General features: G+C 45.4%; 3 protein-coding genes and 1 pseudogene across 7 annotated transcripts in view; 2 read left to right on the top strand and 2 right to left on the bottom strand.

The window, feature by feature from the left end:
* Positions 1-10,313: 10,313 nt before the first annotated feature.
* snupn (snurportin 1) lies at positions 10,314-42,739 on the bottom strand. 2 transcript variants are annotated; one of them, XM_067973264.1, is made up of 9 exons: positions 42,683-42,739; positions 39,967-40,132; positions 37,156-37,303; positions 27,279-27,383; positions 25,534-25,630; positions 23,951-24,048; positions 23,152-23,232; positions 12,834-12,914; positions 10,314-11,794 (listed from the first exon to the last, which is right to left on the bottom strand). In XM_067973264.1, the coding sequence occupies exons 2-9, from the start codon at positions 40,122-40,124 to the stop codon at positions 11,471-11,473; spliced, it is 1,092 nt and encodes a 363-aa protein (XP_067829365.1). In that variant the 5' UTR covers positions 40,125-40,132; positions 42,683-42,739; the 3' UTR covers positions 10,314-11,470. The 2 variants fall into 2 exon arrangements, with proteins under 2 accessions (XP_067829365.1, XP_067829364.1); XM_067973263.1 differs by having other exon boundaries at positions 42,501-42,727.
* LOC137304856 (U6 spliceosomal RNA) lies at positions 30,389-30,488 on the top strand (annotated as a pseudogene).
* Positions 42,740-48,433: 5,694 nt separating the features above from the next.
* On the bottom strand, positions 48,434-56,205 carry pclaf (PCNA clamp associated factor). Of its 4 annotated transcripts, none has more exons than XM_067973260.1 (4): positions 55,596-56,205; positions 52,116-52,196; positions 50,508-50,703; positions 48,434-48,890 (listed from the first exon to the last, which is right to left on the bottom strand). In XM_067973260.1, the coding sequence occupies exons 1-4, from the start codon at positions 55,648-55,650 to the stop codon at positions 48,833-48,835; spliced, it is 390 nt and encodes a 129-aa protein (XP_067829361.1). In that variant the 5' UTR covers positions 55,651-56,205; the 3' UTR covers positions 48,434-48,832. The 4 variants fall into 4 exon arrangements, with proteins under 4 accessions (XP_067829361.1, XP_067829363.1, XP_067829360.1 ...); XM_067973262.1 differs by having other exon boundaries at positions 50,508-50,679; XM_067973259.1 differs by lacking the exon at positions 55,596-56,205 and adding an exon at positions 55,165-55,242.
* Positions 56,206-65,993: 9,788 nt separating this feature from the next.
* trip4 (thyroid hormone receptor interactor 4) overlaps positions 65,994-70,811 on the top strand; it is an 82,505-nt gene continuing 77,687 nt past the window's right edge. The window contains exons 1-3 of the mRNA XM_067973357.1: positions 65,994-66,158; positions 67,577-67,746; positions 68,261-68,397. Of these exons, the coding sequence (XP_067829458.1) occupies positions 66,034-66,158; positions 67,577-67,746; positions 68,261-68,397 (432 nt within the window). The 5' untranslated portion in view covers positions 65,994-66,033. The remainder of the gene's footprint in view (positions 66,159-67,576; positions 67,747-68,260; positions 68,398-70,811) is intronic.

Raw genomic sequence — 70,811 nt, 5'->3', positions numbered from 1 at the left:
GTTTGATAGGGTAGACGGTGAGAAGATGTTTCCACTTGCGGGAAGACCAGAACTAGGGGCCATAAATATAAGATAGTCATTAATAAATCCAATAAGGAATTCAGGAGAAACTTCTTTACGCAGAGAGCGGTGAGAATGTGGAACTCGCTAGCACAAGGAGTAATTGAAGCTAGATAAACACGAGGGAGAAAGGAATAGAAGGGTATGTTGATGGGGTTAGATGAAGAAGGGTGGGAGGAGGCTGGTGTGGAGCATAAACACTAGTATGGATCTGTTGGGCCGAATGGCCTGTTTCTGTGCTGTACATTCGATGTAATTCTATGTAATTGTTAACTGTATTCAGTGGGTGTATACAGTATATGACATAGCAACCCAAAGGACTTGGAAATGTTTTCTTCAGGCATGTGATTGGTTCATTTTTATGTGAATGGGAAGTTTTCATTTGTGTGTTCAAGTACTTTTTGATTGGTTGCTATTCAATGAACATGAAATAGGAGCCAATGGTTATGCGGCACATGAAATATGAGCCAATCAGCATGCTTAACACCCAAAAGGACACCAGGCATTTTCCCAGGCAAGTCACACTTGAGACACATGACAGATGCAAACGTTTTAATTACAGAGAAAGGCAGAAGGATGGATGGATGTTTGGACACCGTAAGGCTAAATTAACATCCTTATTTTTGATCACAGTGTAACATTGGTGTACAATGCAATGTCTGAATCACAGGACACTTTGCTGAGGTTGATAGATTTTAAACTGACAACTAACAAAAAGCGGACAACAGTCCAAGGGGAACGAACCCCTGCAGGACACAGTCGCCTCACTGTGATCATTGAAATTACAGTGGCAAATTAGAGGCAAATTATTCTAATTTTGTTTGAACTATTTTGTAGTTTTCGGCATCAAAACGTCTCTTTTTTAACTAAAATTTATTTACTGATTAAAGACAGTCGATACTCTATCCATGAATTCAGAGATAGCCCAGACTACCTTTACCAGGGGGGCTTTAGATGATTATTTATGGAGAACTTGTTCTTATTTTCCTTTGTGCACAAACATTTATTATTCCTAAGTTAGCACTTAATTTGAAAATATTCTAAAATCAGGTGAAACTGTACTCCAAGAAGATCTATAACCTTCAAGAATGGAGGACTAGCAGAAGAACTATAAATATATTTGCCCCTCATTTGTAACCCATCTTTCCTGAAGGGTTAGGGTTCGGGGATGACTCATGCAGGGATACACTACCTTGGTCCCCTGCTTCCTTGTATAAGAGCCATTCCTCATGCATAGGTTTCAATAGTGAGAACTGACCGGTTGGGCGTTGAAGGAAGCATCACAGCTGAACCCAAACCTGTCGCCATCTGGTATTCACAAGTGCAGGAGTCAAATATATTTCCACCTTTGTTCCTCACACCCTCCACTGACACGACGTTTGTCAAGCTCGAGGCGACGGGTTCTCCTGGGTCACTGCCTACGGCAGTCTTGACATAAACACTGGGAAAGCAGGGTAGAGAGGCATAAGATATCTCGGCCTTGACTTTGCCATCCCTTCTTGTGGGAAAGCCTCGGTCTTTGTACACCTCAACTACCTGAAGATGTGGCTGCGATTGGAAATCTTCCGCCTGTGTACTCAGTAACAAAAGCATAAACCCATTTATAAACATAGTGCACATAGTAATCTTGCCCTCACCTGGTGAGGCTTGATTATACAGTATATTAGAAAACCAAAGCCCTCTGCCATTGGGTTGACTCTGATAGAGGTCCATTTGATTAAATGTCAGCCCTCAGCTGGCTCAGTGGTTATACTCTCACCTTAAATTAGGAGTTAGGTTCAAATCCCACTCCCACACTTTAGCACAAAATCCAAGCTCATACTTCAGTGCAGTACTGAGGAAGAGCTGCATTATCAGACGTCCCATCTCGTAGACGAACAGTTAAACCAAGGCCCAGTCTCTCTCTTCCAGTGGATGTATAAGATCCCTGACACTTTTTCAAAGAGGAAGGAGTTCTCCCAGTGTCCTGGCCAGCATTCATCCCTCATTCAACATCACCAAAACATGTGTCATTTGTCTCATTGCTGTTTGTGGGACCTTGCTGTGCACAAAATTGGTTGCAATGCAACTGGAACCAATACCTCTGGAACCTTAGATCAGCAAGGAGTTAAAGCCTTCAGGAAAGGGGAGAAAATTGGCAGAGTAAAAATAGCAAGGAAAGAAACTAAAACATTTTCTACCTATACATGACATAAACTGATAGTGAAATAATCATCATAGATTTCAAATGTAGAGGACAGCATTATTGTGAGAGGAATCCAAAACATTTTGAGGTACAAACCACGTTTCATAGGATCATTTGGTTGATGTGATCAGAATGTGAGGGTGCTCACACACACCTACTGCTGTGGTCTAGTGTGTTTGGCAAGTTGGCAATGTTTGAATACAGAAGGATCATTTCAGAGAGTTATTGGTAATTTTGGTTTCCCTGAGGAGGAAATCCAGCTTCACTATTACATCAGACCAGGCATACGTGGTAAATGGATTTCTAATGATCAACAAACTGAGTTAGTTCTAGATCTAAGTAGAGAGGGTAGAAGGAAAGAAAGACTCGCATTTATATAGCGCCTTTCACAACCCAACCTCAGGACATCCCAAAGCACTTTTCAGCCAATGAAGTACTTTTGAAGTGCAGTCACCGTTTTAATGTAAAAAGCACAGCAGCCAAATTGCGCACAACAAAGTTCCACAAACAGCGATGTGATAGTGATCAGATAATCTGTTTTAGTGATGTTGGTTGAAAGATAAATATTGGCCAGGACACCGGGGAGAACTCCTCTGCTCTTCTTCAAAATAGTGCCATGGGATCGTTTACATCCGCCAGGACAGACAGCACCTCGGTTTAACATCTCATCCGAAAGACGGCACCTCCGACAGTGCAGCACTCCCTCAGCCTAGATTTTGTGTTCAAGACTCTGGAGTGGGGCTTGGCCCCACAAACGTCTGACTCAGAGGTGAAAGTGCTACCATGGAGCCATGGCTGACACCTTTATAGGGTAGAAAATAGAGAGTTCCAAGAAAGAAAGGGCTTGCATTTATATAACACACATCTCTCAGAAACATCCCAAATACTTTACATGGAATGTATCAAATTATTGTTAGGTGGGTAAATGTAGCAACTATTTTGAGTCAGCTCGGTGCCATAAACAGCAATGAATGAATGATCACTCAACCTGTTTTTGGTGCTGTTGTTTGAGAGGGGAATGTTGGCTGGGGCACACCCTTAGATCTTCTTCAAATAGTGCCATGGGTTCTTTAACCTCCTCCTGAACCAGGCCTTGGTTTATATTACACTTGAAGGGTACTGCACAAAAGTAGCAGCCTAACTAATATGCTCAGGTCCTGGAGTGGGGCTCGATCCCACAACTTTCTGACTTGGAGGCAGAAGCATTGCCAACTGGGTCCAAGCCGACTCTTCCATTGGGTTCTGACTGTTTCTATAATCTTGGGGCAGTTTAAGTACATTTCCTTTGCAGTAGGTCACTCAGAATTACTTTAGTCATTATTCAACGCATGTAAAGTCTGTTGCTGTGCTGATATTAACAGCAGCTCAGGTTGGAGGAAGCAGTTGTCTGTTCATATCTTTTTTTAAATTCAGGATCAATCTAATTTTACTGTTGAATTACCTAAACAGACAATATATATTTATTGTTTTCTAACTGATTTTTTTTTTGCAAGGCATTTTGTTATTCTTCCCCTTCTGTTTCTGAGCTCTGCACAATCCCAGCAGACAGGGGCAGTACCAATGGCATTGTATGAGTACCCACAGCAGTGAGAATGGGGCAGATTTTCCTGGGCAGAGAGAATAACCCACCCGTAACCAATCCCACTCTTTTTCCCTCTATACACTCTGCCCCTGTGATTATTTACAGCCAAAAGCAACAAGAGGAAAATTTGCCTGATGTCTCCTGCTCACAACAAACTCAATCAGCTTTTAAAATGCCTGGTGACCCTTTATGTCTGAAAGGCTAATTTTCTTCTGACTGTTTCCTACAAAGATTTACAATCTTGAGTTATATGGCTGACCTATTTAGCAACTACAAGAGGACATAATGTTTCACAAGTGGCTGCCTGTCCACTAATTATATAACATTACATCGAGCAGGTGTGTGAGAGTTGCCCTTCCTCTTGACTTTTTTCTCTTGTCTCTCAATCCGTTTTGGCATCTCCCCGAATGAAAGGGAGATTGGGAATTGCTGCCTTGAAGCGTAAGCAGGTTGCAGCATAGAGGGGCTATCTCTAGAAACCGAAAAGACAACTTCAACCGGTCAAAGACTGCTGCCTACTGACCCTCTCTTGCATCTACACAGCAACAGTACTATGGAAAAACACCAGGAGCCATCACTTTTACACACCCAAAAGCACTCTACACAGACCTCTGAGTCAGAAGGTTGTGGATTTGTCTGGTTTATGCTCCACACGAGCATCCTCCCACCCTACTTCATCTAACCCTATCAACATAGAATCATATAACACACCTCGAACGCACATCTAGAACCTCACCCATGAGGCCATATTCACTTGTGAGCCGAGACAGTGAGTGTTGGCAGTTCGAGCCTGGGCCACCACATCACACCCTGATCTTGTCCTCACACGTGCACTTCCTTGCAGGAGTCGCTGGTTAGTGATTAGAAGCTTGTGTAATGGGTAAAGGGCGTAAAGGCCTGTTGTCAATTCTATGTATAGGAGAATGAACCCCAATTCACCCACCAGTCCTCACTGTGCCTTCTGCTCTGCCCAGCCCCGATGTCAAAGCTGAAATTAGGAACTTGTTCTGTAGGAAATTGTAGGCACGATGTCTTAATGTTCATGAAAGTACTAACGTCCTGCCCAGGGAATGGCAACTGCTGGACTGGTACAGACAGTTCAGCGGCCACACCAGTAGAAATTTTGACTCTCAAATGTAAGACCCAAGTCCAAATCAACATTCGCAGTGAGACCTGCCTTTGCGATAAGTTTGCCAGTACTGGCCAGGGGCAGGCCTCTCCCACATTGCTCTAGCATGTCTCCTTGTGGGCTAATAAAAGTGGGCTATTCATAGCATCCACTAACTCAACTTGCCTGCCAAGGTTGGAATGGGCAAAGAAACTGAAGTGGAGAGAGGGGCAATTTACCTGCCTTGATCCCTTTTCAATGGGTTAAAGACGATATCAAAACCATAGGACACAGAGGGTGTTGGGTTAGCTGTGCACAGCGCTGGAAGGGCGAGGGTTGATGCTTCACTTGACGTCTTCCCAATTTTGCCATGATGTTGGGGGAAGGGGAAGGCAACAAGCTGAGGGCAGGTGCTTCGCCTCAACGAGGATGGAAGAATCCTGCACTCCTTCAGTGCATTTCTTAACAGACGAATCAAGAGGAACATCAGCAAAAGCCTGAAGGAAGGAAGTTGGCTTCTTGACTCCATGGACAAAGAATGTTACTTTTCAGGCTAAGAAATGGAGTCAAAGTAAATAGAAAAAATGGTGAAAACAAAAATAAAAATAAAACATGCTGAACGTTTAACATTATTCTCTTCCAGCTCAGTTGGTAACGCTCTGGCCTCAACTCAGCGGGTTGTGAGTCCAAGTCCCACTCCAGAGACTTGAGCACATAATCTAGGCTGACACTCCAGTGCAGTACTGAGGGAGTGCTGCACTGTCGTAGTTGCTGTCTTTCAGAAGCGACGTTAAACCGATGTCCCGTCTGCCCTCTCAGGCGGACATAAAAGATCCCGTGACACTAATCGAAGAGCAGGGGAGTTCTCCCCAGTGTCCTGGCCAATATTTATCCCTCAACCAACATCCCAAGAACAGATTACCTGGTCATTATCACATTGCTGTTTGAGGGACCTTGCCGTGTGTAAATTGACTGCTGCCTTTCCTACATCACAACAGTGACTACACTTCAAAAGTACTTCATTGGCTGTGAAGTGCTTTGGGATGTCCTGAGGTCGTGAAAGCGCTGTATAAATGCAAGTTCTTTCTTTTTCTCTTTATCTGTCGGGCTGCTGTCAAACTTCCAGAACCTGAATTTGGGCTTCTTTGGAAGCGCTCCCCCTATAGGTCACTGCATCACTGTTGACTACAGGTACAGTCTTGCATTTGAATTCTGTTTTGCCAAGAAATATTCTGCTTGGATTGGGATTCTGATCAGCTACTAATGGAAAACACAATTAACTGTGTTCTTGGTTAGCCACGGGCTACTTAACCTTTCATTCAGAAATTCAATCAAAGCAAAACAGAATGCATTTCATAAAAACATATTTTTACAAACAACTGAATATAAATTGAAATTACCCTTCCAGCTTGTGATAAGATGCATCAGTGAGCTCACTATATTTAGTGTTGACATTTTAAAAAATTAAACCATTTACGATCTGGAAGATGAATTTATACATGGTTGAATAGGAAATTACAGTACATAGAATTTACAGCACAGAAACAGACCATTCAGCCCAACTGTCTATGCTGGTGTTTCTGCTCCACACGAGCATCCTCCCACCCTACTTCATCTTACCCTACTCTATTCCTTTCTCCCTCATGTGTTTATCTAGCTGCCCCTTAAATGCATCTATGCTACTCGCCTCAACGACTCTTTGTGGTGGCAAGTTCCACATTCTAATTACTCTCTGGGTAAAGAAGTTTCTCCTGAATGGATTGATCCTCTGGAATTCGCTGCTGGGATCAGGTGTCTTTACGTAAAATAGCTGTACACAAAATTGATACGAGAAAAAACAAAAAAGGACTTTCATTTAGTTTTCTTTTTATTCTGTTTGCCCCTTATGGCAGGTGTGTGTGACCCTTCCTGGACAGGGGAGGTGCATATCAGGGGCCACCGTACAAAGTTTAAAACAATGTGGTCATCAATTTGCACATATCTCAAGTTGCTGCTACAATCGATCTTATGAACACATAAGAAAAGGCAGGAAAGGCCAGCTGGCCAATTAAGCCAGTCCCTCCCCCCTCCCCCCCCCAACCCCGCCTCCCACATGTCAGCAGGCTGAACAATCAACCACTAACCCCCCCACAACCCCAGAAAAAGAGATACAGTCCTTTGGCCAATTTAGGGAACTTCCTCTCCAACTCCACCACCGCACCCCTCCCCACGAAGGCAATTAAGCAAGTTCCAGGATACCAGAGTGACTGGTACCACTATCCTCATCAACCCACCTACCTATCACTTGAGATGTCTTCCACTTGCATCAGCTCATTCAGCTCCCACTTGTACTGGCAACTTATTCCAGAGGCCAAAGACTTTCTCTGAAAAGAAGAACTTCCAGGCATCCAACCTAACTCTGCCCCTTTGTAACTTGGACTGATGCCCCCAATTCTCCCCCACCCACCAAGCTCAAGCAACTAATCCATGTGGATAGAATCGAATCCTTTCATAATTTTAAAGACCTCAATCATGTCCCCTCCAAGTCGACACTTTTCCAACATACAATGTCCCAGTTTTCTGAGCTTGTCCTGATAGCTAAGAGCCTTTAAACTATCAAGTGCCCCCCAAACTTTTTCCAGGCCTTTGTTATACCCTACCATTTACAACTCTCCTGTAATACTCAGCCTCCTGAGGGAGCCAATCAACTACAGACACAATCCCAAGAGAAGAAAGCTCCAAAATCCCAAAGATAATCCAAGAATGTTAGTCTAGCTCACACTGTGACCACTTGGATTTCTGTAATAGCCTGGTCCCAGATACTATGTTCTATGGAGTATTTCATCACGGTAACAATCTGTTCTTCAACTGATATTACTGAGTGCTGCCTTAACAGAATAGCATCCAGTGCATTCTTAAAGGGGTAAATCAATTCAGCATTAACTACATTTATAAAATGAAAGAAAATAAAATATAAGTCACCGACCCACATCTATCTATATATTTAAAGTTTTGTGTAGAGCATATACTTCCCGTAAGCATTTCAACTGTCACAGTTTGTGAGGTGCCTATTTCTGTATTTTAACCTACAGACCCGTTAAGTATGTAAATGTTCCATTATACTTACCCTTCTGTCCTCCCAATACTAGGTGGCGCTGCTGCTTAGGATAGTGGTGCGTGGTGACAACGCGATTGGGAGACCGATACAGGAGAGGAGTTATTGGGCAGCAACAGCCACAGAATAAAGGAGAATGTTGATCACAACGTGCACATTACCCAAAAAAAAAACTTTTTGCCATCACCCGTGCTTGCTGACCCACACTGGCTCCTGGTTCAGCGATGCCTCGATTTAAAAATTCTCAACCTCGTGTTCAAATCCCTTCTTGGCCTCGCCCCTCCCTATCTCTAATCTCCTTCAGACCTACAACCCTCCGAGAACTCTTGTGTTCCTCCAATTCTGGCCTCTTGTTTATCCCCTACTTCCTTCGCCCCACCATTGGCCTTCAGCTGTCTAGACCCTAAGCTCTGGAATTCCCTCCCTAAACCGCTCCACCTCTCTACCACTCTCTCCTCCTTCATTACCTGAGGGGTTCCACTTGCAACCCCTCAGATAATGAAACAGTCCGTGCCCGCATGCAGCAAGACCTGCACAACATCCAGGCCTGGACTGATAACCGGCAAGTAACATTCGCGCCAGGAAATGACCATCTCCAACAAGAGAGAGTCTAACCACCTCCCCTTGACATTCAACAGCATTACCATCACCGAATCCCCCACCATCAACAACCTGGGGATCACCATTGACCAGAAACTTAACTGACCAGCCATATAAATACTGTGGCTACAAGAGTAGGTCAGAGGCTGGGTATTCTGCGGCGAGTGACTCACCTCCTGACTCCCCAAAGACTTTCCACCATCTACAAGGCACAAGTCAGGAGTGTGATGGAATACTCTCCACTTGCCTGGATGAGTGCAGCTCCAACAACACTCAAGAAGCTCGACACCATCCAGGACAAAGCATCCCGCTTGATTGACACCCCATCCACCACCCTAAACATTCACTCCCTTCACCACCGGCGCACCGTGGCTGCAGTGTGTACCATCCACAGCATGCACTGCAGCAACTTGCCAAGGCTTCTTCGACAGCACCTCCAAAACCCGCGACCTCTACCACCTAGAGGGACAAGGGCAGCAGGCACACGGGAACACCACCACCTGCACATTCCCCTCCAAGTCACACACCATCCCGACTTGGAAATATATCGCCATTCCTTCATCGCGCTGGGTCAAAATCCTGGAACTCCCTACCTAACAGCACTGTGGGAGAACCTTTACTACACGGACTGCAGCGGTTCAAGAAGGCGGCTCACCACCACCTTCTCAAGGGCAATTAGGGATGGGCAATAAATGCCGGCCTTGCCAGCGACGCCCACATCCCATGAACGAATAAAAAAAAAGACATCTCTTTAAAACCTACCTCTTTGACCAAGCTTTTCGTCACCTGTTTTAATATCTCCTTACGTGGCTCAGTGTCAAATTTTCTCTGACAACGCTCCTGTGAAGCGCCGTGGGATGTTTTACTAGGTTATAGGCGCTTTATAAATGCAGGTTGCTGTTGTTGAGAGTCAATAAAGCGATGTGAGCTGCAATTCCATTTTTTCTCCCATTTATGTTTTCAATTAACAACATGGCGGGCTGAAGGAAGAAAAAAATCTTAAAGGGCATTAGTCATGTAGAACGATTGCACAACTAGACCCACCTCTGTTCCGAGCAGTTCCAGCAGAATGAAACATTTGTCCATGAGCACTTCCATAACAGCGCACAAACATTAAACTCCAGCTCAAGTAAGTTCCAAAGCCAGGCTGAAAATGCACGTCCCATCATAATTATTAGTTTAATTGTTCGCCTGCTTTGACCAGCAATGATGGCTCATGGTGGATTTAAAGTGCAAAAATAAACTGATCCTGAAGTCACCCAAACTGGAGCCACCGGCTAAAATCCTGCTTTACACCGGGCAGTAAAACTGCCTAGGGACACTACTGCTCATTAGAAAACCCAACCCACAGTCACCAACTCAGTGCACGCTTCATGGCTCAGGTCAGGTCAACAGTGTGCTTTAATTCAGCTCCCTCAGTCTTTCGCTACCCTTCATTACTTGGCCGCACTTTTACCGCTCGCGGGATTATTGTTTTTGTTACAAAAGGAAGTGTCGATCCAAATTGTTGTACAGAGTGACACTGGCAGAGACCCAGGAGGCCCATTTCTCATCCCTTCCCCCACCCCTCCCCACCCCAGCAGTTCGGAGAAAAAGATGACAGATTTGGCTCACAAGCATGTTTTGTAGCAGTAATTACATCAGTGAGGAATAGAGGCGCACATACAATGCAATCCATGCAGGATTACAATGAGAAATTTTTGATTTATTAAAAAGCAGGTCACAAGACTGGTAGACTGCACAATCAATCATCTTCAGTATAGTACTGAACACTTTCAGTAAAGCTATACATCAACCTTCAGAAACATTGGCCTGGGATCTAACATGCATAAAATAAAAACACAGGATTCCCAATGAAATTAACTATCACATTTCTACAAAGTTATTTCAGAGATAATTGTTCAAGGGGAGATATCAGACCTCATAAATTCAGCAACCCATGTGAAACAAATTTCCCTTTTGAAAATGACAGTGATTCTCTGATGGTGAAATGATGTGTCTCTTACTGTGATTCTGGGAATTGTCACGAGAATACAGGAGAAGTGAACTGTATACATTGCTGGAGGGATTGTAGCCAAATTTAAGGGCCAGAAAATGCCGATTGACAGCTGTTTATAGTTTCACACGTTTGGAAGTGTGCGGTTGGAGCCAGGTAATCAGAGACTGTCAGTACGAGTGAATTCAAAGGAAGGACATTTTAGAATGAGTTCAGAAGGCTGTGAGGGGGCCAACTTTTCAGCATTTGCACGGTTTACTCAATGGGACATGTGTAAGGGCATGAGTGAATTCCGACTTATGTTTCCCACTCCTCTGCCAGATTTATTAGTGCTCTTATGAATTAGATTAATGAAAACACCGCCCACCAATTACTAACCTGCAGTGTAAAAACAAAGATGTCCAAGGCTCTTGATAGGTTTCAGCATAAGGTAAAATAAAATCCTAGCATACACTTGGAATTTCTCAAGTGTTCTGACAACTGCCCTCCCTCAAACACTATTGCTATGTAGATGTTCCTAGTAGGTGTTAATCTGCTTCCCCTCTTCAAAAGATTAACCCTCCAAGCTCATGCAGAATGGCTCACGCACAGCAACAGCTGCTGCTGAAGCCTGAGATACTTCACATATTCAACGTGGATCTTAGAACATCGTGTAACCAAACCATGGAGTAAGAAAAGGCCCGCCCAGCCAACAAACTATTCCTCTCAACAATTCTCATTCAATTAGAGCCTGCCTTATAGAAAGCTCAAATCTTAACTTTAAAAAAATAAGTAAGTATTGAGAGGCTCTGATCCTTCGAGGGCACTCGGCAGCAGAACTGTGCAAATATTCACAGAGAAGCCGCTCAGGTTTCGACTCTGCTGGTGCATTCCATTTTAGCGGGCGAGGACTCCGCCTTTTTGGGAGTGGAGAGATGCTCCAGTTCGTATCGGCCCGATCCGGTTGTCCCCTTCGTCCCCTGGGTGCCTTCCTGCCCGACCTTGTTCTTCTTGTGCTCGATGATTTGCTGCATTTGCGAGTTTGCGTACTCGGGCTTCGTGGTCAGAGGGCCGGCCGGGACGGCCAATCCCAGGATGTCGGCCACCATGTACGGTTTCAGCCAGCCAACCAGCGGCGTGCTTCCTGGGGTATAGTGTGTCTGTTTGTGGTAGAACAGCAGCCCGTCCACCTGCAAGACAGATTTCATATCACACACCCATTCTGGTGAGGAAGGGGACCCGACTCAATGTGAGATCTCAGTTTCTCAGACACATGCATGCTTACACACGACTTTTACTCTTAAATTCATAAATAACTGATGAGAGGCACAGAGACAGCACCTTTCACCACCTCAGGATGTCCCAAAGCGCTTTACAGCCAATTAAGTATTTTTGGGGTGTAATCACTGTTGTAATGTAGAAAACGCAGCTAATTTGTGCACAGCAAGCTCCCACAAACAGCAATGAGATAACGAAATAAATGCTATTTAAAATCACAGATAAAGTATGAACATTCCAGTTTGCACACAGCATTCTCCCACAAACAGCAACGTGATAATGATCAGATAATCTGTTTTTTTTTTAAAAAACGGTGTTGGTTGAAGGATAAATATGGGCCAGAACACCGGGGAGAACTCCCTTGCTCTTCTACAAAATAGCGCTGAGGGATCTTTTATGTCCACCTCAGAGGGCAGACGGGGACTCGGTTTAAAGGCTCATCCGAAAGAGGGCACCTCCAACAGTGCAGCACTCCCTCAGTAGTGCACTGGAGTGTCAGCCTGGATTTTGTGCTCAAGTGTCTGGAGTGGAGCTTGAACCCACAACCTTCTGACTCAGAGGCGAGAGTGTTGCCACCGAGCCACGACTGACACTAAATAAGAATTAAATGTTCTTTTATTTTTAAATGATACGTGGAAGTACCTTACACAAGTTTCCTTGTGACAGGAGGGTCGTGATAATTTTGAAAGTTAAACGTGAAATGTATGTAAGTTTTCCAATGGTTAACTGGACTCATTTGGAGTCACGAGCCGGGATTTTCCGATCCGTGTTGTTCCGCTTAAACAAAATAAATGGGTTAGCACCAGCGTCAAAATAATGTCAAGAGGAATATCCAGGCTACTGTCTTCAGGAGAGGAGAATGTTAAAAAAAAATTGGGGGTGGGGAGAGGGGAGTAAAAGAAACAAGTAGATGCCCAGTATCCAATAACTTCTATGGAACACTCTTGTTACCTCAAAGGGATAATCTACAGCCAAAGTCTGACAAATGGCTTCTGGTGTGCATGGCGAATTTGGCAGCCCCACGAACTTGAACTGTGGAGAGAAGAGATTCACTTTAGCACTTTTCAACAGTACTGACATTCCAAGCGTATTGCTGGCTTGCAAGCCAATTTTTCTTTTAAAAAACTGTATAAAGAGCTCGGCCTGTTTGGAGGTACAGTATCAAACATGGCAGTGGAAGGTGAAAGTCCACTGGAATGTTTGCAACTTGCATTTTCAACAGGGGTAAATTTTGTTCAAAAACTCTCTTGCAGATTAAACATCATCGGCAGAATTGTGCCAGAAGCAAAGCCAGACAACCAGCACAGGTCCAGGTTTGATACCCGATCTGTGCTAGGTTAGCTGATCCCAACCAGAGCGCCAGTAGAGGGTGCTAGAATTGGCCCCGGCGCCCCTAGTTCTTATACAATATCCTAGCCACTGTATTTGAACACGTCCGTTCAATGTAAGAAATAAAGTTAGCTTTTAGTGACGGAATTCTGGCAGTACTTTTTTGCACCGAGTGGAGTTTGATAATTGAATGATCCAGAACAATGGCAATTATTTAATGCATGTTATCATTTAGCGAGTGGACACAGAGAATAGCGCAGTGAAAAACTATATAGACACTGCTGATTGGGATGGAGGCAAGGGGTGGCATTCAATTTTATTTTATTGACAATAAATTAAAGAGTAACTTGTTGAACTCTGGTCTAAAAGGCTAAATGCTGTAAGACAACGAAAGAAAGGCTTGCCTTCATATAGCAGCTTCCAAAGCTCTTTAAAGACATATTACTTTATTTTAAAATAGAAGTGCAGTGACTGGTGTTAAGTAGACAAATATGGTAGCCATTTTCTGCATCGCAACCTCCCACAGAGAGCACAAAATGAATGACCAGATAATATGCACACCTGAGGGCTTGTACAGCATGTGCTCTTGGATGTGATGATGATAGTTAGGGGACACACAAACACACACACACACACACACACACACACACACACACACACAAAAGACTGAAGTGGGAGTTGTGTATAGGCCCCCTGGTAGCAGCTGTAAAGTGGCAGAATGGATAAATGCAGAGATTAGACAAGCATGTAGCAAAGGCAGAGTGGTTTTAATGGGGGATTTTAACTTTCGTATTGATTGGGATAAACAGACGAGCTCATGTCAGAAAGCTGGCGAATTTCTTGTGTGTTCAGGATAGCTTTCTGCAACAATATGTCCTAGCAAGGGGGCAGGCCAGATTAGATTTAATAATCAGTAATGAGACAGATTTATTTAACAGCCTAACGGTGCGTGAACATTTATCTAATAGCGATCGTAATATGATCAAGTTCAACGTTGTGTTTGAAAGGAAGAAATCTGAATCAACTACTAAGATTCTAAATTTAAGTAAGGCTGACTTCAACGGGATGAGACAGAGACTGTCCACAGTAAACTGGGCAAATCTGTTAATGGGTAAAACGACAGAAGATCAGTGGGAGGTGTTCAAAGAAGAATTTAATGTCATACAGAACCAGTTTATACCCCTAAGGGGCAAGAGCTCTACTTGCCAAAAAAAAAGCCATGGACGACGAAAGAGGTAAGGGACAACATAAAACAAAAAGAAAAAGCATACAAAAATGCAAAAAATAGCACAGATCCTGGCGACTGGGAGAGATATAAAGAACAGCAAATAATGACAATACAGATGGTAAGAGCTACAAAAAGGGGGTATGAAAAGAAACTTGCAAGGGATATCAAAATCAACACAAAACATTTTTACAATTATATAGGAAAAAGAGGGTGGTCAAGAGTAATTTGGGCCCCTTAAAAACTGATAATGGTGAAAATGTAAATGAAAATAAGGAAATGGCGGACATGTTAAATAATTACTTTGCATCAGTATTTATAGCAGAGGAAGAGGATAGCATGGCGAACACCTCAAGGAAACTAATTCTGAATCAGGGACGGGGACTCACCATAATTAACGTAAGCAAATTAACAATAATGAAGAAAATAATAAGTGACAATTCCCCAGGACCAGATGGTTTCCACCCCAGGGTTTTAAAGGAAGTAGGTGAGAAAATTGCAGATGCCCTAACTATAAGCTTCCAAAATTATCTCGATTCAAGAACCGTTCCTTTAGATTGGAAAATTGCACATGTTGCACCGCTGTTTAAGAAAGGTGAGAGAGGGAAACCAGGGAATTATAGACCAGTTAGCCTAACATCTGTTGTCGGGAACGTACTAGAGCCTGTAATTAAGGATAGAGTGACTGAATACCTTGAAAATTTTCAGCTGATCAGAGAGAGCCAGCATAGATTTATAAAGGGTAGGTCATGCCTGACGAACCTGATTGAATTTTTTTGAAGAGCTGACTAAAGTAGTGGACAGGGGAATGCCTATGAATATCGTTTATATGGACTTCCAGAAGGCATTCGATAAAGTCCTTCATAAGAGACCGTTAGCTGAAGTTAAAGCTCATCAAATTGAGGGCAAATTATTGACCTGGTTAGGAAATTGGCTGAGCGGCAGGAGATAGAGATTAGGGATAATGGCAGGTACTCAAATTGGCAGGATGTGATTAGTGCTGTCACACAGGGATCTGTGTTGGGGCCTCATCTATTCACTGTATTTATTAACGACTTAGATGACGGGATAGAGAGCCACATATCCAAGTTTGCTGATGACACAAAGATAGGCAGCATTGGAAGCATAAAATTACAGAGAGGTATTAATAGATTAAGTGAATGGGCAAAACTGTGGCAAATAGATTTCAATGTAGGCAAGTGTGAAGTCACTTTGGCCCTAAAAAGGATAGATCCGACTACTTTCTAAATGGTGAGAAGCTCGAAACAGTGGAGGTCCAAAGAGACATAGGGGTCCTTATACATAGATACTCAAACTGGCAGGATGTGAATGGTGGTGTCCCACAGGGATATGTGTTGGGGCCTCAACTATTCACTGTATTTATTAATGACTTTGACGACAGGATGGGGAGCCACATATCCAAGTTTGCCAATGACACAAAGATAGGCATGATGTGGAGATGCCGGTGATGGACTGGGGTTGACAATTGTAAACAATTTTACAACACCAAGTTATAGTCCAGCAATTTTATTTTAAATTCACAAGCTTTCGGAGGCTTCCTCCTTCGTCAGGTGAACGATGTGAAAATGAAATCCTCTAAATGAAATCGCATTTATAATTCACGGAACAATGCTTGGTGAGTACAGACAGTTTTTTCAACCGCCCGTTGCCAAGGCAATCAGTGTGCAGACAGACAGGTGTTACCTGCCAGGTCTCATAGAATATACAAATCACCAAAAAAAACAACAAACAAAAAAAAAAGAGATAGAGAGGTAGAAACATAGAAAAGACAGCAACTGACCCGTTATATTAAAAACAGATAACATTTGTTTGCTGGTGGGGTAACGTGTAGCGTGACATGAACCCAAGATCCCGGTTGAGGCCGTCCTCATGGGTGCGGAACTTGGCTATCAATTTCTGCTCGATGATTTTGCGTTGTCGTGTGTCTCGAAGGCCGCCTTGGAGTACGCTTACCCGAAGGTCGGTGGATGAATGTCCATGACTGCTGAAGTGTTCCCCGACTGGGAGGGAACCCTCCTGTCTGGCGATTGTTGCGCGGTGTCCGTTCATCCGTTGTCGCAGCGTCTGCATGGTCTCGCCAATGTACCATGCTCTGGGGCATCCTTTCCTGCAACGTATGAGGTAGACAACGTTGCAGGAAAGGATGCCCCAGAGCATGGTACATTGGCGAGACCATGCAGACGCTGCGACAACGGATGAACGGACACCGCGCAACAATCGCCAAACAGGAGGGTTCCCTCCCAGTCGGGGAACACTTCAGCAGTCATGGACATTCATCCACCGACCTTCGGGTAAGCGTACTCCAAGGCGGCCTTCGAGACACACGACAACGCAAAATCGTCGAGCAGAAATTGATAGCCAAGTTCCGCACCCATGAGGACGGCCTCAACCGAGATCTTGGGTTCATGTCACGCTACACGTTACCCCACCAGCAAACAAATGTTATCTGTTTTTAATATAACGGGTCAGTTGCTGTCTTTTCTATGTTTCTACCTCTCTATCTCTTTTTTTTGTTTGTTGTTTTTTTTGGTGATTTGTATATTCTGTGAGACCTGGCAGGTAACACCTGTCTGTCTGCACACTGATTGCCTTGGCAACGGGCAGTTGAAAAAACTGTCTGTACTCACCAAGCATTGTTCTGTGAATTATAAATGCGATTTCATTTAGAGGATTTCATTTTCACATCGTTCACCTGACGAAGGAGGAAGCCTCCGAAAGCTTGTGAATTTAAAATAAAATTGCTGGACTATAACTTGGTGTTGTAAAATTGTTTACAAAGATAGGCAGCATTGTAAGCAGTGTAGATGGAAGCATAAAATTACAGAGATATATTAATAGATTGAATGGGCAAAACTGTGGCAAATGGATCTCAATGTAGGCAAGTGAGAGGTTTGGCCCTGAAAAGGATAGATCAGAGTACTTTCAAAATGGTGAAAAGCTCAAAACAGTGGATGTCCAAAAAGACTTAGGGGTCCATGTACATAGACAGGTACAGGAAATAATCAAAAAGGGTAATGGAATGCTGGCCTTTATATCTAGAGGACGAGAATGCAAGGGGGTAAAAATTATGCTACAGCTATACAAAGCCCTGGTTAGACCACACTTGGAGTACTGTGTTCAGTTTTGGGCACTGCACCTTAGGAAGGTAATAATGGTCTTGGAGGGAGTGCAGCTTAGATTTACGAGAATGATTCCCGGACTCCAAGGGTTAAATTACGAGGCGAGATTACACAAACTATGGTTGTATTCCCTGGAATTTAGAAGATCATGGGGTGATTTGATCGACGTTTTCAAGATATTAAGGAGAACTGATAGGGTATAGAGAGAAACTATTTCTGCTGGTTGGGGAGTCTAGGACGAGGGGACACAGCCTAAGAATTAGAGCCAGGACTTTCAGGGGTGAAGTTAGGAAACACTTCTACATGCAAAGGGTGGTGGAAGTTTGGAACTCTCTTCCACAAACGGCAGTTGATGCTAGATCAATTGTTAATTTTAAATCTGAGATTGATAGATTTTTGTTAACCAAAGGTATTAAGGGCTATGGGGCTATGGCAGGTACATGGAGTTAGGTCACTGATCAGCCATGATCTCATTGAATGGCGGAACAGGGTCGAGGGGCTAAATGGCCTACTCCTGTTCCTGTACCCTGCACTGTGTAGTCATTCAGAAAGGAAAGCTGTAACAATCTCATTACAAACACGACAACCACTGCTATAATCTACATCAGATACAGCTCCCTCATTAATTACTTCACCTCTCTGGGCAAGACTTTTGCCTTTGGATGGGCTTTTTGAACGGATCTGGAACCAATAGGATGGGGGTTGCTACTGAATTATTAAAGATAAAATAAGTACAAATACAGATTAAAAATGTTGGACAGTATTTTTGTTCCAAATACTTCCTGCTCTTTACGAAATAATGGTCTTACCAGATAAGCTTTTTAAAAAATAAATGATTTTAATTGCTGATGTGCAGAGCTTGCTGGGCTGCTCCGATTATATTACCTTTGGAGCAACTCCATTAGAAACATCGAGGGCTGCAGCTACATACCGGGCTGGGGGAGGGGTGCTGTGGAACGGCAAACCGGGTTAGGGGCAGGGACATGTGGGTCTACAAACTGGACTGGGGGAGGGGCGGAGTGGAATGGCAAACCGGACTGGGGGAGGGGCGGAGTGGAATGGCAAACCGAGCTGGGGGCAGGGAACGTGTGGGTCTACAAACCGGACTTGGGGGAGGGAACGTGTGGGTCTACAAACCGGACTTGGGGGAGGGAACGTGTGGGTCTACAAACCGGACTTGGGGGAGGGAACGTGTGGGTCTACAAACCGGACTGGGGGGAGGGAACGTGTGGGTCTACAAACCGGACTGGGGGGAGGGAACGTGTGGGTCTACAAACCGGACTGGGGGGAGGGAACGTGTGGGTCTACAAACCGGACTGGGGGGAGGGAACGTGTGGGTCTACAAACCGGACTGGGGGGAGGGAACGTGTGGGTCTACAAACCGGACTGGGGGGAGGGAACGTGTGGGTCTACAAACTGGACTGGGGGGAGGGGGGGGGGGAACGTGTGGGTCTACAAACTGGACTGGGGGGAGGCGGGGGGGAACGTGTGGGTCTACAAACCGGGCTAGGGGCAGGGACATGTGGGTCTACAAACCGGACTGGGGGAGGGGTGCTGTGGGTCTACAAACCGGACTGGGGGGAGGGAAAGTGTGGGTCTACAAACTGGGCTGGGGGGGGGGAAACGTGTGGGTCTACAAACTGGACTGGGGGGGGGGAAACGTGTGGGTCTACAAACCGGGCTAGGGGGGGGGGGGGGGGGGGACGTGTGGGTCTACAAACTGGACTGGGGGGAGGGAACGTGTGGGTCTACAAACCGGACTGGGGGGGGGGGGGGGAACGTGTGGGTCTACAAACCGGACTGGGGGGGGGGGGGGAACGTGTGGGTCTACAAACCGGACTGGGGGGGGGGGGGGAAACGTGTGGGTCTACAAACCGGACTGGGGGGGGGGGGGAACGTGTGGGTCTACAAACCGGACTGGGGGGGGTGGGGAACGTGTGGGTCTACAAACCGGACTGGGGGGGGGGGGGGGGGAACGTGTGGGTCTACAAACCGGGCTAGGGGGAGGGAACGTGTGGGTCTACAAACTGGACTGGGGGGGGGGGGGGGGGGGAACGTGTGGGTCTACAAACCGGACTGGGGGGGGTGGGGAACGTGTGGGTCTACAAACCGGACTGGGGGGGGGGGGGAACGTGTGGGTCTACAAACCGGACTGGGGGGGGGGGGGAACGTGTGGGTCTACTGGGGGGGGGGGGGAAACGTCTGGGTCTACAAACCGGACTGGGGGGGGGGGGGGGGGAACGTGTGGGTCTACAAACTGGACTGGGGGGGGGGGGGGGGGGGGAACGTGTGGGTCTACAAACCGGACTGGGGGGGGTGGGGAACGTGTGGGTCTACAAACCGGACTGGGGGGGGGGGGGGGGGAACGTGTGGGTCTACAAACCGGACTGGGGGGGGAGGGAACGTCTGGGTCTACAAACCGGACTGGGGGGGGGGGGGGAACGTGTGGGTCTACAAACCGGACTGGGGGGGGGGGGGGAACGTGTGGGTCTACAAACCGGACTGGGGGAGGGGGAGGGAACGTGTGGGTCTACAAACTGGACTGGGGGGGGGGGGGGGGAACGTGTGGGTCTACAAACCGGACTGGGGGGGGAGGGAACGTCTGGGTCTACAAACCGGACTGGGGGGGGGGGGGGGAACGTGTGGGTCTACAAACCGGACTGGGGGAGGGGGAGGGAACGTGTGGGTCTACAAACTGGACTGGGGGGGGGGGGGGGACGTGTGGGTCTACAAACTGGGCTGGGGGGGGGGGAGGGAACGTGTGGGTCTACAAACTGGGCTGGGGGGGGGGGGGGGGGGGACGTGTGGGTCTACAAACTGGGCTGGGGGGAGGGGGAGGGAACGTGTGGGTCTACAAACTGGACTGGGGGGGGGAAACTTGTGGGTCTACAAACCGGACTGGGGGGAGGGAACGTGTGGGTCTACAAACCGGACTGGGGGGAGGGAACGTGTGGGTCTACAAACTGGACTGGGGGGAGGGAACGTGTGGGTCTACAAACTGAACTGGGGGGGGGGAAACTTGTGGGTCTACAAACCGGACTGGGGGGAGGGAACGTGTGGGTCTACAAACCGGACTGGGGGGAGGGAACGTGTGGGTCTACAAACTGGACTGGGGGGGGGGGCGTGTGGGTCTACAAACTGGACTGGGGGGAGGGAACGTGTGGGTCTACAAACTGGACTGGGGGGGGGAAACTTGTGGGTCTACAAACCGGACTGGGGGGAGGGAACGTGTGGGTCTACAAACCGGACTGGGGGGAGGGAACGTGTGGGTCTACAAACCGGACTGGGGGGAGGGAACGTGTGGGTCTACAAACTGGACTGGGGCGGGGGGGGGGGGGGGGGGGTGGGAAACTTGTGGGTCTACAAACTGGACTTGGGGGGGCGGGGGGGGGGAGAAACGTGTGGGTTTACAAACTGGGCTGGGGGGAGGGAACGTGTGGGTCTACAAACTGGACTGGGGGGGGGGGAAACGTGTGGGTCTACAAACTGGACTGGGGGGGTGGGGGGGGGGGAATGTGTGGGTCTACAAACTGGGCTGGGGGAGGGAACATGTGGGTCGACAGCTCCGCCTGGGGAGCAGGACAGTCTGGAACTGCAACCTGGATGGGGGAAGGGGAGGGAAAGAGAGTGACACTGTGGAATTTCAGGAAACTCTACGAAAGGCTGGGAATAAAAATTCTCGGAGCCTCTCCAACACCACCGTGTGGGCAGATCCCAGAGACCCAGGAATGGGTCAGCTCCTGCCAGGGGATGGTGTGCAATGTGTGCGCAGCTTACAAAAGAGGGAAAAAAGGGAGATATAAAATCACTAACCAGTAACCAGCATTTTAAAAAAAACTGAAGCTCAAATAAATAGAGGGGGACCTTTATTAATCCCCTAACTCACATCAGACAACATTCACTCAAGGTACTTGACGTTCATCTTGGAAATGTCTCAAATGGCAGGATTAAGAGAAACAATTTAGATTACCAAAGATTCGGTTAGAATTTTTTTTTAAAAAGTTGTTTATGCATCTGCAGGAAACTTTAAACGCCGCAGAGAGCCAGTACTGGTACCGTGAGAACTTATAGCAGATCATTAAGGATACACTCGTGCGTGGGGGCAGGTGGTTCCCTTAACTGACAGGATGGGGATTCTCCACAGGCTGAGTTACTGACCCCAGACCCTGCTGAGAGGCTCCACTTGGTATAGAAAAGGAGAAGTGGATGGAGACACTGGGCTAATCTCCCACACCACCACCCCGGTGCCTGATTTCAACACATCCAAAGGCCTGAGACTGAGTCATTCTGTCAGCTGTGCTCCAGAAAGAGACTCAGGAACAGAGGAGCAAATACCAAGAATTTTTTTTTTGTTTAAAAAGATGCTGGAAATAAATTCATTTACATTTTTAAATGTATTAGTTCTCCAGGCGAAATAGTAACTGGGGGCTCCGACTGATCTCATCTGGATGGCGGGATCCAGAATGGGTTGAAAATGTAGCCCAGTTTTTCTCTTCTCCAAACCCAATTCGTGTGCCCTATTTACATGTCCCGTTGTTTACTTTTACTCTATTGCTTCAAGCCCTCATCGGGTGGGTGAGACAGAGCAAAGTCTCACCTACTTTGACATCACGGGGGTTGTCAATACCGTCCCCTATTCAACCAGGAGGCACATTTATATTTGGGGTGGGTCAGTCGGTTTCTGGACATGGAAAGGTACAACACACAAGTAAGATTGTAGAGTTCAGGGATTTGGAACATGGATTCCAGCTGCAAAACTATTAAAAATAATGCAATCCCAACATTTTAAACACTTCAATCAGATCACCCCACAACCTTCTAAACTCAAGGGAATACAAATCAACTTCATGGAACCTGGCCTCATAATTTAACCCTTTAAGTCCCAGTATCATCCTGGTGAATCTGTGCTATACCCCGCTCCAAGGCCGATACATCCTTCCTGAGGATCAGTGCCCAAAACTGAATGAAGGGTCAGACCAAAGTTCTCACAGCTGGAGCATAACTTCCTCACCTTTGTATTCCCTTGGGATAAAGGGTTAGGGATTTTTTTTTTGCTTTCGATTGATCCCTGACTGAAGAAAAGGTTACTCTCTGCTCATCAAGGCGAGGCGGTCAGTGCTACGGAACGGCACCAATTTCAACAACTACACCCTCAAAGTGCAGTATGTCACAGGACTGAGTGAAGCTCCCTCTACTGTCTCATAATGTACCGTAACTCCAAACACATGAAGAATAGCTGCACCTCATTAAAGTGCTATTTCCATTCCCCAGCCAACTATCGTATTACCCAAGTGAAAAATGACAAGTTAGGGCCAAGATTATGGGCAGTTTAATGTTGTGGACTCATGTGGTGGAGTCTGTCCAACCTTATTTTGCAAAGAGACTTTGATCCTGTTGGTCCAGGCTGGATTCAGAACCAGAGCCAGTAGTGAAAGGAGAGTGCATTGTACCCAATGCGCCTGGGAATAACTCACTTCAGTCTTGCTGTCAGTGATAGCCACACATGGATAAATAAACCATCAACTCAGACTGGTTATATGCAAACCTTGCCACACGAGAAAGTGGAAAGACTCACTGGATTCCTGGTCGCTATCTCAGACAGCTTCTCGCCTTCCTCCTGTAGTTTTGACTGAAGCCAAAAGAATCTGAATTCTGTCTGTGTTTAAATAGAAGTAAAAATGTAATTTATTCCCCAAATGACTATTAACAAACACATTAAATAATGAACTGACTTTCGTTTATATAACACCTTTATCACATCCTCAAGACATTCCAAAGCATTTTACAATTAATTACTTTTTGAAGTGCATTCACTAATTTTGTAAGCAAACATGGCATCTAATTTGTACAAGTTAAGGTCCCCAAACACTAAGGGAACAAATGACCAGATCATCTATTTTAGTGATGTTGGTTGAGGGATAAATGTTGGCCAGGACACTGGGAGAACTCCCCTGCTCTTCTTTGAATAGTGTCATGGGACATATTGCATCCGCTTGAGCAGGCGGATGGAACCTCGGTTTAATGGTGTCTCCAACTTCCTCAGAACTGCAATGAAGCGTCAATCTGCATTAGGTGCTCGAGTTTGTACTGGAGCTTGAAGCCATGACCTTCTGACTCAGAGGCCAGCCTTGCTATCAACTGAGCCAAGCGGACATAAACGCCTACTCCTTGCATGTTTACAAACGGTCCTAATTTTGTTTTTAATTTTAGCCTTTTCAAGACTATTTGCATTGTATGGAGTTTGCTCAATTCTGAGGGCTTAACCCTCGCAATAAATGAAGCACCGTAAGAACACCTCCCATCTTCTGTGAATTACAATATAGAACAAATGGAGCAAGAGAAAGATACTTTAATCTCTCTGCCTTCATACAGACCTGGCAGTCATAGACTGGGTGACCCCTCCAACACATCACATCCAAGACAAAGAATGTTCTGTTCACCTCGCTGTAAATACAGTCCAATATAGTGTAATCTGGAGAGGGGAGGTCCAAGAGTCAGAAATAATTAGGATAATAAAATCCAAGAAAACATTCACCCCCAAAGCTCGATTACAAGTTTCTCAAATCATTGACTTCAAATCCAGGATCTGCACGGGGAGCAAGTGAATGAAACACAACCGTTAGGGCCCCTGTGAGATTGTTTTTCTGACTTAACAAATTCATAATTTGTTAAAAGAGTACGTGCCAATATACGAGCAACTGAACTGCAGCAGTTACTAAGACGGACAGTGCAAGGGACATTTGAAAGGAGCAGGTCAATAAAGAATGGGAAAGAACTTGCATTTGGAGAGCACCTTTCATCACCTCAGGATGCCCCAAAACGCTTCACAGCCAATGAGGTACTTTTGAAGTGTAGTCACTTTATGTAATTTATGGAAACCTGGCAGTCAATTTGCACACAGCGAAGTTCCACATGTAATAAATGATCAGATAATCTATTTTAGTGGTGGTGGTGGTTGAGGGATGAATATTGACCAAGACATCGGGGTGAAGTCTCCTGCTCTTCCTCAAAATAGTGCCTGGGGATCTTTTACATCCACCCGAGAGGGCAGACGGGGCCTCGGTTTAATGTCTCATCCAAAAGACGGCACCTCCGACAGTGCGGCACTCCCTCAGTAATACACCCTGCATTTGGCTTCTTCTTCCTGCTAAAGTTAACTCAGCTCCCAGACACGAACGGTCTCAGTATCTGACCCGCCGAGCGCCCCAGGTGATGGGCAAAAATGTTTTTTTTTTAAAATGTAAAGAAACAAAGTGGGTGTTAAATTTAACATTTTTTGTGCGGAATATTTGGTTTTTAAAATAGAGGAGATTCACTCCTTATAAACAGGCCCATCCAGGTTGCTCAGTGTCTAGGTGCGTTGAATGGTGTAACACTGAGGTATGGAGACACGGGTCTGAGGCTTGTTTCCTGGTCTGTGCTGAGCTAGTTACAGGCGGACACTGCGATTGGCCACAGTGTCCACAGGCACGAGAAAGCGCACAACATAAAAACATAAACAGCATTTCAGCCACGGTTCCTCCTCCCAATCAGTATCCTCAACGCACGCTGGAAGTGAGCACGGACAATGGAGACTAGGGGGAAGATACAGGTCTTCAAAATTATGAAGAGTTTTGATAAAGTAAACGGGGAAAAACTATTTTCACTGTCAGTGAGTTGATGACTAGGGGGTATAAATAGAAGATCGTCACCAAGACAAAAAGAAAGGTTAAGAGAATTTTTTTAATGCAGAGTTGCTAGGACATGGAATTGGAAAACGGAGGGGAATGGGACTAAGTGGACAGCATTTTCAGAGAGCCAGCACAGGCACGATGGGCCGAACGGCCAGCTTCTGTGCTGTAAAATTCTATGATTCTGTGCCAGATTTTGATCCTCAGGCCCTGAACCAGCATGATGTAAGATCTTTCTGCTCGCCTTGAGCAAGCTTATTAAAAATCTATTATTAAAGTGCACTTACCTTTGCCCATAGCAGAGTTGTGTCGATTTCCACCAGGGAGGAGAGAGGGAAACCTGTTCACACGGAAGCCACTCCGTGTATATGCTGCCGTGCTCCCCTGACCGAAGGAGATTCAATAAAAAAAAACATTAATCCATCTCTGAGCTCTTGGTCCCATTATTCATGATATCACTCTTTTGGGTTCAGCCTTCTCTTTCCAATCCATCCCCCTCCCCCAAGTTACCACCCACCACCCACTGGGAGGGGGACAGGTGCCCTGCTCCCAGGGCTCAACCTGTTAACCTCTTCCACTGCAGCGATAGTAGCACTGGGTGATTCAGCTTATGTCCCTCCTCCCGATTCAAGGACCAAATCTAGTTCAGAGGATGGATAACCCTTAGACTTTGGGGAAAGAGCAGGGACTAATTGGATAGCTCTTTCAAAGAGCCGGCACAGGCACAATGGGCCGAATGGCCTCCTCCTGTGCTGTACCTACTATGGTACTAGCTGTTTTTCTCCTTTTTGTTTTAAGAAGGGTTCTCAGCCCCCCTCAGTTTGCTACTTTCTCCCCTTTTACCCCACTAGATTCCTCCGCACTATCCAGACCCAGAGGAGGACAGGGCGTCAGGTACCTATTCTCTGACATCTATAAAAGCAGCTCTGCAAAGAGCTGTATGGAGGTATGTCAATGCTGCCCCAGGTTGCAGGGGTTACAATCATAGAAAATGTACGGCACAGAAGGAGGCCATTCGGCCCATCGTGTCCGCGCCGACTGAGAAACGAGCCACCCAGCCTAATCCCACTTTCCGCATTTGGTCCGTAGCCCTGCGGGTCACGGCTCTTCAGGTGCACATCCAGGGATTTTTTTAAAATGAGTTGAGGGTTTCTGCCTCTACCACCCTCTCGGGCAGTGAGTTCCAGACCCCCACCACCCTCTGGGTGAAAACATTTTCCTCATTTCCACTCTAACCCTTCTACCAATCACTTTAAATCCATGCCCCCTGGTTATTGACCCCTCCACTAAGGGAAATAGGTCCTTCCTATCCAGTCTATCTAGGCCCCTCATAATTTTGTACACCTCAATCAAATCACCCCTCAGCCTCCTCTGTTCCAAGGAAAACAACCCCAGCCTATCTAATCTGTCATCATTGCTAATAGGGTTTAAGTGCACAATACGTTACAATATAAGTTTTTAATTGACTCCCCCCCCCCCCAAAACATATTCGAATATGGATCAATACATTTTGTTTATATAATACTTATTTACAATTCTTTTGCACTTTAACTCCCAGCTCAGTAACCCCTTCCCCTGCCTCAGTAGTTCCTGCATTTTTATGACATTAATTACAGCTCCCCCTTTCCAATTCTTTAATACCACCATGATACCATTCTCTTTCCAACTGGCCTATCCTTTCTGTACTGTGCCTTAGGCCAGGATACATTGTTTTCCCGACTTCCACACCAGGGCCATTTTTTCCATGCTGCCCCTTTTCTCTCCCCCAACATCGAACAAAACTAGCCCTTTCCAATCTTGCTGTGTGTCTCAGCGAACGTGCTCAATGTTGGAGCTCAGAGTGACTCCCATCTGCCCATTGCTGCTACAGTTTCACACCAGTGTGATGTTGCAATTGTAAACACTACACAAACATCTCGCATTGCAGTGCTGCCGATAAAGACAGCGTGCTGTGTGGATTCATGTCGGAAAGCAGCACTGAGGGTCTACTAATCGCACAGGGTGGGGAGGATGCAGGGCTTTTAGGACTTACTCTGGAAGCTACAACGAGAGCCCGCTTTCCAACAGGACAGACCACGAGGAGCCACTGTTCAACCAGGTCGACGGGCACATCCACCAGCCATTCAGAGAGCATCAACTGCGAAAGAAAGAGACACAGCCAATTACAGGCAGCTTCTTTGGAAGGTGCGGGGTGTGTGGGGGGGTACAGTTCCGTATGTTGCACATTCATCTGCTCCAGTGTCCTCTAAATATCCCCAAAAAAGTTGTTTAATGTGCAATTTTAATATGGAAAGCAATATTTCTTAGAGACAAGAGAAAAAAGAAAAACAACGGCAAGGAAAAGGTGGTGAGTGAATTATTTTTGATTTAATTTAGGCTGCCTACAGTGACACTACAAGACCCGGCCAGAATGGAGATGATTGGGTAATTCCCCCATCAATCATCCCTGGAGACCACACTGCTGCAATCTACGCACATAATTTGTATTATGTAACTATCCTCCACTCACTGCATTTTGCTGGAGAAATAATCCTGCTATAATCGGGAGACGCTGCTGTAGTTTATGAGTAAATTAAAACCACAAGTCCCGCCCCTGCCTCCAACTCATTGGCTGACACTGTGGAGTCAATGTTCACTCCGATTGATTGAAGAGAGCTTCAAGCTAAGGAGTTCAGTGGGCTGAGAGCAACTCTGCATAAGAACCAAGACTTTAGTAATGGGGAGAGATAATAAAAAGTCCATGAGGGTTTGTTCACGGAGAAAAACAATTCTGGGATCAGTGTTATGAATGTGCACTCACCCCTAAAAGGAATCCCAAATATGATTATGTAGAGATTTAAAAAGTTACTTCTCCAAATATTTTATATTCAGGTTTACTTTTTCTTTTCAGGTGCATCTCTCCCGCAGCAACTCCAATCTTATTTTTCAGGGTGTCAGCCGTGGCTCAGTGGTAGCACTCTCGCCTTCGAGTCAGAAGGTCGTGGTTTCAAGTCCCACTCTAGAGACTTGAGCACAAAATCGAGCCTGACACTCTGGTGCAGTACTGAGGGAATGCTGCACTGTCGGAGGTTCCGTCTTTCGGATGAGACGTTAAACTGAGGCTCCGTCTGTCCTCTCAGGTGGACGTAAAAGATCCCGTGGCACTATTCGAAGAAGAGCAGGTGATTTCCTCGCCGGTGTCCCGGCCAATATTTATCTCTCAAGCAACACCGAGAAAACCCAGATGATATGGTCATTATCACATTGCTCTTTGTGGGATCTTGCTGTGCGCAGATTGGCTGCCGTGTTTCCCAAGTTAAAACAGTGACGGCACCTCAAAAAGTATTTCATTGGCTGTGAAGCGCTTTGGGTTGTCCTGAGGTTGTGAAATGCGCCATTTAAATGCAAGTTCTTTCATCTGCATCAGAGTGCACGGTGGAATTTGCACCCAGAATCTCCCAATCTCAGCCACTCCACCGCAGGGAGGCACCAGGTGGAGGCCAAGAGGAAAAATATACGGTGGTGAGAATCATCCCGAGCCACTCCCGCGTGCCGTCCAGCAGCTAGTTTCAGATCGGCACTGGCGGTTGCCTCTTCCCAGAAAGGTGATGGGGATTAGAATAATCAAACAAAATATAACAGCTTGAGGCGAGAGTGTCAGCCGTTAACGATCCCTCAGTTCTCACCGCCACTCCCCAATGGATAAGCCAGAGTCCAGGCTCAGTCGAGGTGAATCTGTTCCCAATCACAAATAGCACAGGCACCCTGCACACAACATAGGAACAGGAGGAGGCCATTCAGCCCCTCGTGCCTGCTCCGCCATTTGATAAGATCATGGCTGATCTGTGATCTAACTCCATATACCTGCCTTTGGCCCATATCCCTTAATACCTGTCGTTGCCAAAAAGCCATCTATCTCAGATTTAAATTTAGCAATTGAGCTAGTATCAATTGCCATTTGCGGAAGAGAGTTCCAAACTTCTACCACCCTTTGTGTGTAGAAATGTTTTCTAATCTCGCTCCCCTGAAAGAGCAGTGAGCCTCGGAGATACACTAGTCCACGAACAAAGAGTTATCACAGTGACTCGGGAGCAGTAGGTTAATTGCTCCTTCCCGACACGCAGCGCTGTGTTACTGTAGTTTGTGCTAAATAGTGGAACAGGGGTCAAGAAAAGGTTGGACTGGTGAACTCTTCCAGGCATTTACGGTCAATGTTTGCTTTTGTGTTTCCTCAACATCATCCACATTCCCAAATGCTGCCAGTTTCAAAGAAAGGGCTACTCTTACCAATGCTGCACAGCATTGTATATTTAGCAACACGCACTGACATTGGTAACTATCTCTGTGCGTTTAAGTGGCTGCACAGGTGTACAATGCAATGCAATAATATTTTTGATTTAGACACATGATGTGGGCAGCTATCCCAGATTGACAGTATAAGCAGCCAGGCAACACGCAGAACACAGCCACTTAATGTATCTGCTCATCTATTCCAGGAACAGGCGCCTTAAAGCAAAACATTAGGTGAAGTACTTTCCATTTAGAGTACGGTGCACAGTTCTGGTCTCCACATTACAAAAAGGATATAGAGGCACTGGAGAAGGTGCAAAAAAGATTTACAAGGATGATACCAGAACTGAGAGGTTATACCTATCAGGAAAGACTGAACAGGCTGGGGCTCTTTTCTCCAGTAAAGAGAAGGCTGAGGGGTGATCTAATAGAGGTCTTAATTATGATAGGGTTTGACAGGGGATAGGTAGAGAAGATGTTTCTACTTGTGGGGGAGTTTAATACTAGGGGCCATAAATATAAGACAGTCACTTATAAATCCAATAGGGAATTCAGGAGATATTTCTTTACTCAGAGAGTTGTTAGAATATGGAACTCGCTACCACAAGGAGTAGTTAAGGCGAATAGCATAGATGCATTTAAGGGGAAAGCTAGATCAACACAAGGGAGAAAGGAATAGAAGGATATGCTGATAGGGTGAGATGAAGTAGGGAGGGAGGAGGCTCACGTGGAGCATAAACACCGGCACAGACCAGTTGGGCGGAATGACCTGTTTCGGTTCTGTAAATTCGATGTAATTCTATGTAACTCTCCTGATCTCCCTCATTGGGGAAAAATAGAGTGCATTTTAGCATTATTAAAATGCGTCTGTATTTGCTTCAGTAGCACATATTCCAAAACTGGAAAGATATAGAGATTAGCATGGCCACTGCGTGAGGGGGACATGCAAATTCATCAAGTGTTCCATATTTTAAGCCAGGGTCCGTTCTTGGAGGAGACCCATTCAACATAAGCTGTTCCCTCAGTGCAGCAGTCCACCCGCTGGCGAAGATGGGCACCAGCCCCTGCCAATGCAACCAACTGCATGCAATGCCCTTCCCCACCCTCCCCAGGCCTGACTAATCCAAGGGCAAACAAGCTGCCTCTGACTCCCCCTATCCCCACCCAAAACAACCAGCGTCACGCCCAGTGCAAGCACACATGTGCCAAGGATATACAGTGATTCCGTAAACTATGTACGTGAATGTATACCTCAATGTACATTGAACATGTGAAGTATGTGAATGTATCCTTAACCATACCATGGCTCTACAAAATGTGCGAATGTACAGAAAAAAATAAATTTGAATGCCCTCAGTTTTCGTGACACTTAAAGCCTCTGCCAATTTGAGTCTCCTTCCCTCCAGGCCCTCGCTGGTAAGATCAGCGGAGGAGGGCAGCTGCCTGTATATCTGGGAGGATCCATTCATTTTGAAGCTGTAAATTTTGACTGAAAGAACTTGCATTTATACTGTGCCTTTCACCACCTCAGGACGTTCCAAAGCACTTTACTTTTGAAGTGTAGTCACTGTTGTAATGTAGGAAACGCAGCAGACAAATTGCGCACAGCAAGCTCCCACAAACAGCAATGTGATAATGACTAGATAATCTGTTTGTTTTTTTTAAAAAAAAGTGACATTGGTTGAGGGATAAATTTTGGTACAGGACACCGGGGATAACTCCCCTGCTCTTCAAAATAGTGCCGTGGGATCTTTTACGTCCATCTGAGAGGGCAGACAGGGCCTCTGTTTAATGTTTCATCCGAAAGATGGACAGGACCGAGAGTCGACCCTGGATCACCTGGCCATGGGCAATTAAGATCAGAATTTCTACCTGGGGTCCACCTTCGACAAAAAGGTCCCTTAACTGACAGCACCAAAGTGCAAATAGAAAATACACATGCTGTTTGCAGAGATTACACGGTGGAACACTGAAACTTTGGAAAATCACAATCTTAAAGAGAGACAGCATTAAACATGAATAGTTCATCTGAAAATCAGGCTTTGACGTACATTAGAATGTGCAGAAATAGCGTACACGGTAAGGGGTTAAGTGTGAAAAACAGTGCATACTTGTAAAATATATTCTCTATGTTCTCTACTCGGGGGAGATGGAATATACCATGTATATGTACCTACAATTTTATTTACTTCCTGGTCTATTTAATATAGACTGGAAGCAGGATTTTGGACCAGTAAAGCTTGCTCAAGGGTGACACCTAGTGGGAAGGCTGGGAAGTACCGAAGGACAGGTAGACTCTTTCCAATTTCGCTGGGGTGAGTTTTATGACCAGTTGGAAGTCCTTCTCTTTCCTCTAGCTAATTCTATGCTGCTGTAGAGCCACATCTTGAAGAATATTGACCAGGTTCTGGAAGTTCACAACACACAACTCGTTTTTCAGTACGAAAGGATCTGGGACGACTGTGCAAATGTAGATGAATCGAACATCCATTTTGTCGAGCAGACCCATGGTGGTCAACACGGTTATGCACTGCCACCCTCCAACACAACAGGCTTCCCCCCAATCTTACAGACAACATGTCTGCACACGTGCAATGACCTTTTCAGGCTTATTTGGTCAAAACTTCTCAGACTTCTTCAGCAGGCATTTGTTCCAATCAAGGAAAAACCACCGTTCAATGACAAATGAGGCCAGCGAAAGTGCTGCCACAAATAATTTTTAATTCAGAAACACGGGTCTGTATTTTGTCATTGGTTCTTCTGCCCTCCCCCCATTCGGACAATACTTCAGAGACTCTCTCTCCTCTCAGGTATCCAATATTCATATTGATTCAAACAACGTAAAGGGCTTTGGAGGAGAGGTTGAGTAGATTGGGACTCTACTCATTGGAGTTCAGAAGAATGAGAGGCGATCTTATTGAAACATATAAGATTGTGAAGGGGCTTGATCGGGTGGATGCGGTAAGGTTGTTCCCAAGGATGGGTGAAACTAGAACTAGGGGGCATAATCTTAGAGTAAGGGGCTGCTCTTTCAAAACTGAGATGAGGAGAAACTTCTTCACTCAGAGGGTAGTAGGTCTGTGGAATTTGCTGCCCCAGGAAGCTGTGGAAGCTACATCATTAAATAAATTTAAAACAGAAACAGACAGTTTCCTAGAAGTAAAGGGAATTAGGGGTTACGGGGAGCGGGCAGGAAATTGGACATGAATTTAGATTTGAGGTTAGGATCAGATCAGCCATGATCTTATTGAACGGCGGAGCAGGCTCGAGGGGCCGATTGGCCTACTCCTGCTCCTATTTCTTATGTTCTTATCCCGAGAACATGAAAGACCCGATATAAATCAAAGTTTGTTTTTTCCCAAATCAAGGGGAGAGGCTGTTAATTTAAGTGATGTTCGATGTTTGAAAAGGATTAATTTTCCTATTCCAGCATGTAAGTACAGTATGGGAAACTATACGAGTGAATGAACATCCCGTCACTTTGTGGGGTAGCAGTGCCCTTTTCAGTCTCTCTCGTTTATTTTGCCATCAAAAGTTGCAGAACGCATTATTCTGACAGGACTACACTGCCATCTGCAGCAGGGAAGCAGTACTACATGAACAAAAATGCCTTTTTGGTTTCTGACACATGACACGACCAAGAGCTGAGCAAAACCATTCAATCCACAGAAACAAATCGGATCTGAACACAAATACGACACCTATAAAGCAGCGACAGGACCTGCTGTTGTTTGGGAGGGAAGAGTCAAATTAACCCAAATCAATTCTCGTACATTACAGAAACTGTTCTTTTGAGACACTGGGAAAAAGTGCAACCAAAAAATCAAATCAAGATACCAGTAGTGTATCCTTACCATTCACAGGAAGAAAAAAAAGATTAAAAGTGGTACAACTGAAAGCAAAGTGTACAACATTTAATATAATTACTAGGTGATTTCACAATTTAAAAGTACATTTAGTATATTCTATATATTGTATTACAGTGGAATCTGGTTATAACGATCAATTCGGACATGTCCCCGGATACTGACTATAACTGAATGATCACAACATCAGAAGAGGGCAGTCCACAATGATCCATGGGGGCTGCTCTCAGAGAAAATGCGTCACTCTGAGCAGAGCATTATGAAGTGTCGACGAGCAGGGTTGTTGAACAGCGAACAGCACTGACCAGCAGTTTAAACAGCTGATCAGTAAACTGTGTAAAAAAGACTTGCATTTATATAGCCTCTTTCACGACCGCAGGACATCCCAAAGTGCTTTACAGCCAAATAAGTACTTTTGAAATGTAGTCGCTGTTGAAGTGTAGGAAACGCGGCAGCCAATTTGCGCACAGCAAGGTCCCACAAATAACAAAGAGATAATGACCAGATATTCTGTTTTAATGATGTTGGATGAGGGATAAACATTGGCCAGGACACCGGGGAAACTCCCCTGCCCTTCTTTGAATTTACATTCACCTGAGGGGGCAGACGGGGCCTCGGTTTCACGTCTCATCCGAAAGACGGCATCTCCAACAGCGCAGCACTCCCTCGGTACTGGGCTGAAGTGTCAGCCGAGATTACGTGCTCGTCTCTGGAGTGAGCCTACAACCTTCTGTCTCAGGGGTGAGAGTACTACCCACTGAGCCAAGGCGGACATCCCAATAAGCTGCTCGGCCATCGTCTACTGAAGTTCTAAAATACTGCAGGTATACTGGAGGAGAGCAGAGCTGGACATATATTCAGTGCAATTGCATTGCTGACCTGCACTATGTACACATCTCTATTTGTAATTGGGGAGACGACATTAAAGCAAAAGCTAATGCAATGTTAAATCTATTCAATTCCTCGTGGATTTTTTTTTCCCCACTGGTACGTGAGAATATAAATTATGAACTCATGTTGCTTTTTTTAAACTGGAAAAGTTGCCTGAAGTTGGAAAAGTTAATCTGAAAAGCATCCAGTTTGTTGACACTCCATTCTACGAACACAGGCCATCTCCTCACCACTGCACGGCCCAAATGTCAGACTGAAAGGGCTAACCTTAAGCTGCTCCCTTCACTAAACCTGCCAGAGACCAACGGCAGGAAACCGGTTAACTCGATCCCTACGTACTGGAGTTGACAGCAATTTTGGACATTGAGAATTGTCTGGATTGCTTCCTCTTGCCAGACAGGTCAGGCCACCGGTCCAGGCAGACTCTCAGTAAACATTTAAGAAAAAATTGCCCCCGATCTGGCTTCTTTCCTTTCTAAGGTCATCATCAGACGGTTAACTCAGGGTTTACACAAGCCATGTGACAACAGGCTTAATCTCCTTAACCCTTAAAAAGGGACGTGGATACGATTCAGTGCATCTCCTATCATCAGATTGGCGGGTCAATCATCTCAAGCGCTGTTTGTGGGACCTTGCAAATTGGCGGCTGCCTAACAACTGTGACTAAGCTTCCAAAGTGATCTATTAGTGTAAAGCACTTTGCGACATCCTGTAGATGTGATAAGTGCTTCCTTTCCCTTGTTGCTGTTTGTGGCTGTGTCTGAGCCCCTGGCTGCTCAGTTGGTGCTCTCCCAGCATTATTGGCTTCTCACTTACTGGCATAGAGCATAAAGTCTTTCTTCACGCAAACAACGTGCTCATCTATCTCACTAACCCAGCCACAACTGTCGCAGGTTTGGTGCAGTCAGATACAACTACAACTTGCATTTATATAGCGATTCACAGGGGCGATTATCAAACAAAATTTGACACCAAGCCACATAGGGAGATATTAGGACAGGTGACCAAAAGCTTGGTCAAAGAGATAGGTTTAAAGGAGAGAGATAGAGAGGCGGAGGGCTTTAGGGAGGGAATTCCAGAGCTTAGGGCCAAGGCAGCAGAAGGCACAGCTGCTAACGGTGGAGCGATTAAAATCGGGGATGCGCAAAAGGCCAGAATTGGAGGAGCGCAGAGATCTCGGAGGGTTGTGGGGCTGGAGGAGGTTACAGAGATAGGGAGGGGCGAGGCCGTGGAGGGATTTGAAAACAAGGATGAGAATTTTTAAATCGAGGCCTCGCCGGACCGGGAGCCAATGTCGGTCAGCGGGGTGATGGGAGAACGGGACTTGGCGCGAGTTAGCGTATGGGCAGCAGAGTTTTGGATGAGCTAAAATTTATGGAAGGTGGGAGATGGGAGGCCGGCCAGGAGAGCATTGGGATACACTCTTGGGATACAAGGTGAACTACACCTGAACAGAGACCGTGGCCTTATGCTCCCAGCTCCGCAGGGCAATTTCTCTTTGATGGGCTGGTACTAGTCTTAGCATTTTACAGGGACAAAGGAGGCCATTCAGCCCAACATATCTGCGCCGGCTCTTTGAAAAAAATTATCGAGTCCCATTCCCCAGCACTTTTAAATTTTTCTTTTTCAAATATTAATCCACTCCTCTATTAAAAGGCATTACGGATTCTGTTTCCAGCACTGTAAGGTAAGGCATAGACTGTTCTAACAACCCTCCACTAAAAAAACCCTCTGCCATTTGTTCTTTTGGTGGTGATTTTATAGGAACATTAGGAGGCCATTCAGCCCCTCGAGCCTGCTCCACCATTCAATTAGATCATGGCTGATCTGTATCTTAACTCCATTTATCCACCTTGGTTCCATATCCCCTGATACCCTTAGCCAACAAAAATCTATCAATCTCTGTCTTGAAAGCTTCAATTGTCCCCCCAGCATCCACAACCTTTTGGGGAGAGAATTCCAGATTGCTACAACCCTCTCTGTGAAAAAGTGCTTCCTGATTTCACTCCTGAATGGCCTGGCTCTAATGTTAAGATTGTGTCCCCTTGTTCTGGATTACCCCCACCAGAGTTTCTCCGTATCTACCTTAGTGAATCCCTTTATCATTTTAAAGACCTCGATCAGATCACCCCTCAAACTTCTAAACTCAAGGGAATACATACAAAGGTTATGCAACCTGGTCTCATAAATTAACCCTTTAAGCCCCGATCATTTATTTAAATTTAAACCATCTACTACCGCACCCCCGCTCCCACCCCAGCTGAAATAGATTTTCCTGGTTTGTGTTGTCAAAACTTCCACGTGGTTTCAATATTTCAGGATGCAGATCACTTACACCCTGATTTCCTGGTATAGGGCTAGTTGTTGCTTAATGATTTAACCCACTGGGGCACTTTCACTGTGAGGCAGAGTCCCCGAGCTCTTGTACCTGTTTCAGATGCTCCCACTTTATGCCCCATGCACTCAGGGGCAGATTAATGCATGGGCCTACGCAAGTAGCTGTGAGAGGCTGATACAGACGATGGGGTAAACCTCAGTCCCAATTTTCTTCCCTACTCTCCTGAAGAGTGTAGCTAGACTTTGGCTCCATACGCACTAGCGGTGGTCATTCTTCATGTGTGAGCCCAGTGAGTGTTGGCAGGCTATTTGACTGTGTTAGGCATCACAACTTCTCCTCAACTATGTGCATATATAAGCACTTCCAGTGGAGGTTGCTATATAGGGATTAGGATAACGAACCCAGGTTGATTGTCCTTTCCTCAGCCTAGGGGTGATATAGCATCCCGACTGCTGCCTGCTTGAGTCCACATCCCCACCGCTAAGCTGGAAACTGCACCCTTTCCTTGGTGAAGACATCTGAGGAGTGAGTCAACATTTTCTGACCTGGTTTGCGTAACGTTTGGGCAACTTCTTCTTTGCCACCTCAACTTCCATTTCATCGTGTTCCTCTGACTCATCCCCGCTGTCCTCGCCTCCTGTCCAGTCATCTTCAGCTAGACGCCTCGCGTGATTTACGTAATTCAATCGCCGCCTTTGATCGAGGAAAAAAATAAAGCAGATATGACGTTGGTACAGCGCTACAGTTAAGTACAACACAAAATAAAAAGAGTTTGCATTACTACAGCGCCTTTCACGACTTCAGGATGTCCCAAAGCACTTTACAACCAATGAATTACTTTTGAAGTGTAGTCACTGTTGTAACGTAGGAAACGCGGCAGTCAATTTGTGCACAGCAAGATCCCACAAACAGCAATATGACAGCGACCAGATAATCTGTTTTAGTGATGTTGGTTAAGGGATAAATACTGGCCAGGACGCTGGGGAGAACTCCCCTCCTCTTCTTCAAAATAGTACCTTGGGATCTTTTACGTCCACCAGAGGCTGCATTTCCCACATTACAACAGTGACTACACTTCAAAAGTGCTTAATTGGCTGGAAAGCACTTTGGGACGTCCCGAGGTTGTGAAATGTAAGTTCATTCTTTCTTTCTTTCATGTGGAGTTCGGCACCAAATAAAACTCCTGCCTCCTGTGAAAAATAAGAGCAAGCGGCAGTTAATAGGAATGTGTCCTCAGGGGCCAATTGACTTACAATCAGTCGCAACGGTTCATCCTATTTAAAATGCGAATTTCCGAGAGATCCTGTTTATTCACCAGGATGGGGGCCAAGTCCCGATCGATTAAATAAACAATTCCACTTCGATCGGGAATGTTCCGTCCAACGTGCTTGTGGGGATTCAATCATCTGCTGTACTGGGAGATTAAAAACCCCAGCGAGGATTGTGTCCTTGGACAGATGAATCCTCCCCCGGCAGCATCGCATTCCTCTCCTCCCGACGGCACGATCAACTGGTGCAACAGCTGATCAGCCAACTGAAAACTGCCCATCAACCCGCCCGCCAATACAGCCCTCAGACCCAGGCAAAATTGGTCCCTCGATGCCAACCATCAACCCCTCCCTGCACCAATGGAGGTGCGCACTAAAAGCTGCGATCAGCCAGTGCACAGCTGCCAACTTTTACATCAAGCGAGAACCTGCCTGTTTAAACCTATTCCTGAGCCAGTGAGCGGAGCTCGTGGAACGCCACACCAGACAATGTTACGTTCAAAACGTATATTCTGCTCATTAGCACAGGAGGCTCTTCTCTTCTCTTCTCTCCCCTCATCACCACCCCCCAACCCCCGCTTTAGTTTTGTTAGTGCTCAAGGGATGTTAATGTAGGGGAATTGCAGGCTCCCAGTGTCAGGTGAAGTGCAGTTAGATGCAAAATAGAACTCCCTCCATTCCACTCCAACAAGGTGCCGGAACAGCGCCCTCTACTGCACCAGTCTGGCATTACACCCCCACCCATCCTCTCCCACCCACCCGCCCTCTCCCACCCATCCTCTCCCACCCACCCACCCACCCACCCTCTCCCATTCCCCCCACCCTCTCCCATTCCCCCCACCCTCTCCCATTCCCCCCACCCTCTCCCATTCCCCCCCACCCTCTCCCATTCCCCCCACCCTCTCCCATTCCCCCCACCCACCCACCCTCTCCCATTCCCCCCACCCACCCACCCTCTCCCATTCCCCCCACCCACCCACCCACCCTCTCCCATTCCCCCCACCCACCCACCCACCCTCTCCCATTCCCCCCACCCACCCACCCACCCTCTCCCATTCCCCCCACCCACCCAACCATCCTTAAGCACGTGCTGAATTACAGAAGGTTTTGCGCTGAATGCTTGTTAGGAACTGGACTGAGACGGCCCAGAATCATTTCACGTTGGGCCCTCATGCCCAGCAGACAGCAGTATGGGCTGGATTTCAATCCTGGTCTGGGAGGTGAAAGGCCAGTGTCTAACCTTCCACACCATCCAGCCCCAGGAAGCTGTGGAAGCTACATCATTAAATAAATTTAAAACAGAAATAGACAGTTTCCTAGAAGTAAAGGGAATTAGGGGTTACGGGGAGCGGGCAGGAAATTGGACATGAATTTAGATTTGAGGTTAGGATCAGATCAGCCATGATCTTATTGAATGGCGGAGCAGGCTCGAGGGGCCGATTGGCCTACTCCTGCTCCTATTTCTTATGTTCTTACGTAAAAGTACTTCATTGGCTATAAAGCGCTTTGGGACGTCCTGAGGAGGTGAAAGGCGCTATAGAAATGCAAGTCTTTCTTTCTGCATCAAACCCTGTAGTGCATCTATTCAACAACTCGATAAGGAAGACCCCCCCCCCCCAGATACATACTTGTGATGGAGCATTTTCCCCACTCTTTTCCCTCACATCACTATGACAAGCAGCAGCAACAAACATATAATGTAACTACGTGAACAGAAGCACAATTAGGAGACCCCTTCAACCTGAGACCTTGAATGGTAATTTTCTTTGTCCTCATAGTTACAGGACTGGCAAGAGCACAATTTGGAACAGCAGAATAACCGGTTCATGAAACTTTCACTGTCGAAGCATAAACCCCTGCAGACTCGTGTGTCATGCTGCTTGATGCCACCCCCAGTGTTATTTTTGTCTCCTTCATTAATCCGCATCCTTTACATTTGCCTGCGTTGGCATCGACCAGCAGCATCAGATCAGTTGCCACGGGGACGGGGAGCTGGAGGGAAGAGGTGACGCGCCTTGGTGAGTGAACCCTCAAAACTTTCCACCATTAGCAAGGACGTTGCCGCTTCGCTTCACTCCAATGACTTACGATTTTTGGAGTTCCAGAAGTTTCCGCCTGCGCTCCGCCTGCTCCTGCGCGTTGGATTTGGCTTTGTACTGAGCGAGACGCGGGTGTGGTGCCGCGATGCTGTTCAGGTCCTGAGAGACCGCGAAGCTGGCTGACAACGCCCGACTCAATTCGTCCATAATGGTGCCTGCAATCAGAGTAAATCCCATGGCACTATTAGAACGTGGAACTCATTACCACAAGGAGCAGTTGAGGCGACGAGCATAGATGCATTTAAGGGAAAGCTAGATAATCACATGAGGGAGAAAGGAATAGGATATGTTGATGGGGTTAGATGAAGGGTGGGAGGAGGCTCGTGTGGAGCATAAACCTATTGGGCCGAATGGCCTGATTCCGTGTTGTAAATTCTATTTTGAAGAAGAACAGGGGAGTCCTGGGCCAATATTCATCCCTCAACCTGGTCATTGTCTCATTGCTGTTTGCGGGACCTTGCAGTGCACAAATTGGCTGCCGTGTTTCCTACAGTGGCTACACTTCAAAAGTACCTCATTGGCTGTAAAGCGCTTTGAGACATCCTGAGATCATGAAAAGCACAATTATAGAATCTAAAGGAGGCCATTCGGCCCATTTCGGCTATCTGAAAGCTATCCAATTAGTCCCACTCCTCTGATCTTTCCCCATAGCCCTTTTAAAGTATTTATCCAATTCCCGTTTGAAAGGTACTATTGAAACTGCTTCCATCACTCTTTAATTGTAAACAATTTTACAACACCAAGTTATAGTCCAGCAATTTTATTTTAAATTCACAAGCTTTCGGAGGCTTCCTCCTTCGTCAGGTGAACGATGTGAACGATTTTTCACATCGTTCACCTGACGAAGGAGGAAGCCTCCGAAAGCTTGTGAATTTAAAATAAAATTGCTGGACTATAACTTGGTGTTGTAAAATTGTTTACAATTGTCAACCCCAGTCCATCACCGGCATCTCCACATCATCACTCTTTAAGGCAGTGCTTTCCAGATAGTAACTTACTGCACACAAAAAATTCTCCATCTCCTCCTGGCTTTTTTTTTAACCAATTATCTTAAGTCTGTCCCCTCTGGTTACTGACCCTCCTGCCAGTGGAAACAGTTTCTCCCCATCTACTCTTTCAAATGTAACATAAATGCAAGTCTTTCTAAATGAATTAGAAGACTTCTTTTAGGGTTTAGGTGGGGAAGGCAAAGCTTGCTTCTTTTACTTTTTGCACAGCTTCTCCCCAGCTGGCACTCTCACCTTCATGTGCCATCCACAACTGAGAGAGAGCTGACAACCTGCACCTGACCCTCCACCAGTGATAGCCTGAAACTAGCCACTAGGAGCAAAGCAAACTGTAGTGAAAGCAGATCTTGCCCACTGTGAGAAAGTGAGAGTCCGTGCTTCCAACTGCATTTATTAAGGGACATGTGGATAAATATTTGAAGCAGAGAAAGACACAAGGCGATGGGAATAGTTTAATCACAGGGCAATGCCAACGGTGGGTTTAATCACTGAGCAATGCCAACGGTGAGTTTATTCACTGGGCAATGCCAACGGTGGGTTTAATCACTGAGCAATGCCAACGGTGGGTTTAATCACTGGGCAATGCCAACGGCGAGTTTATTCACTGGGCAATGCCAACGGCGAGTTTATTCACTGGGCAATGCCAACGGCGAGTTTATTCACTGGGCAATGCCAACGGCGAGTTTATTCACTGGGCAATGCCAACAGTGAGTTTATTCACTGGGCAATGCCAACAGTGAGTTTATTCACTGGGCAATGCCAATGGTGAGTTTAATCACTGGGCAATGCCAACAGTGAGTTTATTCACTGGGCAATGCCAACGGCGAGTTTATTCACTGGGCAATGCCAACGGTGAGTTTAATCACTGGGCAATGCCAATGGTGAGTTTATTCACTGGGCAATGCCAACGGTGAGTTTAATCACTGGGCAATGCCAACGGTGAGTTTATTCACTGGGCAATGCCAACGGCGAGTTTATTCACTGGGCAATGCCAACGGTGAGTTTAATCACTGGGCAATGCCAACGGTGAGTTTATTCACTGGGCAATGCCAACGGTGAGTTTATTCACTGGGCAATGCCAATGGTGAGTTTATTCACTGGGCAATGCCAACGGTGAGTTTAATCACTGGGCAATGCCAACGGTGAGTTTATTCACTGGGCAATGCCAACGGTGAGTTTATTCACTGGGCAATGCCAACGGTGAGTTTATTCACTGGGCAATGCCAACAGTGAGTTTATTCACTGGGCAATGCCAACGGCGAGTTTATTCACTGGGCAATGCCAACGGTGAGTTTAATCACTGGGCAATGCCAACGGTGAGTTTATTCACTGGGCAATGCCAACGGTGAGTTTAACTGTTAATGGTTAATAACGAGGAGTGAGACTAACTATAAACCCATTTAAACATAAAGAACAGGGTTTCTTCCCCCTGTGAGATGCATCAAATTCGATCAGTTTTTACCCCCAAAACCAGTGAGTTTGACCTGAAATGAAAAACTTAAAAAATGTGACTAGCCTCGGGTTAAACACTCTCTCTCTCTCTCTCCGGCCCGGGTCAAGCTCCCTCTCGGGCCCGGGGTCAAGCTCTCTCTCGGGCCCGGGGTCAAGCTCTCCCTCTATCTCTCTCGGGCCCCGGGTTACAGGCCTGGTGGGAGAGGCTTCGACGGATGAGGAGGCCCCGCGGACGCTCCGACTCACCCGGCTCCGCTCCCGATGATGCTGCGAGTGGCCAACCAGCAGCTCACCCACTGCTCGACACTCACAGCAACTGGCCAACCAGCCGCTTTCCCTGTGAAACAACCATTTGAACAGACACATGTAATTGAAATGTACATTGGAATTGCTGATTGTTGGGGGAATGGGAAAATAAATTACCTTTTAGTAACAGGAAACAGACTAAAAATAAACCAGTTGATCACTGCAGATTGAAAGTTGGATTGTGTCACAGCCAGAGTATTTTTGGAGTCAATTTTATACTGCTCTCTGTTACTCTCATATTAGCCTCCTGTCTTACTCCAATTGTCCCACAATCTGGCAGTGGGTAGTCGGGGTGCAAACATGCATGTTAAAGATAGAACTTGCATTAATATAGTGCCTTTCACGACCTCAGAATATCCCAAAGTGCTTCACAGCTAATTAATTTTTTTTACTGTGTCACTGTTGTAATATAGGGAAAATGTTGTTGGGAGTGGGTCGAGAAAGCTTTTTCCTTCTATTTTTTAATTCCACTTTTCTTCTTTTGAGAAGCTGATACAGGTGCCAGTCACCCTCTGTTTCCTCGCCCGAGGGATGGAATACCCTCCACTTGCCTGGATGTGAGGCTATTTGACAGCAGAGAGCAACATGTCACAGATTGTTCTCGCCTTCCATCCACAATTTCACAATTTCCGGTACCACTTCCGCTGGACGGCAACTAAGAATGGAACCCTTAGTCCTATGGTGCTGAGGTCAATTATAGAACTCCAAATGTTACCTTCACTGAGATCAGATAACTCAGTACAAACCGGCAGGTGAACCTTGAACCTTTTGGTCCATATGGCTTGATGTCTTTACTTACAGGCCTTTGGGGAAGCCATCTTTGAATTTTTGCAGATTAATGTTAAGGTAAGAGATTAATTTAGGTGTCCATTAATTCTTTTTGTTCATTTAAATCAGGGTGTACCATGATTTTTTTAATAGTCATTCTCGGGATGTGGGCGTCACAGACAAGGCCGGCATTTATTGCCCATCCCAGTCTTGATATGGTGGTGGTGGGCCTTCTCCTTGAACTGCTGCAGTCCATGTAGTGAAGATGCTCCCACAGTGCTGTTAGGAAGGGAGTTCCAGGATTTTGACCCAGTGACAATGAAGGAACGGCCGATATATGTCCAAGTCAGGATGGTATGTGACTTGGAGGGAAACTTGGCACCTGCTGCCCTTGTCCTTCTAGGAGGTCGAGGATTGGGAGGTGCTGTTGAAGAAGCTTTAACTAGTTGCAATGCATCCTGTAGATAGTACACATTGCAGCCATGGTGTGCCGGTGGTGGAGCGAGTGTTGATCAAGATTTGTCCTGGATGGTGTCAAGCTTCTTGAGTGTTGTTTCAGCTGCAACCATCCAGGCAAGTGGAAGGTATTCCATCACACTCCTGACTTGTGCCTTGTAGGTGGAGAGACTTTGGGGAGTCAGGTGAGTCACTCGCCACAGAATGCCCAGTCTCTGACCTGCTCTCGTAGCCATGGCATTTATGTGACTCGACCAGTTTAGTTTCTGGTCAATGATGACCCCCCCCCCCCAGGATATTGATGGTGGGGGATTCGGCGATGGTAATGCCACTGAATGTGATGGGGAGGTGGCTCTGCTCCCTCTTGTTGGAGATGGTCATTGCCTGACACTTGTGTGGCGCGAATGTTACTTGCCACTTATCAGCCCAAGCCATGATGTTGTCCAGGTCCTGCTGCATGTGGGCTCGGACTGCTTCATAATCTTAGGAGTTGTGAATGGAACTGAACACTGTGCCATCATCAGCAAACAGCCCCACTTCTGACCTTATGCTGGAGGGAAGGTGATTGATGAAGCAGCCGAAGATAGTACGGCCTGGGACACTGCCCTGAGGAACTCCTGGAGCGTCCTGGAGCTGAGATTGGCTTCCAGCAACCACTACCATCTTCCTTTGTGCTCGGTATGACTCCAACCACTGTAGTTTTCCCCCTGATTCCCATTGACCAGCTTTACTAAGGCTCCTTGGTGCCACACTCAGTCAAACACTGCTTTGATGTCAAGGGCAGTCACTCTCACCTCACCTCTGGAATTCAGCTCATTTCCATGTTTGGACCAAGGCTATAATGAGGTCTGGAGCCTAGTGGTCCTGGCGGAACCCAAACTGAGCATCAGTGAACAGGTTATTGGTGAGTAAGTGCCGCTTGATAGCACTGTTGATGACTTCTTCCATCACTTTGCTGATAATTGAGAATGATGTGGAGATGCCGGTGATGGACTGGGGTTGACAATTGTAAACAATTTTACAACACCAAGTTATAGTCCAGCAATTTTATTTTAAATTCACAAGCTTTCGGAGGCTTCCTCCTTCCTCAGGTGAGCCTGAGGAAGGAAGCCTCCGAAAGCTTGTGAATTTAAAATAAAATTGCTGGACTATAACTTGGTGTTGTAAAATTGTTTACAATTGATAATTGAGAAGGCTGATGGAACGGTAATTGTCCGGTTTGGATTTGACCTTTTTGTGACATACCTGAATAATTTTCCACATTGTCGGGTAGTTGCCAGTGCTGTGGCTGTACTGGAACAGCTTAGCTATAGGCACAGCTAGTTCTGGAACACAGATTTTCAGCACTACAGCCGGGATGTTGTCATCACCCATAGCCTTTGCTGTGTTGAGTGCACGCAGCCGTTTCTCGATATCGCATGGAGTGAATTGAATTGGCTGAAGACTGGCACCTGTGATACTGGGGACCAGAGGGGGAGACTGAGAAGGATCATCCACTTGGCACTTCAAGTTGAAGATAGTTGCAAATGCTTCAGCCTTGTCTTTTGAACTCATGGTTGGAGATGGGGTGGTAGTTTGCAAAGTTAGAGTGGTCAAGGGTGGGATTTTTGAGCAGTGATGATGCCAAATTGAAAGGTCGAGGGACAGTACTTGAGAGGGACCCATTTATAATTATCAGCTCACATGGGAGCCAGCAGTTTAGTTGGAATAGGGTTGAGACAGCAGGAGGTGGGTCTCATGGACGCATTGAACTCGGAGAGGGAATGAGGGAGGATAGGAGAGAAACATGCGAGTTCCGTACTAGGGCATACAAGGTGAGGGGATTGAAGTGGCAGAGGCAGCCGAACAGATGGTCTCAAACTTAGTGACAAAGATGTCCATGAACTCCTCGCACTTGTTGGAGGTGAGGGTGGCAGGGGCAGGGGGTTTAAGGAGACGATTTGTCGTAAAGAAAAGCTGGGGTTATCTTTGCATTCCTGTAGTGGGCGGTATTGGCAGAGGAGAATTGGACCCAATGGCGCTTGATTTGGTCCAGCCAGATCTGGAGATGAATGGCTAATCCCGTTGTGTGCCATTAAACATTCAAATTTGCATCGCTTGGACTTAAGGGAACAAAAATAGGGGCCATTCCAAGGGGAATGACTAGGGTGGGAGAGTAAGTGTTTTAACAGGGACAAGAGCATCACAGGTGGAGGGGATTAATCGTCAGATGATTAATAAATGCAAGTTCTTTCTTTGAACTGAAGACAAAAGTTTGGGGGAATAGACCAAATTAATATTTAGTGATTGCTGAAGTGGGATATCACTTATGGACCAAACAAGATGTTACAAGTTTAAATTATCAGAAGCAAATAGGAGTTGCTGAGAGCACAGGGTCTCAGTAAACATAGTTAGAATTGATTCATCTGGTAACAAAGAAAAAACAGCTCTGACATGAAGCTGAAATGTCTAAATTGCAGCAGGAAAAGTAAGATAAGGGCCTTTCACACCAATGAGGTGCTTAAACTTGGGAGGCGAGGCTGAGGAGTCACAGCACCAGCAAGGGCAACAAGCACAAGGCAGAAACGTGCAGGCTTAAATTGGTGGGAAAGCAGCAGAACCAGCATGTACTCACATTGAGAGGATTAATGACTAAGTCCAGTTGAGTCAGCCTACACCTTGCTACAAAATAACTTAAGTCTAACCTATCCCAAATTTTAAGAGGAACTTCTTTCGGACTTTTGAAGTGACAGTAAATCATAGATTGGGAAGAGAAGTAGGAGAACGGCTGGTACCAACTGTCACTTAATAGTCTCCCCACATCCCTGATATTAAACGTAATGCTTTACTAAGTAGCAAAATGAGTGATTCTCACTGTTGTTGATCACTTCTGGGGTGTTCCACACTGAAGTGGCAGCCACTCATCAAACAGGCTGTTGAGCTGACACAGTTGAGGCAAATAGCATAGATGCCTTTCAGGGGAAGCGAAATAAATACATGAGGGAGAAAATAGGTTAAGCAGATAGGGATAGACGAGGCTCGTGTGGGGCATAAACGCCGACATAGACCAGTTGGGCCAAATGGCCCACTTTCATGCTGTAAATGCTATATAATTCTATGTTATCTTGCAAGTCAGATTTTACATCCCAGATCAAAAGGGGTGATTCAACTAACATTAAATGCACGAAGAGTGGGACACGGAATTGCTGGAACAAGGAGCTTCGGGTCCTCTTGCACTGCTGAGATGAGATTATTGGGAACTGCGCAGCATCTCCAAGCCTGTGGAATACAGAATAGTACACACACTGAATAAACTTGCATTATATGGGGTGCAGTCTGAAACTTTGTGTCCGTATCTGGTGAGATGCACTTGGTAAAGAAATAGATACCCACAATTCTGGTACTCTGATGGGGGAGAAAAGATGTACCCTTGGCCAAAGTGTCCATTTTGGACAGGCGAGCATTTGTCTTTTCTGAATAGTCTATGCTGTCTACTCCTTCCCTTAACTAGGCCTTATATTATACAAGAGGTTATTGAGAAGCTGCTTATCACATTTTGACCTTTGCCTCAAGGTTTGGAAAGTTACTCTTAATGTTGGATTTTTAAGAAAAATGCACTGAAGTTTTTCTGAAAAGGCACCTAGACAAAAGTTGGTTGTAGTTTCCCCCCAGTCTTAAATTCTTTAGCTTGTTTTGGTCATCTGTGAACAAGGATAAAACAGACCAAGAGACAGTCACTCAAGGGCTTTTCAGAGCCTGAAGTTAGAAATACTGGAATAGTTATGTCATCTTAAATCAAGTAAAATAACCCACTTATGTGGGGTAGTATAGCATCTTTGTTATTTTGTATTATGCAAAACTACATTGTAATGATTGAATTTGGTAGCCCAATTATAACTGCTGCTCTGGGAAACAAAGCAGTTTATTGATTTATATTAAGCCTCATTTAACCAAGTCCACCTTTTGAGAGATTGAAGTAACCATGCAAAAGACACCAATATTCAGTTCAGGTCAGAAAGGGGTACTACTGTTAGACTCTGGGTTACACTATTGCATAGTAGCTATAGGGACAAGACAGTATTGCCAAACATTCAATTCATGAGTTTGGCAATATTTTTTTCCCCACAGCCACATTTCTAAGGAATTGTAAGTATTAAAGGATTTGCATGAATCAGGAATGTTGGGAAGTTAAACATGGTTCTATAATAATTTTGCATTCTGAAGCGTTTGACCTGTCGGTTGGCTGGGTGATCATGTCAGTTTGTACGACATGACATTGAGGAAGAAATGCACTGATGCAAGAAATGTGAAAATGTCATTCTAAAGCATGTCAGATGTGCTGGTTAATCTCAATTATGTTGATGTGAAAAATGTTCTCACTTGCAGCCCATGGATCCAGACCAGTACTTTAAAAGACTGGACACATGATTTGAAGTAAGCTTAGAAAAACCTAGGCAGCCTAAGAAAACAATACGAGCAGGCGCAGCGCAAAATTTAAAATTTATTATAAAAACAATTAGACTAAAACTGCAAAGATACAGCAAGGCAACTAAAGAAACTTCTGGTTATAGGGACAGTGTCTCAGAGAAAGGTTTCCTCTCCTCCCCACCATCACATGGATGGAGGACAACACAGATTTAATTAAGCCTAAAATGTAAAAACTAGATACAAAGTCTTATTTAGCTGAGGGTCCCACTGGCTCAGGACCAAAAGATTCAGCCAATAAGTTTTGAATTAGTTCCCATAATTATGGCTTTTAACTGGTATTTTATTAAATTTCTGTACAACTAAAACAAATCCATACTACATAGCAATAGACATATATACAAATATACACGTCAAGGAAGATCTGTTCAAGTATCAGACGTGGTCATACGAATGTGGAGCTCAGTCCTCTTCACCTGATGCAACTTCTTCTGAGGAGTCTGCAGACAGAGGACGTGCCCTAGGTGGAATAAATGGATTTAAAAAGTAGTCAATGCATTTTGAAATTAGTTCTAAGGACAGAATAGTTTAAAACATTTGCAATATGTCCAAATCTCAATTTTGTATCCCCTTAAAGTACATTTGATTTCTTGGGAAGTGGGCAATGTTGGCAAGGCTGCATTTATTGCCATCCCTGGTTAGTGGTAGGCCTTCTTGAATCACCGCAGACCTTGTGGTGATGGTGCTTCCACAATGGTGTTAGGTTACGAATTCCAGGATTTTACACTGAATGAAGGAATGACAATACATGTCCAAGCCAGCAAGGTGTATGACTTGAGGGGGAATATGGAAACAGTGACCCCATGACATTGCTGCTCTTGTCCTTCTCAGTGGTAGAGGTTGCAGGAGGGAAATGCTGTCGAAGTTACTTTGAGTTGCTACAGTATAGCCTGCAGCCAGTGTGCTGGTGATGGAGGGGTCAGGTATTGAGTTCAGTGGAAGAGGCACCAAGCCAGCTGTGTCCTGGTTGGTGTCAAACTTCAAATGTTGGTGGCTGCACCCTTCCAGGTGAGTGCTGAGCATTTCATAACACTCAATCTGAGGCAGGTATATGGTGGAAAGGCTTTGTGAGGTCAGGAGGAAAGTCACTTGATAGAAGGAAAGTCACTGATGAAGTAGCTGAAGATGGTTAGTTCAAGGACATTTCCCTGAAGAACTCATCTCTCAAAACTATGCTAATCTGTTATTCTCAAAGAAGGACCAGCAATTTTTCCATTTCAGGACAGAAATTACACTTGGCAAGTTAAAACAGAATACAAAATTGTGCTGCCAACACACCAGACAATAGCATTTGGGGCTCAGTAAAAAAAAATTTAAGACTGGCTATATTTCCCCCCACAAAAAAGTAATCATGCAAACAGTGTCCCTGCCAGATCCCCAAAATAAAATCTTAACGTCTCTTTTATTGCAAGAAAATAGATTTAATTACTTTAGCAACACCAGGTGTTTTTAAAAGCTGGGTTACAATCAGTGTGGATTGTTAAATTTTGCCAAGAATTAAGAGAACAGATTAGAGAGCTAATCTTTCCCATGTTTATGACATTATCCTAGTATGCATCTCAATGGTTGGGCAATTTAATCAGTGTTAGAGCGAGCATAACTGACTTTAAAAAAACAAAACAGATTCAAGTCAACATGTCTGCAACAGACCCAAGAAACATTACTCCAAGCTGTAATAGTATGCCCAAAACATCAAACTTTCTCCCTCAGTGGTTAAGGAAGTAATTAGCCAAGTCATAAAGGTTCACAGTTTAAGCCCTGATCTGTGACAAGTTAGCTGATATTTGCCAGGACAGCAGTAGGACTTTACAACTTATCCCCAGCACCCGAGGATAAGGAGGGAGAAGGAAAGTCAGTATCTGTACCTTTTCGCTATCCAGTGTGATGTGTCAAGTGCATATTTGTGATCCAAGACAAGCTCAGCTGTGATGCCTCTTCCCTGTAGTGCAATAGCCTGATGACAAGTATGAAGAGTGGCCACTTGGGCCATGAACTGGAGGACACCCAGTATCCAAAGAACCATGCCACAAAGCTACAGGCAAAGTCAGCAACTTTGGGGAAAGGCAGGAACACATACCTCCTTGGAGCTTTACTTGTTCCAGCCTCGCTGCCACTTGGTTCATCATCTGAGGGTACTGTATTCTCCTTCTCAGGCTGTTTGGAAGGACCGCCAAAGAATTCTCCAATCCCTTTCTGCCACTTTGGGGTAGGTCTTGGACACACTGGGTTCCCACCAGCATATTTGTTTTCTGTTAAACACAATAAACAATGTCCTATCGACCAGATTTTACCAATGCTATAAAATGTCTGGAAAGTACCAAGGAGTCATTTGCAAAAGTTGTGCAAAGATCTTTTCCAAAGTAAGGTCATTGAAATCATTAGATAAAAGAAAAATATTCAGCAGCAACATTGACAGGTGTGGCTTTCACAGAGCTACTGAGCCTGTGAGTTAAGGCACAATTGAATTTTAATCTGTGGTGCACCTTCTATAATTGAAGACTCACTTGTCTCAGTTTTAACACATCCTTCCCTCAATGACATCTCTCAAAAGGGTTGCCTTCAAATGATCCTCTACATACCAGAAATGAACTGGGGGGGGGTGGGCAATAGATGGCAATTTTTCTTTCTTCAACAATGGGCAAGATCCAAGGAGCTTAGTGTATGCCATATCTTAAAATAAAAAAGGCACCCCATCAAGCTAAGCGACCAATCCTAAGTCATTCCTTTTTCATTAGGCCTGATACAATAGTAAATTACGATGGGTTGATGGTGATGAATCCGAATACATTGGCCAGAGGGTGATTTTTTTTTGCATAAGTGGTAACTGTGGAAATCCAATCCAAAGTTAGAAGCACTGCATTTATAGACAATTAGATAACAGCCTTTAAAACAAATGTCAATGAAGTCCAAGTAGCTGAAATGGATTTAAGAGGAATTCAGTTGATGTACTAGCATGCAGCATCATTAGTGCATAAGTATTCAATAAAGATATCTGAATCACTGCAAGAAAGAACATTCCTCAGATTCTGAGGGGACTCAATAGGGTAGACGCTGAGGGGATGTTACCCCTCATGGGGGAATCAAACTAGGGGGGCAGAGTCTCAGAATAAGGTGTTGCCCGTTTCAGATGGAAATGAGGAGGAATTTCTTCTCCCAGAGGGTCGTGAATCTTTGGAATTCTTTACCCCAAAAAGCTGTAGAGGCCGAGTCATTGAATACATTCAAGGCTGAATTAGACAAATTTTTGATCAGCAAGGGAGTCAAAGGATATGGGGAAAGGGTGGGAAAGTAGAGCTGAGGTAAAAATCAGATCAGCCATGATCTCATTAAATGGTGGAGCAGGCACGAGGGGCCAAATGGCCTACTCCTGCTCCTCTCTCATGGTCTTATTTTCCACCTAATGTGAATTCTGGGCATAGTAAAGCCCAAATGGGAAATAATTCCCTGCACCTAATCATTGTAATTTATTTTATGGCTATTATAGACTACTGGTTGCCTAACCTAAACATATTCAAAATCCCCAGCACATATACACAATACTTCCGAAAACAAAACATAGTTTCTATTATTTGTTGACTACCAGTTTGCTTAGACTTGTCTTATGATTTAATTCCTCGCAGTACTAGCCAATAGTTATTTAATGTAGCTGGGATATTTTACTCATGTAAATAAGGTCAATACATACCCTTTTTCCCAGGAGATGTTAGAGAGATGTTGGCTGTACTTGTACATCCAAGTGCCTTCCTTGGTGCCCTAGCAGCCACAGCTGTTGAGACAAATAAAAATGCATGGGTGTCTTTTGCACAACTAGATATACCTAAGCTTGGAAAACAAGGACCACAGTTAGCCCATTTGAAAAGACCTTCATATCAAACCATTGTTTCGTTCATCAAAATCGAGACCAAGAATTTTGTTGCAACTCAAAAGCATGTAAAGCACACAATCCTGGTTAAGCATCCTTAGGATCATAATGTGAAGTTTAACTACAATACATCAAACTAGAAGAGGAAACCAGAGCAAGGGTCTGGTTCCTGTCTACTATGCCTAGCAACTGATTTCAGTGTAAATGGACTAAACTCAATGAGACATGCAATAGTTCTGCAACATGAATCTATTGTAAAATCTGCTGGCCTGTATTCAGTCAGCAACTTTCTACCCTGCTCATTACGTACAAGAACACGTCAGAGGACAGTGGATAGTGAACAAACAACAAGCCTGGGGTGGGTGGAAATGAGAGAAGATACTCTTCCTTTTACCAAATCCAAAACTTCCAGCTAAGTTTTAACACCTTGGTTATAAGAGATCGAAACAAGACAAAGATTGACTTGTGGCTCGGCCAGTTCACAGTCATTAGCTAAACTATACGTGGGAGGCAAGGTCCTTGAAACGAAAGTTAGTTACTGGAGATCAAGTGCTTTCAAGAAAAGGGTTGTCAGCATTCTTTGGTAATGAATTTGGGGAGGGGGAGAAAAGGGAGACAGGGTGTTTAAATAAACAGTGCTAATTTTCTCTCCTCAAATATTGTGAATGCAAAAGAACCTCAATTCTAAGGACAAATCAATTTGCAAAACCTGTTCTGCAGAAATTTGTCACTTGTGCAGAGTTAATTCTGGAACCCAAATCCAAGGTCAGGATTTGAATGGCTGGACTTGTGTTGGACCAGTGAATCACAATAGGGGGAGCAGCTTCTAACATGAAGCTTAGCACACTGTTTTTAATAGAGTTTTTCAAAATCACATGTAAAAAAAACAAAAATCAAACCTTTCCACAAAAATACGAGAATGCAAACATCCCACGAGAGCCATCTGTGACACCCATAGCAATTAACATTCCCCACTCCAGTATGTACAACTGGTTATTTTGAAGCAAATCCTGTAGGATACAATACTAAGTGACCAGTAAACTCCCTGCAGCATTAAGTTAGATCAGGTTAGAAAAACAGACACCAAACCTTTGTGCACTTAAAGCTATTTTTGTATTTAAAAAAATCACTGGCCTCCACAACCAGATAAAGGCAAATGATAAAGGGGTTTAATGAAGTAGATGGAGAAACTGATTCCACTGGTGGGAGAACGCAGAACAAGGAGGCTAGGCAGTTTTGGAGTGAAATCAGGAAACGCTTTCACAGCAGTAGTGAAAATCTGGTACTCTCCATCCCCTCCTCAGTCCATCTGCTGCTGAAACACTCATCCATTCTTGACTATTCCAATGCTCTCCTGGCCAGCCACCCTCACTAAACTTGAGTTCATCCACTCTGCTGCCTGTACCTTAATTTGCACCAAGTCCCATTCACCCATCACCTCAAGTGTCCCCTGATCAACATTCATGATCTAATTGAACTGCAAAACAGGCTCAAGGGGCTGAATGGCCTACTCCTATTCCTATGAGGCAACATAGCAAAAGATGTCTCCAGCTTAACAAATGAAAATAGCTATGGGTGATGTGTGTTGCATCCCTACCCTTTATACTCCTGATAAAGCCTGGTGCCAGGGCTTAGAGGAAAACGTGCTACATTAAAGGAAGACTGTACAGGACAGCTGCTACAAAGTTACTTATTGTGGCAATCCCAAGTCACACATCATCCAGACTTGGAAATATATCGCCGTTCCTTCATAGTCACTGGGTCAAAATCCTGGAAACCCTCCCTAACAGCACCGCGGGAGAACCTTCACCACAGGGACTGCAGCAGTTCAAGGCAGCAGCTCAACACCACCTTCTCAAGGGCAATTAGGGATGGGCAATAAATGCTGGCCTTGCCAGCGACACCCTCATCCCATGAACAAATAAATAAAACTCAAGATCTGACAGAATACATTCTGGTCTAATATTTCTGTCCCTATAAAACAGCATAGCTTGAGCCACGTCACCCACCATTGGACATAAAAGAAAGGACAAGGCATTTATATAGCATACTACACAGCCTCTGGCTGTAAAGCACTTTGGGACAGCCTATGAAGTACTTTTAAAGTATAGTCATGAAGACCTTACTATGAAATTACTTAAATAGCATCTCCACTGGCTGGCAGCTTTTGGAAAGAGCAACAAATATTAAGATCTTCCACTGCAAGGTACTCAGGTAGTACTTGTTCTCCAGACCTGCACTCAAGCCTTTCCATCCACTAAGGGGACAATGTCCCCAGGAAAACCAACACCCTACTGGCAGGCCATTAGAGCGAATGGCCTGTTTCAAATTGCACCATGGCTTCACCCCTCCCCATCTGTAACCTCCTCCAACCCCGAGATGTCTGCACTCCTCCAACCCGGCCACTTGCACATCATAGATTTTCACCACTCCACCTTTAGCAAAGGTGCCTTCAGCTCAAATTCCCTCCCTAAATTTCTCCACCTCTCCTTTAAGACACTCTTTAAAACTAACCTTTTGGCCACCTGTCCTAACATCTCCTTGTGTGACTCCTTCTCAAAGTTTGCCTGATAATGCTCCTGTGAAGCGCTTTGGGACATTTTACTACGTTAAAAAGGTGCTATATAAATGAAAGTTAAACAATTAAAAGGCAACACCCTCGGGGATTGATGTCCAAACCCCGCTCGGTCCGTAGGAACAATTACAGCTAGCGAGGATCACTGCAATAACCGGTGGGATCGCCACAATAAGCCGCCAAGAGAGTGTGTGCAGTTTGAGCTGATGGGAAACGATATCTCCTTCCACCCACCCACTCCCCCGAAGGCCACAACTGAAGGGACCGATGGTTGCGCAGCCTGGCGCCAAAAAACACCTGCAGATGGCGCGCTTTTGGCAGGAACCCCTCCGGGCACGGGAAGAGGCGGACACCGCTTCATCCCCTCAACAGTCCGCGTCCCTTTTCCACGGTGGCCGACCAGCCACGGACTCCATAAAGAGCCGTCACTGCAGCGCGCAAAAACCTCCCGCCAAAACCAAAGCGCAAGAATATGAATGGGAGCAGGCGGGCCGGGGGTGACATACCCTTTAATTGGTGGTGGGTGGGGGTAAAGAGAGGAGCGAGGGGGCAATTTTTGCCCGCCGACAGGTCGGGGTGGAATGCGGCCTGCTCTATTGAGGGCATGACAACGCCTATCCCGCAACTCAGCAGCGGGACAAGGTAGACAGAAACCATCCAACATTGCGTCGGCGACATCCCCCTCAGTTCGAGCCCCGGTACCCCCCTCCTCCCCTCTCTCTCCTTACCCTTGCGAAAGGAACCGGTGGAGACGGACGGGCCGTCAGCCTTGGTGCGGACCATGTCGTCACTGCGCCGGATCCGGGTCGGTGTCGCCAAGGGGGGAGTCCGGGCTCGGGTGGGTGTCGGCGAGCGGGAGTCCGGATCCGGGTCGCTGAGGGGTTGGAAGTGGGAGGGAGTCGGGGTTCGGGCCGGTATCGCCGAGGGGTTGGAGGGGGAGGGAGTCGGGGTTCGGGCCGGTGTCGCCGAGGGGTTGGAGGGGGAGGGAGTCGGGGTTCGGGCCGGTATCGCTGAGGGGTGGAGTCGGGGTTCGGGGCCGGTGTCGCTGAGGGGTTGGAGGGGGAGGGAGTCGGGGTTCGGGCCGGTGTCGCCGAGGGGTGGAGTCGGGGTTCGGGCCGGTGTCGCCGAGGGGTGGAGTCGGGGTTCGGGCCGGTGTCGCCGAGGGGTGGAGTCGGGGTTCGGGCCGGTGTCGCCGAGGGGTGGAGTCGGGGTTCGGGCCGGTGTCGCCGAGGGGTGGAGTCGGGGTTCGGGCCGGTGTCGCCGAGCGGGAGTCCGGGTCTAACAGGCCAGCTCGCGCCTCCTCGCTCCTCTTTTTAAAACCGCCGGCAATCTCGCGCCTTCTCTTACCCAATCCGCCGACGCACTTCCGGGGGGGGGGGGGGGTCCGCGGGACACTCGGCTTCTTTCCCATTGGTCGGCTGGCTGACGCTCCGACCTATCCGGGCACTCGGCTCATTTGCCTCGGCTGCCTTCCAATCGGATGAAGGGGCTCAAAACCCACACGCACCTATCAGAGAGCACGGTGTGGCGGGAAAGCAGATTTGTGCTGTTGTCATTTTTAAAGACCATCACAAAAAGTGAATATTTAACCAAATCCACCCGCACTTAGAGCGGGCGAGGAATCGACTTTAAAACTTTGACGCATTAAAGTTATTGAAAGCCTTTTTTGAAATCAGATAGAGGCGGTATTATCCAATCAGCTGGTGAGCTGGTTTGATTGACAGTGCTATGGGCCAATGAGGAGCTCCGTGGATTGGCGGGACGTTTCTTTCTTTGTTGTTTGCTAACATGGCAGTAATTGCAGGTTTTGCTTTTACCGAATGCAACTGGAAACTGGGGGCAATTGTGTTTACGTGACTTAATTGCAGGGTCCAATTTCCATAAAGTGCAAAGTGCAGTGAATTTGAGTCATTCATGATTATTTGTTTTTGGTGAGATCCAATCCCCCACACTTAAGTTACCTCAGTGCTTTAAATAGCAGAGTAAGATAACGCATGAAAGTTACCAGGCGGGTGTTTAAAAATCAGTCAAAATACAGTGGTTGGCTTTAAAATAAGAGTTGCCCGTTGATCTAATCCAATTTTGGCAGATATCCCATGTTATTGCTTTTGGTGAGTCGCTGTTTTTTTCAAACAATGGGGATGTTTTCAGCAAAGTGTGAGGGGAAAGTCATTGTGCCACTTACAGGAGGTGTGTGCAAGATTTTTAATATACTACATTTGCAGATAGATAGAGCCAGACATTTATAATGCACAATGTGCAGGAAAGATTGCTAAAATTTGTTGTGAACGACTCTGGATGAATATGGTGGTAAGACCTGCAGACCATGAAAGTCCCATATCTATTTCTTCTTTGATGTGGAGATGCGGGTGATGGACTGGGGTGGACAAATGTAAGGAATCTTACAACACCAGGTTATAGTCCAACAGTTTTATTTGAAAATCATAAGCTTTCAGGTGAGACAAAAGAGAAAGCCTCCGAAAGCTTGTGATTTTCAAATAAAACTGTTGGACTATAACCTGGTGTTGTAAGATTCCTTACATATTTCTTCTTTGTTCTAAGTTGCACATAGAATCATACAGCACAGAAGAAGGCCATTTGGCCCATCATGCTTGTACCAGCTCTTTGAAAGAGCTAGTCAATTACTCCCACTCCCCTACCCTTTCCCCAAAGCTCCACAATTGTTTTCAAGTATTTATCCAATTCTCTTCTGAAAGTTCCGATTGAATCTGCTTCCACCACTTTTTGGCAGTGCATTCCAGATCGTAACAACTCGTTGCATAAAATATACTCTCATCTGGCCTCTGGTTCTTTTGCCAATTACCTGGCATCTTAGCCAGGCTGACAGTAAGCCTCATTGTCTCTGGAAAATACTGGAAAATTAGGCAAAGAAAACCAAACCACAAGATATTTATGGATGAGGAAGGCCATTTGGCCCATCTATCTGGAAAGATCCTACAGTCCCTTCATTGCTATATCTCATTTTTCTTTTAAATTATTCCAGGATTTTTGCCTCCGTCGGTCTATCCATTTCATTAGTTTGAACCTGCATCCCCTTATCCGACTCTTGCAATTCAATTTATAGTAATATTGTGGATTTACCTTAACTGTCTTGTATACTTTTATAAGATCACCTCAGGGGAAATCCCCCAAGTTCCCTGCTGGGAAGTGTAAATGTTGGTAAGGAAAAAAATACTTACATTAATACTGAGCACCTGATCACTTCTCTTAGAAACATCTCAAACCACCTTGAAGTGCAGCAATTGTTGCTAAGTAAACACAGCTATTTTGCGTATAACAAGGTCCCTCAAACAGCATTGAGATGAAAAAGAAAGAAGGAAGAAAGATGACGAGCCAGTTAAACTGTTTTTGGTGGTGTGGGTGAAGGGGGAATGGCAGCTCAAGCACCAGGAGAACTTGCTGTTCTTTTTTTGGAATAGTGCCATGGTATCTTTAATGTCCATCAGAACAGGCATATGGGCCTTGATTTAATGTCTCGTGAAGGGTGGCTCCTCTGACAATGCAGCACTCCCTCAGTACTACACTGGAGCAGTGTTGTTCAATACATTAACCACATGTGGTTAATTGGGAATCCAGATGTGGCTACATGCATTTTTGATGAGTAAATAAAAAATAAATTATAGACACCATTGTTGGGCATGTGATCTCAAAACTCATATTCGCACAGCATATACATGTGCACTTTAACCTTTTTGTGCATTTGTTGGTAAGATGAAAAGCAGAGTATGCAAATATTTTATATCGTTGTTGAGTGCTTTACTCCATCGGTTACTGCTTATCTTCTAAAATGGTGTGTAACATTGGTCAAATGTCAGGCTTCAGCACCATGGAAACACCAGCAACATCGTATGGAGAGGGGACCTGTCATCGTGGTTAGCTTGACCAATAGAATAACCACTCCAGGCCAGCAGAAGGAAGCAACGCCAAGCAATAATGAGCAAACCTAACAGGGCATATCATGGCAAAGGGCAAGTAGCATCCAACCGTGTTCTGGATGTATCCTTACCTAAAGGATATACTTGCCTTAGAGGCAGTGTAACAAAGGTTCACTAGGTTGACTCCTGGGATGAGAGGGTTGTCCTATGAGGAGAGATTGAGTAGAATGGGTCTATACTGTCTGGAGTTTAGAAGAATGAGAGGTTATCTTAATGAAACATAAGATTCTGAGAGGGCTTGACAGGGTAGATGCTGAGAGGCTGTTTCCCCTGGCTGGAGAGTATAGAACTAGGGGGCATAGCCTCAGGATAAGCGGTCAGACATTTAGGACTGAAATAAGGAGGAATTTCTTCACTCGGAGGGTTGTGATTCTTTGGAATTCTCTACCCCAGAGGGCTGTGGATGCTCAGTCGTTGAGTATATTCAAAGCTGAGATCGATAGATTTTTTGGATACTAAGGGAATCAAGGGATACAGGGATTGGGCGGGAAAGTGGTGTTGAGGTCGAAGATCAGCCATGATCTTACTGAATGGAGAAGCAGGCTCGAATATCCTACTCCTGCTCCTATTTCTTGTGTTCTTATCTTCTTATGTGGATGAAGAGTGGGGATGGTTCTGGATGGAGAGCGGGGGATGGTTCTGGATGGAGAGCAGGGATGGTTCTGGATGGAGAGCGGGTGGGTCTGGGTGGAGAGGGGGGTGGATCTTGCACTTTTTGTGTGAGTCAACACTCACGCTGAAGAAGTTGAACTACCGCATGCAACAGCTGGACAAAAACCTAGAAGCTACTCTAAGATGTGCTGTGTCAGATAAATTCTTCTGCCCTGAATGGTGGTAGATGTTTAAGTAAATATACACATGAAGTACATTTACCTGCATTGTGCGTAAGACAATTTCTACTAAGATTAGTGCAGGTGGCTAAAACGGTGTCACTTAAGCTAGTCAGCGATTTCAATGGACGACACCGTGCTGGAGGGTCAATCTATCTTACATAGAATTACATAGAATTTACAGCATAGAAACAGGCCATTCGGCCCAACTGGTCCATGCCATTGTTTATGCTCCACACGGGCCTCCTCCCACCCCTCTTCATATAACTCTATCATTATATCCTTCTATTCCTTTCTCCCTCAGGTCAAAAGAGAAGGCTGATCTGACAGGCCATCATTCTCTCACCTCCAGCCTCCAATCTCTTTCAAATTACAATTCTTCCAGTTTCTATTTTGTTAATAATATCTTGATCATTGCTCCTCTGAATTGTTCCTCCTAAGCTCCAAATATACTGTCCTATACCATCTTCCTTCTCTGCACCTCCGGTGTTGATTTTGTTATTTATTAAAAGTATTTTTATGCATGAGAGCAGAAATTGTCTAATTAGCTTGAACATAGGAACAGAAGCAGGCCATTCAGCCCCTCGAGCCTGTTCCACCATTCAATCGGATCACGGCTGATCTGTATCCTAACTCCATCTACCCGCCTTGGCTCCATATCCCTTCATACCCTCGGCTATTTAAAATTATTAATTGAACGAGCATCTACTGCTTTTTGTGGGCGAGAGTTCCAAACTTCTACTACCATTTGTGTGAAGAAGTGTTTCCCAACTTCTCTCTTGAATGGCCTGGCTCTGATTTTAAGGTTTTGTCCCCTTGTCCTCGACTCCCCCACCAGCAGAAAATGTTTCTCTCTATCTACCCCACCAATTCCTTTCAAAATCCTAAAAACCTCTAAATCACCCCTTAACCTTCTATATTCCAGGGAATACAAGCCTAGTTTATGTAATCTCTCCTCATAATCTAACCCTTTAAAGCTCTGGTGAATCTGCACTGCACTCCTTCCAAGGCCAATATATCCTTTCAAAGGTGCGGTGCCAGAACTGTACACAAAACTCCAGATGTGATCTAACCAGGGCTTTGTACAGCTGCAGCAAAACGACCTCCCCATTATATTCTAGCCCTCTGGTTGTAAAGGCTAACATTCCATTAGCCTTTTTGATTATTTTTTGTACCTGACCACTACATTTTAGTGATCTGTGTATGTGGACCCCTAAATCTCTTTGGACCTCCACTGTTCCTAGCTTTTCACCATTTAAAAAATACGCGGATCAATCCTTTTTTGGTCTAAAATGGATGACGTCATACTCACCTGCATTGAAATCCATCTGCCACAGTTTTGCCCACTCACTTAATCTATCAGTGTCTCTTTGTAATTTTATGCTCGCCACCAATCCTTGTGTCATTGGCAAACTTGGATATATGGCTCTCTATTGTGTTGCTTAAGTCATTAATAAATACAGCGAATAGTCGAGGCCCAAGCACAGATCCTTGTGGAACACCACTGGTCACATCCTTCCAATTGCTTGTGGGCCTGTTTGATTGACAGTCGGATAGTCCAACAAAATACCCTGCGCAGTTGGCAGGAAGTTTCTTTTTACATTGTGCAGTTTACACACATCATTGTTTTCTTGGACCTGCTTAATCGTGTGTCAGTAATTCGGAGTTTCAATTTTATTGCCTCCAACCTTCACAGTGACACTAGTTTTTTTTTGAACTATATATGCAGTATGGTCCAAATTCAGTAAATTTTGACACTGATTGCACTCTCTTGCTCTAACTGATTTTTTCCAACAACCTCACAACACTTGCCCCCTCAGTCTTCCACTCCTTGTGCAATCTGAAGTCTTTTTAAAAACCCAACTTTGCTGTAACCATGCCTTTGTTACCTCTAGTCTTGACTATTCCAGTGTTCTCCCGGCCGGCCTCCGAGCTTCCACCCACCATAAACTTGAGCTCATCCAAAACTCTGCTGCCCGTATCCTAACTCGCACCAAGTCCCGTTCACCCATCACCCCTGTGCTCGCTGATCTACATTGGCTCCCGGTCCAGAACGCTTCGATTTTCAAATTCCCATCCTTGTTTTCAAATCCCTCCATGGCCTCGCCCCTCCCTATCTCTGTAACCACCTCCAGCCCCACAACCCTCTGAGATCTCTGCGCACCTCCAGTTCTTGACTCTTGCACATCCCCAATTTTCATCACTCCACCATTGGCGGCTGGATTTCTTTGAGCTCGGAACATTAATGCGGAGCTGGCGGTACCGTGGGGGAAACAGCAGCGTGCTGCACCCTTTATGCGTGCGGTGTGTCCAGGAGTAATGTTTCCGGGTGGATGTGAGTCGGTTTATTGGCCGCTGCCGGGAATGACTGTGGTGTAGGGAGGGTGAGCGGTGATATGGAGTCTCTGCTGCCCTAAGCTCTGGAATTCCCTCCCTCCCTCTACCTCTCTCTCCTCCTTTTAAGATGCTCCTTAAAACCTACCTCTTTGACCAAGCTTTTGGTCACCTGTCCAAATATCTCCTTATGTGGCTCAGTGTCAAATATTGTTTGAAAATTGCTCCTGTGAAGCGCCTTGGGACGTTTTATTATGTTAAAGGCACTATATAAATGCAAGTTGTTATTGGTGTAACCTGCCACCCTAGTCGAATGGCTTGTCAATCCTCATTTTACCCTCTTGAATGTTTTGCCCTTCAGTATCTCTCCCACGTGACTGTCCTTCATGAGTACGCTTAGATCGTGATGTCAGCAGGGTATTCAACCTTGGAGGTCATCACAACGAAGCCTGATCCTGTCTGCATTTGTGCAGTTTTCGAACAGCAATTGTAGCACCCAAGCTACTGACATGGTTGAGATCAGGTAATTCAGCACAAACTGGAATCAAACCTGGGAACTCCTGGTCTGTATGGTTCATAGAATCTTACCAAAGGAGGCTATTTGGCCCCTCACACCTGTGCCAGCTCTCTGTCAGTGTTATCCCATTGTCCCATTCCCTATGGTCTTTCTCCTTATCCTTTTGAATTTTTCTCTTTCAAATATTTATCCAATTTCCTTTTAAAACTAATTAGAGAGTTGCTTCCACCACTGTTTCTGGTAGGGCAATCCATGTCCCAACATTCCTCTCTACAAAATAGAATCAGAGAATGGTTACAACACAGAAGGAGGCCATTCGGCCCATTGAGCCCGAGCCAGCTCTTTGTAAGAGCAATCCAGTTGGTCCCATTCCGCAGCTCTTTCCCTGTAGCCCTGCAAATTTTTTCCCTTCAAGAATTTATCCAATTCCTTTTTGAAAGCCACGACTGAATCTGCCTCCCACCACTTTTTCAGGCAGCGCATTTCAGATCATAACTAATCGCTGTGTAAAAAAGTTTTTCCTCATGTCGCCTTTGGTTCTTCTGTCAATCGCCTTAAATCCGTGTCCTCCGGTTATTGACCGCTCTGCCAATAGGAAAAGTTTCTCTTGATTTACTTTCTCTAACCCTTCATGATTTTGAACACTTCTATCAAATCTCCTCTCAACCTTCTTTGCTCTCGGAAGAACAACTCCAGCTTCTCCAGTCTATCCACGTAACTGAAGTCCCTCATCCCTTGAACCATTCTAGTAAATCTTTTCTGCATCCTCACTAAGGCCTTCACATCCTACCTAAAGTGCAGTGCCCAGAATTGGACACAATACTCCAGTTGTGGCCGAACCAGTGTTTTATAAAGGTTCAATATCACTTCCTTGCTTTTGTACTCTACGCCTCTATTTGTAAAGTCCAGGATCCCGTATGCTTTTTTAACCACTTTCTTAACCACCTTCAAAGATTTGTGCACATATACCCCCAGGTCTCTCTGTTCCTGCACCCCCTTTAGAATTGTACCATTTAGTTTATATTGCCTCTCCTCATTTTTCTTGCCAAAATGTATCACTTTGCACTTCTCTGTGTCAGCACCTCCCAAACCCGCGACCTCTACCACCTAGAAGGACAAGGGCAGCAGGCGCATGGGAACAACACCACCTGCACGTTCCCCTCCAAGTCACACACCATCCCGACTTGGAAATATATCGCCGTTCCTTCATCGTCGCTGGGTCAAAATCCTGGAACTCCCTTCCTAACAGCACTGTGGGAGAACCGTCACCACACGGACTGCAGCGGTTCACCACCACCTTCTCGAGGGCAATTAGGGATGGGCAATAAATGCCGGCCTTGCCAGCGACGCCCACATCCCGTGAACGAATAAAAAAAATTTTAAAAAAATTTCATCTGCCATGTGTCCGTCCATTCCACCAGCCTGTCTATAGCCTCTTGAAGTCTATCACTATCCTCCTCACTGTTCACTACACTTCCAAGTTTTGCATCATCTCCAAATTTTGAAATTGTGCCCTGTACACCCAATTCCAAGTCATTAATATAGATCAAAAATCTCTCCCTTTTAACTTTTGATGATCTTAAATATATATCCTCTGGTTACTGACTTGCCAACCAGAGGAAATCATTGTTTAAACCAGTCTTCCTTATCAAAATCTCTCAATTTGGAATATCTCTATCAGATCCCCCGTTAACCTTCTTTGTGCAAATGAAAAGAGCCCCAGTTTGTCCAGTCACAGGAATATAGGAACATAGGAACATAGAAACAGGAGTAGGCCATTCAGCCCCTCGTGCCTGCTCCGCCATTTGATAAGATCATGGCTGATCTGTGATCTAACTCCATATACCTGCCTTTGGTTGCCAAAAAGCTATCTATCTCACATTTAAATTTAGCAATTGAGCTAGTATCAATTGCCGTTTGCGGAAGAGAGTTCCAAACTTCTATCACCCTTTGTGTGTAGAAATGTTTTCTAATCTCACTCCTGAAAGGTCTGGCTCTAATTTTTAGACTGTGCCCCCTACTCCTAGAATCCCCAACCAGCGGAAATAGTTTCTCTCAATCCACCCTATCCGTTCCCCTTAATATCTTTTAAACTTCGATCAGATCACCCCTTAACCTTCGAAACTCTACAGAATTCAACCCCAATTTGTGTAATCTCTCCTCGTAACTTAACCCTTGAGGTCCGAGTATAATTCTAGTAAACCTACGCTGCACTCCCTCCAAGGTCAATATGTCCTTCCGTAGGTGCGGTGCCCAGAACTGCTCACAGTACTCCGGGTGCGGTCTAACCAGGGTTTTGTATCGCTGCAGCATAACTTCTGCCCCCTTGTACTCCAGTCCTCTAGATATAAAGGCCAGCATTCCATTAGCCTTCTTGATGATTTTCTGCACCTGTTCATGACACTTCAATGATCTATATACCTGAACCCCTAAGTCCCTTTGGACATCCACTGTTTTTAACTTTTTACCATTTAGAAAGTACCCTGTTCTATCCTTTTTTGATCCAAAGTGGATGACCTCACATTTGTCTACATTGAATTCCATTTGCCACAGTTTTGCCCATTCACCTAATCTATCAATATCGCTTTGTAATTTTATGTTTTCATCTACACTGCTTACAATGCCACCAATCTTTGTGTCATCAGCAAACTTAGATATGAGACTTTCTATGCTTTCATCTAAGTCGTTAATAAATATTGTGAATAATTGAGGCCCCAAGACAGATCCCTGCGGGACTCCACTAGTCACATCCTGCCAATGTGAGTACTTACCCATTATCCCTACTCTCTGTCGCCTTTCGCTCAGCCAATTTCCTAACCAAGTCCATACTTTTCCCTCGATTCCATGGGCTTCTAACTTAGCTAACAGTCTCTTATGTGGGACCTTATCAAATGCCTTCTGGATGTTCATATAAATAACATTCATTGACATTCCCCTGCCCACTACTTTAGCCACCTCTTCAAAAAATTCAATCAGGTTTGTCAGGCACGATCTACCTTTCACAAATCCATGCTGGCTCTCCCTGATTAACTGAAAATTCTCGAGGTGTTCAGTCACCCTATCCTTAATTATAGACTCCAGCAATTCTCTTCATAAGTAAAGCACCACCCTAAGCTTCGCTTTCGCAGTTGGAGGAGCTGACACACAATTTTTAGGCTCATACTTTAGAGTGATAACTTCAGTGAAGTACTTCTGGTCTGTGGATCTGTGTCCCAGCCTAAGTCATATCTTGAGATCACAGCTGATTGACAGTGATATTTCTGAGATGCCATGACACATTGGTGCCAATCCCCTTTTAAAATAATTCCACTGTAATTCGAATAGACTGATTTATTTAATGCAATCTATTTTGTTTCTGTACCTTTGAATTAATTTGGCTTTCTCCAAAGAAAGGTTGCTTGGCTCTCTTTGATCCCGGAACATTAATGCGGAGCTGGCGGTACCGTGGGGGGAAACAGCGGCGTGTTGCACCTTTTATGTGTGCGGTGTGTGCAGGGGGAATGTTTCCGGGTGGATGTGAGCCGGTCTAATGGCCGCTGCCGGGAATGACTGTGGCGCAGGGAGGGTGAGCGGCGATGTGGAGTCTCTGCTGCGATGGTGTCAGGAGGAGCTGGTTCAGAAGTTCAGCCTGGAAGTGAACGAGGAGCTGATTCAGTAAGTGAGAGCTGGCGGCCCGAATCTCCCGCGGGAGAAGCAGAGTCTCAGGGGGCCTGGGCTTCGGTTCCATCCCTTTCTGCCCTCGGCCCTGCGGTTATGGGATTAAAAGGGACATTAACCTGGCAACAAAACTTCAATTCTACAAGGTAATAGTTATAAAATTCGATGTGGCACAAGATTCACGACACTGAGGTCCTCAGAAGAGCAAATAGGCCAGGCATTAAGGTAATAGTGAAGTGGGCTGGTCACTCAGTCCGAATGCTTGATACTAGACTACCCAAGGTGGTCATCTTTGGTGAGCTTAAGCTTATAGAATCATAGAATCATAGAAGTTACAACATGGAAACAGGCCCTTCGGCCCAACATGTCCATGTCGCCCAGTTTATACCACTAAGCTAGTCCCAATTGCCTGCACTTGGCCCATATCCCTCTATACCCATCTTACCCATGTAACTGTCCAAATGCTTTTTAAAAGACAAAATTGTACCCGCCTCTACTACTGCCTCTGGCAGCTCGTTCCAGACACTCACCACCCTTTGAGTGAAAAAATTGCCCCTCTGGACCCTTTTGTATCTCTCCCCTCTCACCTTAAATCTATGCCCCCTCGTTATAGACTCCCCTACCTTTGGGAAAAGATTTTGACTATCGACCTTGGTAAACCTTCTCCTGGTGCTCTGTTCTAAAGATGTAAAGATTGCCTGAAGACCAATCGTAAAAATAAATGGCATCTTAACTGATACATGGGAGCATGATGCTTGTGACAGGGAAAAAGCGACAAAAGACGATTCACGATGGGACGACAAAGCTTGAAACAAGTTGTAACCAGCTAACCAAAGAAAAGAGAGCCCAAATGAATCTAGGAAAAATCAGCCCTCAGGTGAATCTGACCTCCTGTGTGTGGGAAAATATTTCTCATGAAAATTGGGCTCTATAGTCATGAGAACCCACAACCTGTATTAATTGGAGATGAATCTGAGTCTGTCGTCACCAACAACGATGGATAAACCATTATCATCTAATTTCCTTTTAAAATAATTAGTCTCTTGCCAACATTGTGTGAAAAAGTGCTTCCTGATTTTGCCCCGAATGGCCTGGTTCTAATTTAAGGATGGTCAAAGACGCACTAGATGAACCGTGGCCTTTTTTCCTCTAGCGGTTCCTATGTTCACTGCACTACTGCGTAGAGGGATGTGGCTATGAACTTTAGGTTAAGCGCATTGTTCGGGGCAGTGTGCTGGCACCTTTAAGCTGTGTTGAATTTGACACATGGTTTCCTGGTGCTGCCACTGGGTTGAGGAATGTGAAACGTGTTTCATTCCCTGATACCCTCATCTCAAACTTTCAATTTCCCTTCCCCTCCCCGCCCCCCAACTATGTAAAAAAAATTAGCAAGTGTGTTTATTTTATTAATCCAGGTATATCTTGTCGATTGAGAGTGCGGAGGAAATTGAAGAGTACGTCGCTGATTTGATTCAAGGGACCGAAGGGAAGAAACAGCTTTTCATTGATGAGCTTTTGAAAAGGTGGAAGCGATCGCAAGAACCACTTACACCTGGACAAGTGCAGTTATACAGAAAAAAAGATGGTGCGTCTGATTGTAGCACAGTTGGAATAAATAGACTTTTAATTTTCTAATTTGTGGAACAGTGTACTTTGTTCCTGAATTCAATTCTGATGAATTAGATTTTTAATTTGCAGCTAAAAGAAAAGCACTCCTAACAGTTACCACATGCTTTGTAACTCCAGTGCAGTAATGAGGGAGTGCTGCACTGTCGGAGGTGCCATCTTTCAGATGAGACGTTAAACCGAGGCCCCGTCTGCCCCCTCAGGTGGACGTAAAAGGTCCCATGATACTTTTCAGAGAAGAGCAGGGGAGTTTTCCCTGTTGTACTGGCCAACATTCATCCCTCAAACTACATCACTAAAACAGATTATCTGGTCGTTATCACGTTGCTGTTTGTGGGACCTTGCTGTGCACAAATTGGCTGCTGTGTTTCCTACACTACGACCATGACTACACTTCAAAAAAGAACTTCATTGTCTGTAAAGCACTTTGGATGTGCAAGGCGCTGTATAAATGCAAGTCTTTCTTTCTATAGAGGTTCCAGATTCATCGAAAGCAAGTGATCAGCTCAAGAAGTCCAAGCGGAAAGGCAGGAACAAGCAGGAACCGTTGCTTGTGTCTGACAGCCAGCTCCCAGCAGAAGAAGTCAAAACACCCATGGATCTGGTAAAAGTAAGTTCTGGCAACAGACATTTTTATATTTGCTCACTGCACCGAGGAAGGACAGTGAAACTCCGATCTGCCTACTTCATGGCCGTACCAGCATTGCACATTCCCTGGCCGGGTAGAGCAGAATAACTGATAGAAAGGTCCCAGGACTGTACCTCAGGCAGTTTCACAAAACCTTGCAGCAGGAGTAGGCTATTCACCCCCTCAAGCCTGTTCTGCCATTCTATTCGATCATGGCTGACCTGCATATCAACTCCATTTACCTGCCTTTTCTCCCTATCCCTTGATACCCTGACCTGACAAACTTACAATCTCAGTTTCGAAGATTTCAATTGAGCCCCAGCATCCATGGCATTTTGGGCGGGGAAGTGTTCCAGATTTCCACTACCCTTTGTGTGGGAAAAAGTGCTTCCTGATTTCACTCCTGAATGTCCTCGCTCTAGTTTTAAGATTGTGCCCCCTTAGTCTGGATTCCCACCACCAGAGGAAATAGTTTTTTGTACCTGTTCTATGAAGTCCATTTATCATTTTAAGCACCTCAATTAGATCCCCCCTCAACTCCATCTGCTGTAGTTTTGCCCACTCACTTAGTCTGCCTATGTCCTTTTCTAACTTCCTGCTCCCACTGACAACATGCTGTTCCTCCTAATTTAGTGTCATCTGCAAACTTGGGAATGCAACTCTCCATTCCTTCATCCAAGTCGTTTGTATATATATGGTGCAAAGCTGAGGTCCCAGTACAGATCCCTGGGGAACACCACTTGTCACATCCTGCCAATCAGAGTACATTCCCTTTATCCCTACTCTCTGTCTCCTTCCTCCCAACCAATAATCAATCCCTGTCACAAAGTTACCTCCAATTCCACACATCTTCAATTTTGATAATCTCTTGTGCGGAACCTCATCAAATGCTTTCTGGAAGTCCATATAGACAACATCCATAGACACTCCCTCTGTCCACCTTGTTAATGACCTCCCCAAAAAATTGAACTACATTAGTCAGACATGACCTCCCCTTCACAAATCGATGCTGAGTCGCTTTGACCAGCCAATACTTGTCCAAGTGCTCAGTCACACTGTCCCTGATGATAGATTCCAGTAACTTCCCCACAACTGATGTTCAACTGATGGGCCTGCAGTTACCTGGTTTCTCCCTCCCTTCTTAAATAATGGAGTGATATTTGCAATTTTCTATTCCATAGGCACAATTCCTGAATCTGGAGAATTTTAGTAAAACATTATGACTAATGCAGCTGCAATTTCCCTACCTATTCCTTTTATTACTGAGGTGGAAACCATCTAATCCTGGAGATTTGTCTATCTTAAGTCCCGTTATTTTTTCCATTACCATTTTGTTACTTGTATTAAATTTACAAAGTTCCTCCCCATGACTTATTTTTAGGTTCTCTTGGACTGCTGATATTTAGTCCTCTTTCTCCACTGTGAAAACTGATAGGAAGTACTCATTTAACAAGTCTGCCATTTCCTTATTGTCCATTATAGTCTTGTCTACATCTGTCTTTAATGTGCCCACATTCTCCTTTACCACTCTCTTCAATATATTTATAAAAACTTTTGCTGTTAGCTTGATATCCCTTGCAAGTAGTTTCATATTCCCTTTTTGCACCTCATTACTTTCTAAGAATCCCTTTGTTGTTTTTTATAGCTCTCCCAGTCTGCTGGATTTCCACTTTTCCTTGCATTTGTGTAAGCCTTTTCTTTTGAAGCTAAAAGCGAATTTCCCCAAGATTTTTTCCTGAGAGTTGCCCTGTAGAAGTTCCCAGCAGTGAGTGTTGAAATGGATCGGAGACTCCTTCATTAAATTCCAATGCCAAAAACATAACGAGCAGGGATTTTTCTTGATCGTTTATTTGTTTATGTTTCCTTTTCAAATATTAACCTGAAGCTGAAGTATTATTTCGTTGTACCTTTTGAAAGTTTATAGCAAGCGCTTTGGGATGTCCTGAGGTGGTGAAAGGTGCTATATAAATGTAAGTTCTTTGCTTCTTAATAGAAAAACTTCCTTTAAAACTAACCCGACCGTCCTGTTTGCTGCAAGTTTCTCCTTTCAATTGGTCGAACTCTGACTATAAATCTCATTCCAAACGTTTCCTGAAGGTTGACAGCCCTAGGGAACGTAATCTATTGGTAAATTATTTCTTTGAAGGTAGAAGAGGCTTTTTTAATGTACTCTCCACAAATGCACCTTTCTTGTTCACAAAGACCTGTTCCCAAACTGCTGTCATTGCCACTCTGAAATTAGCCACCAGGGGGCGCAAGAACCAATCCGGGGCGAAACTCTCTCTGAATTTCTGTTCCTATTGGATTTGCTTGGTACCTGCGTGAGATTTTGCCACCGCAGTATATCAGAGATTGGGACTTCAGTGTGTATGCATTCCATGCTGCAGCTCAAGGAG

This window comes from Heptranchias perlo, chromosome 38 (genome assembly GCF_035084215.1).
Source record: "Heptranchias perlo isolate sHepPer1 chromosome 38, sHepPer1.hap1, whole genome shotgun sequence".
In the NCBI taxonomy this organism is placed as follows: domain Eukaryota; kingdom Metazoa; phylum Chordata; class Chondrichthyes; order Hexanchiformes; family Hexanchidae; genus Heptranchias; species Heptranchias perlo.
Note: the sequence above shows the minus strand (reverse complement) of the source record. Positions and strands in the feature narration are given on the sequence as shown.

What these genes read in the sequence shown, in the direction of transcription:
- snupn (XM_067973264.1), bottom strand. Translation starts at nt 40,124, where the DNA reads ATGGACGAATTGAGTCGGGCGTTGTCAGCCAGCTTCGCGGTCTCTCAG. An exon ending in CCAAACGTTACGCAAACCAG is followed by an intron (nt 27,384 to 37,155) that starts GTCAGAAAATGT and finishes TTTCTTTCGCAG; the next exon opens with TTGATGCTCTCTGAATGGCT. An exon ending in CTGTAGATTATCCCTTTGAG is followed by an intron (nt 11,795 to 12,833) that starts GTAACAAGAGTG and finishes TCTGTCTTGCAG; the next exon opens with GTGGACGGGCTGCTGTTCTA.
- pclaf (XM_067973259.1), bottom strand. Translation starts at nt 55,228, where the DNA reads ATGAAGCGGTGTCCGCCTCTTCCCGTGCCCGGAGGGGTTCCTGCCAAA. An exon ending in CAAAAGCGCGCCATCTGCAG is followed by an intron (nt 52,197 to 55,164) that starts GTGTTTTTTGGC and finishes TTGTCTCAACAG; the next exon opens with CTGTGGCTGCTAGGGCACCA. An exon ending in AACATCTCCTGGGAAAAAGG is followed by an intron (nt 50,704 to 52,115) that starts GTATGTATTGAC and finishes TCTGGTCGATAG; the next exon opens with GACATTGTTTATTGTGTTTA.